Genomic DNA, 72,089 nt, shown 5'->3' on the forward strand with positions numbered 1-72,089 from the left:
TAAAATATGGTTGTTTATAAAACAAAAGCTTAACTTTTTGCTTTTAAATAATTTATTTTCTTGTATTTTGCGTACATTGGTGTTTTGCCTGCATGTATGTCTGTGTGAGGGTGCCAGATCCCCCGGAAGAAGAGTTATAGACAGTTGTGAGTTGCCATATGGGTACTGGGAATTGAACTCAGGTTCTCTGGAAGAGCAGCCAGTGATCTTAACCGCTGAGCCACCTCTCCAGGCTCAAGTTTAACTTTTTTCAATTATATTTTGAGTTGATTATAGGCTTTAAAAGGTGAAAGGAAATTTGATTTCTAGCATTCTACGGAAATTAGACTGGGAACTTAGCATAATAAATTAGCATTGTTAAGGATGGTCAGGCTAAGAAACACAATTGAAAAACCTGGAGGATTAGAGATAAGAACAGGGAATGGTGGTATACGTTTGTAATCATAGCACTCTGGAGGCTAAGGCAGGAAGATCCTGAGCTTGAAGACAGCATGGGTTATCCACGAAGTTTAAGGTAGCTGGAGGTACATAGTGAGAACCTGTCTGTCAGCCAGTCAGAGAGACAAACAGCCAGGGACGCAGCTCAGTGGTTAAATACTTATCTAGAATAAGAAAGGCACTGAATTTGATCTTTGGAGTGACAAAATCACGTTGAAGGAAAGAAAGATTCATGCTATTTTAATATTGTAATGGGTTTTGTTGTGGAATATTATTTTAATTAGGCAAAGATGTGTGACATCTGTTTATGCTACAGAATCTGACTTTAACTATGTAAAGGTGTGTTACTCTTTTTTTGTGTGCTGCATCTGCTTAATTGTGTGAAGATGTGCTACATTTGTTTTACTTTGCCTGCCTAAGGCACCTGATTGGTCTAATAAAGAGCTAAATGTCCAATAGCTAGGCAGAGAGCGGGACAGGCATGACTGGCAGGCAGAGAGAATAAATAGGAGGCGAAATGAAGGAAAAAGAAGGAAGAAGAGAAGAACTAGAAAAGGGAGGAGGGGAGAACACAGGAGATACCAGGGACCGGAAGTCAGGCAGCCAGCAGTCAACAGACACAGTGAAAGTAAGGTATACAGAAGTAAGAAAAATTAAAAAGGCCTGAGGCAAAAGACTTTTAATTGTAAAATTTTAACTGTACCTCTCTATATATGTATCTATATCTCTATATAATCTCTCTCTGTCTCTCTGTCTCTGTCTCTCTCCCTCCCCCACTCTTTCTCTCTCTCCACCTTGTATGAGTTCTCTCCTTTCCAAGGCAGTGGAAATATGTACAAGACTGAATCATAATTATAGAGAAACAACTTTTTTTTAAAATACTACTTTTAGGTTTATAACAAAGAAGGAAAAGCCTTCAGCAGAAGTGGTTGTCTGACAGAAAAATAGCTCAACTCCATCCCCCTCCTTCTGCATTCGAGGTAAGTGTTGAGAACACAGTCTCTGGGGCTTTCAGTAAGACCCTTCTTATCCTTACAAACTCTTAAGTGCAGCCAAACGTCTGCCTGCATCTGTAAGTCTCACTGACGTTCCATGCACTGTATGGCTCACAGGAGCTCTGTTCACAGATGGGGCGGTAAGGAACAGTGGCAGGTACTTAGATTGTACCCAGGTCCTCTGCTCCCCAACAGGAGCCATTGTGCCATTAAATTTTATTTCCAAAGCGAAACTCCATGCCAAGTTAGTAAGAATTTCGAGACGGTACTAACAAAGCACAAGAGTAAATGGGTCTGCGCAAGTGCAAGGTCATGAAGCTCACGCTGCTTCAGGTGTTCCCGAGTCAATCAGACAGGTACCCAGCTTCCTTTGCAGCCGGACTCGTGTGTTCTGAGTTCCACCTTCTCCCTTTCCCACCCCATTTTCCCAAGCAGCTTCAGTGAAAAATCTTTCCCTTCATGCCAGACAGTCGACTTCTGGTCCACAGCACTTACTACTCTTGGTTGTTTTGATTCTGTTTACCTTTGAATTTCTAGTGTTAGCAGGATTTGGCTTTTAACTGCCGTAAAACAGGTAAAAACAATTAACTGACCCATATTCACCAGTCAAGTAACTTACCCCAAAGCGCCATCTTAAAAATCGACTTCTTCATCTTTTCAAAGCTACTTATCAGGCAAATTATTAACAAATATCATTCAAAAATACAACAACACTATTGTTTATCAAGATGTTTTTCCCAAATGTGTCTTAGAAATGCAATCACTGTATAAAATTTTCCTTATAACTAAACTCGTTTGGTTATTGATAGCCAAGCCCTTGTGCATTTGAGATAACTGACTTAGAAAATATAAATAATTTCCCCACTAGTGCATGATAACAAGGACTCAATTCCTATCTTAGAAATCTAGTACATGGCTCTCCCTATTAAGTCCTTTTTTAATATAGAAAATTTATTTTTCGAGACGGGGTCTCTTACATCTCTTGAATTTCAGAAAATTCTTGCTTCTTGACACTTGGTCAACTTTCCTTGGAGATCTATCTATCTATCTATCTATCTATCATCTATCTTTCTTTCCATTTATTTTTTTATTTATTTATTGTATGATTTTTTGAGACAGGGTTTTGCTGTATAGTCTTGTCTGTCTTGGAACTCACTCTGTCGACCAGGCTAGCCTTTAATTTACAGAGATCCACCTGCTTCTGCCTCCCAAGTGCAAGGATTAAAGGCATACACCATCACTGCCTGGTGGGGCTCTCTTTAAATGTAGCTCATTCAAGGTGTCATTTTCCTTTTTCAAAATGAGGAGAAGTGAATATTTTTCTTTAGATATGTTTTCTCACACAATGCCATGGTTTCATTGAATCACTTATGAAGTACACTCATAGTGAGTTCTATTTCAGAAGAAATATGAATAATAGTATTTCTTTAGTATTTTATAGAAAACAGTGCACTTTATGTATATCCTCTCACTTGGTAGTCATAGAAAACATAACAATATACTTACAAATGCTTTTTAGTCTTAAAATTAATAAATAGTACACTTGATAGCAAATAAAAATACTTATTTTCCCATCCTTTTCCCATCATAAAGTTTAAACTCTTATCAAAACTTTTTAGTATGTATATATTTAGTTATAAGGAAATTTTTTTATCTAGAGATTATATTTCTGAGACACCTTTAGGACAAACATCTTAATAGACAAACAATTGTGTTGTATTTTTGAACAATAATTGAATTGCTCCAAATCTTCAAATAGGTCTTCATGAGAAATAAATAAAATTGCAGTTTTGGGATCATGATAGAAGACTAGGTTAGTGATGCTCAGATTGTAATCACAACTGAAGAGTCTTAGAAGGGGTGATTCTTCATTTTAATATATTTTTAATAGGTCTTAAGTTATTTTCTAGGTCCCACAGACTAAAGTGAAAGAGCAGGTCCAGTAACTTAGTCCCCATCCTTTTGTTGAGAGCAAAAATTTTTTAGTGTTAGCAAGATTTGGCTTTTAACTGTTGTAAAATGTGTAAAAACAATTAACTGACCCATATCATTCATTTTCTTCCTTCCTATCATGATATCTGTTTGTCTATCATCTGTCTGTCTGTCTGTCTGTCTGTCTGTCTGTCTCTCTCTTTTTGTTTATTTGTGAATGTGTGTGAACACATGGAGTCAGAGGACAATTTCTGGAAAGTTGGTTCTCTTATTTATTTAATTTGATCTTTGATTTTTAAATATTATAAAGTGCATTCTGATTATTGTAATCCCCACTCTCTAATCTTCCCATCTCTTCCCACATGTATTGAGCCCACCTCTACAATGCTCTCTAAAACTCTTTATCTACCCCCCACCCACCATCGCCAGCTCTTCTTTCCTTCCTCTCTTTGGCTTTGGGCCCCACTCTGTAGCCAAGGCTAGCCCAGATTTAAGGCAATTGTCCTGTCTTTACTTCCCAAGTACTCTGATTGTAGGCATGGACCACTACAGTCAGTTTTTATTTTCATTCTTCTTTTTCTTCTTCTTCCTCTTCCTTTTTTTTCTCCTCCTCCTCTTCCTCTTCTTCATCTTGTTGTTGTTATCAGGTTTTCATTTAGCCCATGCTGGCCCTAAACTAGCTTAGGTAATTAAGGTGGCTTGAACTCCCAATCTTCCAGTTCCAAAACACTGGTTTGACAATCACGGCCTACTATGCTCAACAAATTTCGACGAAAAATATTTCATATATTACTTTTCTCCAAAAATTTGAACTATATGAGTTATTTCGTATGTTAGAATTGCTGAAAAATATTCTTGCTATTACAAAACCCCCAAAGAGTTTGAGAACCATCCAGTTTTAATGAACCAATATTTCCAACATAAATAATAGCAGAATTACTTAAAACCTAAAGAGTCTTCATGTCATTTTTACTGTATTTGTGGCTCATATTTTTATGGACTATCTTCATGTAACACAATATTTATGCCAACATGGTCTAAAATATATGATCTTACAGCCTACTGAAGTCTTTTTGATAGTGTTCCTGAGTAAGTTTTACCAAAATTCTCACTGTATGCTGCTTTCTTCTCACCACGCTCTGATGACTAATTTCTATTTTAATTCAGATTCCTTTTCCTGCTAACTCTCCGTGACTCTAGCTGGACACACCAATGCTTGGAATACCTCTTTACACTCATACTTCCTGTCCCTGTGGTTTCACTTTCCACCCATCTCCTTTCACAGGTGTTCAGTTTCTCTGCTCCCTGACCCTTTCGTTCCCTCCCCTTCCTTTTCCCAGGCTGGTATGTCTGCCCCAGAGTCTCCAGGTCCCCCATGGGGGAGAAGGCATATTTCTATCCTGAACTTTACAACTGTTACCACTTCTGCTTGGGCTGTCCAGTGTCCAAGTTCCCCTCTGTGGATGCCAATGTCTTTCCCAGTCTATTTCCTCTTTTTATCATTCCCCCATAATACATCCTTGTACCTGATATAGGAATCCTCATTAGTGTTCCTGATTGGAAACCTCCCTTCCCCATACTAGCAACACCAGGACTCACTTCTTCAATGCTGTACACCATGACTGAGGACTCTGGCTCACCACTGCCCTGCATTAGAAGGGTGTTCCCTCGTTTTGCTGAAAAGCAAATATTTTCTGTGTAAGATGCTTATGAAATTGTAAATGAAATGGGTTATTTCCTCTATTTTATATCTGAGGATATTGACAGTGCCTTGAAAAGAATGTGTTATAAATTATTCACAAGAAAAATTTACAGAAAATAAAAGCCCATACCCTTGTCTTCAAATAGTGAGCAGGCTATTAAATGAAATAACAAATAAATGATTAAATTTATTGCCAGAGGATTGTAATTGGACAAAAGCAGTTTTACTGTCACTAATGTAATATACATGATGCACTGCCTAACTGTAAACCTTTTCCTCTATTTAAATTATAAGCTTTACCTGTAGTTTAGACACAATGCGTGGCAGAAATATTTTATCTCACAGGGAGAGTCTACCATATCTGTTCTCCAAATTCATCCTGATAGGATGGGAAGGAACACATCAAAGCTTCCACTTCACTGTTCTCAGCTAGGGTGATGTTCCCTAGAAGACACTTGGCACAATCTAGAGACAGTTTTAGTCGTCACCACATGAGCTGGCAGGCTACATGGCCAGGAGCCACAGAGGCTGCTGGGTGTCCCACAATGCACAGCCCAGCCCACTACAACAAAGCATTCCTCCTTTCAAATGCCCACAGTGCTGCTGAGGGTGAAAAACCTGAGTCTACCAAGACAACAGTCTGCTTTACAGAGCTAATCCCAATTAGTCCTGCAGCCTAATCCTATTTTGCAGGTAAGAAGTCAAACATTACTTCATTCTTTCTTATCAAGTCTCCTGTCAAATCTTGACCATTCTTCCCCTTTTAGGTGTTTGGACATTTAGTGTAAGCATGGTAAAGGTCATATACCAAACGCTAGTGATTTTATAAACATGATTCATGTTACAAGCATGTCACTATTAGAAGTAGTCCCAAATAGCTCCACAATATGGCTGGATAATGGTTTGAGCTATTAAATTCTTTTTTATGCCTGTGAGGCCTCTTCTCCTGATATCTAAGCAGGCAGCTCACTCTGAGTTAGAGTGACTGTGTAGTAGATAGAAATAGCATGCAGTACTTGGTAGGGTTGAGTCAGAGGGTTTGTGAATGCATGCAAAGGGATTTAGAATTCTCAGTAACCAACAAGGTGTTTTAGAGACTCCGGGAAAAAAAAATGCTTTTCTTCTATCTACAACCTGAAGAAACAACTACCAACTATATAGAAAAGATCTTGTGAGGTGCAGATATATGCTTGGGAAGGTAACTAGGGGTTGGGAGGCTCCAGTAGCATTGTCAAGGGGAAGGCTTTAGAGAAGGTTGATTGATAGGTTCACACTGCAGACCCAGCTGGATCCAGCCCATTTCTTAGCTTTCTGAGATGTCAGCTTCATGACAGATGTACCAGCCAGAGCCATGTATATCGCCACAACTCTATTGTGTTTCAAGGTCCTTGACAGCAAGCAAGCTGCCGCAATGTGTCCAGAAACCACACTCAATGCTCCGTAGTTGGACCGCCTGCTTGAAAAAGTCAGAGTTTGCCCTGGCAGGATGGCTCAGAAAGCCAGCATTTTAAAATGGCACAGCTTTTTTCTTGCTATGGCTGAAAATCGAAAGGCATACTATCAGCTTTTTATTAATACCATTTAAGTGTTTTGTGGCAGGACCTCTTAAAGAGCTGTTGGATTTTGCAGCTAAAGCTGAGTCAGGAAGCCTCTCTTAGATGAGAGCGCTTGCCTCTAGCAAGCAGAGCAGACCGGAGAAATTGCTGCTACCAAGAAGCCATGCTTCTTTACTCTATTCTTTTCTGTCTAGAATTACTTCCCAAGCTCTCTCAGGCTTTATGTGGATGCAGTTATCCACGTGGGCGCCATTCTGTAGTAAGAGGGGTGCCATTCTGTAACATGAGGGCCTACTCTGTTGGGGTTTCTGTACTCCCAACAGGTCCCACAGCCATTTAGCTCCAAAGAAAATCACACGGAGATCTTTATAAGATTATAAACTTATAAATTTCAAAAGCTGAGGCTCCATCTATAGGAATGCTGTGAGAACACAAGGCTAAGAACTAAGCTCTCACAAGTTACTCCAACCTTGCTGTCAATAGGGAGATAAAAAGCCTAGCATGATTTTCTAAATACTTTTGAATCTGGCCTGATGAGAACCATGAGAAAGGAATTCAGTCATTAATAATGTATACACACATACACATAACCGTATACATAAATACATATGTGTGTATATAAATACACATATACAAATATATATATATGTATATATATATTTCTTACTCATGTGATATATTTGAGTTTCTTACCCACATGAGTTATAATTCCAAACCTACCAGAAGGTGTTCTTGCCCCAAACACTGAATGGGGTTTTGAGAAAATCTTCTCTTGCACACTGGTTCCAATCTCATTCCACAACCTGTGTGAGCCTTTTCAACCTACCAAGCCTGGCCTGATAATGGGTTATAAAGAGATATTAGTAAGTCACATCATTTAAAAAAGATGCAAAACCAGAAATGCCACACATGCTTAGTTTAGGTGTTTATTAATTGGAAATGATGTGTAATGTGAGCCACATAAAATGTACTTACGCTGAAGTTTTTTAAAAATGTTTTTTAAAAAAACCTGGATCTTCTATGAGGGCAACAAACACCATTTACCATCGAACCATGAAAGTTCCATGAATCTAACTTTATTGCTGTTGCTGCTGTTTATGATCATACAGGTAGAACACAGAAAGATACCTGATACAAGGTAAAAACTCAAACAAAATCAAGGAATGTGATGATTTTACCAATACTGCATGTTTACATTTTAAAAATATTTGAATGGGTGGTTTTATCTGAAAGTGTGTATTGCACTACTTAAGTCTGGCATATGTAGAGCCAGAGGAGGATGTTGGGTCCTTGGCCCTGGAGGTAGGAGCAGGGCCTCTATGTGGGTACTGGAGAAAAGCAGTCAGTACCATTAACTTCTGAGTCAGCCTTCCCATACCCACAAATGCATAGTTTTAAACTAATGCAATGAACACTCACTGAGCCTCAGAGACTATTAAATACTGAGCATTAGACATTGGCATATATTGCAATAAAGTGTGCCTGAAACTTAATTCTCCCCTGAGCAGGCCTGACTATCGCATGATAAAATGTTGAAGCGACTCTATCATACTGAATTAGAATATCTTCCCACGGAGATGTCAAGGACTGACTGAAGTCTCACACAGCAGCGGTCCTCAGTGACTCACGGCTGTTTAGGACTTTGACACAGCAATCTGGCATCAGTAAATGTTGACTCCATTGAGTCATACGAAAGAGGAGTTTTACAATCGCCTGTAATTACCAGCTTGATATTGGTGTTGGGTATAGCTACAGAGTTGCTAAAATTAAGTTCAAATAAGATACGAAATATCTGATTCCCATTCTGAGGACTCTGGGTCCTTAAAGAAGAACGTGTTCAAATGCTTCTCTGAGACTGTTGTTCCTTGCTTAAGAAAGTAGCATAACATAAATGATAAATGAAAATCACACGCCACCAAGGTTCATTTCATTTCTTGTCTTCTCTGTGGTGTCTGTAGTGTACCAGCTGCCTCTGGCATGCATGCTCTGGGCAACTCTCAGGTCTGCTGGAGTTCCGCAAGCTTCCCTGTCATTGTGGTGTGATCCTCACAAGCGGCTTGGGGCTGTGGGCCACCACTTCCACTCTCCTCACAGCCCCTGCTTGTGTGTTCAGAGGGTACCTGTCATCCCGCTACGCCATTCTGTTCTGCCCTCCGTGTGTTATCGGCTCTGTAATTTCTCCTCTATCAAGAGTTCCTGAACTCTGGCTACTGACAGCTTGCCAACAGCACACTCTGTGCCCTTGTCATCGCTAGCCTATCACACCTGCTGGCACCACCTGTTCCAGTACCTTGCCAACACCTCCCCTACTGCCTTCAATGCTGGCTACGATCCGTCAGGAGGAGGAAGGACTTCTGCTAATCAGTGGTGCTTCTCAACAGCAACACGACTATGCAGTGACATCTGGGGAATATCAAGTCCCCTGTCCTTGAGACGGGGAGCAGTTCACATTGAAGCCAAGACACCTAACCACCAACCACTCAGTTCAGTGGTTTGCAGTGTCCACTGTCCTTGGAATATGCCAGGAGTTGCATCCTCTACCAAAAATCCTTTGAACTTCTTTATTTTATCCTTTCTTTCTTTCTTTCTTTCTTTCTTTCTTTCTTTCTTTCTTTCTTTCTTTCTTTCTTTCTTTCTTTCTTTCTTTCTTTCTTTCTTTCTTTCTTTCTTTCTTGAGATAGGGTTTCTTTATGTATCTCTGGCTATCTTGGAACTCACTCTGTAAACTCCAACTCACAATGATCTGCCTGCCTCTGTGTCCCTGAGTGCTGGGATTAAAGGTGTGTGCCACCACCACCTGGCTTGTCTTTGACTTCTATATTAAACTGTTTGCGTGAGAAAGAATGAACTATGCCATTGATAAAGGCTTGGCTTAGTCACTGACATTAGCCACAATCAGAGACGGCAAAAGCAAATCTCTATTATGTAGATAAATAAGTCTTGAAGGAAACATTTTGATTTTAAAGCAAATATTGGTAAGTGATGTGTACATATAATTAATTAGAAGATTTGTAAGTAAGCCACATATTTTTGAATGACTGACCTTCACTGTAGCTTTTCAAAGTGTCAAAGGGAAGACAGGCCCAAGGAAGGAAGAAAGGAGGAGAAAGAGTGTGTGTGTGTGTGTGGGGGGAATATTTGGGATTAATATAATCTTTTAATTACATTAATACAAATTGCAGAAGATTGGTCTTAAAGTGCATATTCGTGGAATAATAGATTAATTTAGATCCAAAGATTAATGAGAATTAAAGCTTATAAGATGTGGTATAAATGATAAAATCATGCAAATATGAGGCTTGTTTTTAGAAATGGTATTTAGAATGGTATTTCCAAAGCACGGTTTCCAGAGCAATAAATTAATTTCATTACAAGAACGTTTATTCTGTGTGTGGGGGCATTAAAGCTACAAAGATTACTGCGGCAAAGCATACTGTGACTATCAACACTTCTACACTTTTAGGGCTAAGTAGCCTAGTCACAACTTTAAAGCCCTTAAGATAATTGAAGACACCTCCTATAAAAATGTAAACATTCACAATATCCATATTTTATACAAGTGAACACTTAAGGGTTTAAAACACTCAGGAGGCCAAAACAGGATGGCTTGAAACTCAAGGCATTCCGACCTATGTTTGAGACCTTATTGGCTTCAAACTTAAGGTATTCTGGCCCGTATCTGAGAACCTATTTTGAAAGAGTAACATTGTTTAAGATGATGCAGAGAGCTCTCAACTTCTTGAAAATTAATTTGGCGATACATAATAAAATTTAGAAAAACACCCTATAACACAATCACAATAACAAAATCATTGGTATATTTCAAGGTTGACAAGCACATTTGAAATAAATAATAAAATGAAATTGGAAATGATGAACTTTAAGGGAATATGTATTTATTCTTTATTCTAATATCTAGAGCAAATTCCAGAGAAGGAATTAGCTCCATGCATATGAAGCTTTTTTTATGTGGAAAAACAAACAAACATGCTGACATACATTACTAGTTTTTTGTTGTTGTTGTTGTTGTTGTTTTTGTTTTTGTTTTTTGTTTTTGCCCCTGAGATAGGGTTTCTTTGTGTAGCCCTGGCTTTTGTGAAAAGCTCTCTGTAGACCAGGCTGGCCTCCAACTCACAGAGATCTACATGTTTCTTTCTCCTAAGGGCTAGGATACTTGAATTATGAATATCTTGTAATTGACTACTTAATAAGCTATGGAGATAAGACCTTTGCCACTTTTTGTTTGTTTTGGTTTCTTTTCCTTAAAATTTATTTGTTTTTTGTGTCTGAGCATCTGGCCTTCCAGGATGTATGTGCACCGTGGCTGTGCCGAGTGTCTTTTGGGGTCAGAAGATGGCATCCAGTACCCTGAAACTGAAGTTTACAATGGTTGTGAGCCACTATGTGGGTGCTAGGAACTGAACCAGGGTCCTCTTCAAGAACAACATGTGCCCTCAAACACCAAACTATCTTCAGCCATGGTTTTTGGCTCTTTGAGATGGTTTCCCTGTGTAGCACAGGCTGGCCTGGAACTTAGCATCTACCTGCTTCAGTTTCAGGAGTGCTGGAATTTCAGGTATGTACCACCTTGCCTTGCTTTCCTCTGTCACTTTTGAAGTGTGTGTGCCTTTTTAAGCTTAAGTTGAAATTGGAAATATAAATGTTGTCAATATTTCAGCTCCAAAACCAGGTGTCAACTCCTCAACTCTTCTGTGCTCTATACTCAATGTCCCTGAATCTTTCCACCCCATGTCAGGCAGGGCTCAGCGTCTTGGTAGCATGCTAGATATTGCTTAGCTCTGTGTTAAGATACATTATACTGCTTTGGAAATCTGTATCTGGTGATTTTGAAGTTTTCCCGAACTGAAATGGCCTTTTACAAGGTTTGTAGACTTACATTAAGACTGTGATGAACTTCTATCATGATGCATTAATAAACACGTGTATGTACATGTGTGTGCAATAGGTATGTACTCATGTCGATGTGTGCACAAATGCATGTGACATGAGGTTGACACCAGATGCCTTCTTTAATTGTCCTCTATGTTATTTTTATTTTTCACAACTATGGTTTTATTAATCAAAAGGAAAACAGAACACCAAGGTTCATGTGAGCATAAGTCATGACATAAATAAGGTTCCATATTAAAAATTTTATAAAATTGCAATTATTGATATTTCATCAAAATGTATATAATTATTTTATATGGGGAAAACAAATTTTACAATAGAAAAATAACAAGTAAAAAACAGTGAACATTTTTGCTTGTGATTTTCAACTATGAACTACAATTATTCTGGTAATAGTTCAAATTAAGTACAACTCAATCCATGGTTTTATTTGTAGGAATTTATAGGAGCTCTAATTGAAGAGAAAAATTAAATAAGTTGAAATATTACATGTAAAATCCCAAACTCTCATGCACATTGTTTTTCACATAAATATCCAGGAAATTCTGATTCTATAATTCCAAAGAATTTGGACAAAACACCTTAATATTTAAGTCTAATATTTAACTGAGAGCATCATGGTAACAATAAGTGCATATATATTTGGTCTTTATGTTAAAAAAATGAATAAATAAATTAATCAAATTTCTTACGTAAGTAGCCTAAAAGAATATCACCAAGCTAAACACACAACAGTAAGCAGCCTGAAAGAAAAGAAGCTTGAGGTGGAAATGCTGTATTGTCCAACAGCAATCATGTCTAACATGTATAGACCCAAACCAATCATGAGTGAGATGACTCAATACATAAAGACGCCTTTTGCCAGTTTAAAGATCTGAGATCAATCCCAGGGTCCCCTGTCAGAAGAAGAAAGCTAACTCTGGCAAGATGATTTCCTTTAATACAGTGGTTTTTCCTCTGGCAACTCTTGACTGCTCTTTCCTAGCTGGACAACAAGTCCTGGGGATCCTTCCTTGTAAATTCTACCTCAGTTCAGGATTATGGATTCTCACCATTATTCCCGCATTTTCACATGGTAGTGGAAAATTCAAGTTCAGGTCCACGCTCATGCAGATGGCTTTTCATCAATGAAGCCATCTGCAACTCAGCCTTTATGAGGGTTTTAATACAACTATGTGTCATCTTTCTCACCTATCGTGTTCTAGAAAAGTTTTTTTTACCTTATAAGCAGTACTTCACCTTCAATCTCTGTCAGTTTGGTTATATTCACCACGTTGATAATAAGATGATGAGACTGTATTATCCATTGGTTATGGTTACAATTATGTAAATAATATGCCAAACATTTTAAAATAAGTAAAAAAAGAAATCAAATTGAGTAAAAGTATTCATTTTTATTAGAGGTAGGCATTGGAATGTGGGAATTTTGACCCTCCTTTTGGCAATTTTCTATAATAACATTCAAACAAAAAGTCATATTATTTGAATAAAACTCTAACCTTTCAGTTGAACAAATTATTTTGTACTCACTGACTTTTAAGTCTCGATGAGTAGGCTTCAGTGAATAAGCTATTTCTTCAAGGTTTTGATCAGGAAGAAATACAGTAAGTACAGCACTATATGGTTAATGAAGCAATTGCTGAACTGACACGTGGTGTAAAACCAAGTGTGGAGACATATTTTCACATTGTGAATTTAGAGGTATTAATAAAGCTTTTATAAATATCTCATGGTACTCATTATAAGCTTTGCTCAAGAGTCCTTGGAAATGCCATTCCAGGATCACTGGCATTAGGATTTCTGTACTTGTCTGAGTCACTTCTCAAGGGGTGTATTAGCTCAAGGGAGGCACGTACAATGAATATGAAGTTTCAGACAGTGTGACACTTGCGATAGATGGTAAAGTGGCATGATCCCAGTGAGGAAGAAGATGAGATGGTGCTTCTCGGAGGTACAACTGAGAGAAATCCCAAAAGATGAAATGATGGGGAGATTGAGAAAAGCACCATCGACAAAGGGACAGTCACTGTAAAGTCAAGAAGATGAGAGGGATTGTGAATCCATGCTTAGTTCACTATGAATGAACAATAAATAAGAAAAAGAGGCAAAGGCCAGCTCATAAAAAGTTTTTAATCTGGATTGCTGTGGAATAATCCTTTTGTGCACTGTAAAGATTTTTCATTCTAATTAGTTTAATAAAATGCTGATTGGTCGGTAGCCAGACAGGAAGTATAAATGACCAAACTAAGGATGCTGGAATGAAGAAGGATGGAGTCAGAAGAGATGCCAGAAGCAGGACAGGTATGAAATGAGGTAACAAGCCATGAGGCACATGGTAGAACTTAGGTAAGAAATATAGGTTAATTTAAGTTACAAGCCTGAGCTTTTTCATCGGCCAGATATTTATAATTAATATTAAAGTCTCTGAGGGGTTATTTGGGAGAACTTCCTGGACAGGACAACTCCACCTATGTTGTATCTCTGATAAGAAATTGTGTGTCATGGGCTGAACACCATGGTAGATCACTGAAGTATCCTAAGTAGGAAATGACATCAGTTTGATAGCCCTGGTGTCATTAAGATAAATTACTGAGGAGGATCCATGTGGAAGTGTGAGGACAGTGAGCAGCAGTTAGGCCAAGTGGAGAAATGGTATCCAAGATGGGAAAGAGTGGAGACATGAAGATAGGAAGAGTGGAAAGATTTAAGGGACAGTTTTAGACTTTTGAGGACTCTCCCTTCTTTTGTCCATAATAATTATACCATTTTATAACTCAACAATTCCAATTTTGAAGTCAAAATCATTGTGAAGGAGGGTTTTAAAAATGTACTGCATCCCAACCGGGTAGTGTTGGTGCATACCTTTAATCCCAGTACTCTGGAGGTGCATATCTGTGAGTTTGAGGCCAGGTTTTTTTTTTTACAGGAGCTAGGTCCAGGGCAGCCAGAGCTATACAGAGAAACCCTATCTTGAAAAACAAACAAACAAATGTACTGCAACCCAGCACATTGTTGTATGGAGGCTGCTAATTACTTCCTGGCTGCTTAGCCCCGCAATAACCACACAGAAACTGTATTATTTAAAACACTGCTTGGCCCATTAGCTCTAGCTTCTTATTGGCTAGCTCTTACATATTAATTTAACCCATTTCTATTAATCTGTGTATCACCACATGGCTGTGGCTAACTGAAGTTCCAGCATTTGTCTCTGGCGGCTACATGGCTTCTCACTGACTCTATCTCCTTTCTCCCAGAATTCAGCTTAGTTTTCCTCACCTAGCTCTGCTCCCCTATAGCTCTGCTATAGACTCAAAGCAGTTCCTTTATTTATCAATGGTAATCACAGCATATAGAGGGAAATCTCATATCACCTCCCATTTTCTGTTTAAATAAAAAAGAAAGGTTTTAACTTTAACATAGTCAAATTACATAAAACAATTATCAAGCAAGAATCACAGTATTATCTGTTTTATCTTTTATCATAACTAAGGAAAACTATATTATTGCAATCTATTCTTAAACTCCATCAAAGACTCCAGAAGGATATACCATTACCTAAGTAAACAGGAAGTGCATCGTAAGCAACCTCCAAAACTCTAGAACTGACAGAGACTCTCGCTGCCCAAAGAGTCACCCAATGCTCTTCTGTACCGTTGGGGCATTTATCTTCAGCCTATAGGCCCACAGCATTCAGCATACCTTTTCATGACACAGGAAATTTCAAAGACAGGTCCACCTATATTGGCAGTTGGTTGGTCACTTTTTTCTGTGTCCTGCAGAATGTCTTGCAGACTCTTTAATGAAAAAGGAGCCTTTACTGAAAAACTACCTCCACCAGATTGACCTATAGGTAAAGTCTGTGTAGCATTTTCTTGATTAGTGATTGATGTAGGAGGGCCCAGCACCACCCCTAGGCAGGTGGTCTTCTAGCTAAATGTGAATCCCAAGGAGCAAGTCTGCTATGGTTTGTGCTCCAGTTCCTGCCTCCAGGTTCCTGCCTTGGTTCCACTTAGCAAATGACTATGATGGAGACTTAAACCCCCCTTCCTCCCTTTGTGTCGTCTTTTATTTTTTTCCCCATAAAAATGGGTGCAAAAAGCAACAGTTGTTTAGATTAGATCGGGAAGGTAGAAAGTGGGGGAATATATGTTAATTCCGAGCGCCCTGTCCTGGGCAGGCTGATGGGTGGTAACTGCATTAATGGAAGAGTGAGAGGGTATGAGGAGGAATTTGACTTGGAGACTATTATAGATACTACAGTACTTTTCACAATCTGTTTTGTTTTATTTCCCCAAATGTTTACAGCATCGCAGAGATACATAGCCTCTACGCAGATGGCGAGGGACCTAGCTCAAAGTGTATAGTTGTATGGTCCCTTTTTAACCTTAAGTCTTTCTCATTCAGTTCCAGTATCCTCAGCCTCAACCATCCATAGATTCATTCTGCACGAAGGAGGAAGAGGAGCTGGTAGGTCATTGCTCTTATCCCCCATTCTCCTCTGAGTCAATCTGGAGTTAGTTCTTTATGGTGCCCTGGCATTTTACCAGGGGATCTGAGAGCTGGTTCTGTAGCATGCCTCTCCCCTCAGAGCTGGTTCTGTAGTCTGAACTCCCCCGCCACACACACACACACACGATGCCTCATCCTTTTCTTTTTCCAGTGGATTAGTTTGACCAAACATAGCTTTGAATTCTTTCTGGAGAATCTTCTGTCCTCTCAAGGTTTTCAGCTGATGTGAACAGTAGAATCTTCACTTCCTTTCTGGTATTTTTATTCTATTAAAATGCAGAGGAGTGATCCTCAATAGAAAGTGAATAAACATAATGAAAATACGTTTCTCACCCCATTTGATTTCCGTCCTTCTAAGAGTTTGCTCTTGCAGCAAATAGGTTGGTTGTCCGTGCAGTTTAGCAGCTGCCGGAGCCCATCCCTCTCATGTGTCATATCTTATTTGATGCATGATATAAGAAATGGGTCTGAAATTGGGAGAAATCCAGGATCTTTGGCACTTTTCCAAAGGCTAAAAGAAATGAAAGGTGTTTGTGACCTGAGAGAAATGCATTTTTAAAAAAAAAATTGGATCAAAATGCTTTTCTCAAAGAAAACAAAACAAAAACAAACTAAAAAGGAGACAAGTTTGAAAGAAGATGTGAGGATGAGTAGTCCAGCCTTGAGTTGCAGCGTTCTTCTTCACGTGCCAAAGTCTATGATCGTATTTTCTGATACTTATCTTCCTGTGAGCATAAGATGCTCGACTCCTGGGCATCGTTGCTCTGTGCTTCCCCCTCTCAGCTTGATGGCTCATCTCTCTTGCCTTTTTCAGAAACACAACTTCCCCCTTTTTAAATTCACAGGACTTGTTACTTTGACTTCAGCTTAAAGAGGATCATTGGACACTGACCATCATTTAAAGGGCATTAATTCAAATCTTTTTAACAAAACAGTAGTACTTTAAAGCATGAAAGAGACTAAAATACTTCGGTGTTTGATGCTGAGAAAATCCCAATTACTCTCTTACGTTAATTTGGAATGAAATGGAAACTCAGTTCTAGTGACATGTAGAAAGCTAAATCCCAATAACCATCCTCATCGAGACAAAAGCATGTTCTTTCTACCCTTCGAGGCTGTTTGATTGAATCAGGCTATACTGTTGTTGAAACCTGAGATCGTAAATGGATACAAATGACTTTTGCTTATTGTTACCATATTTATTTCTTCTGTTTTGTGTTTTAGAGTTACGTGGTGATCACTTTCTTTTTTATTAGTCAGATCTTACTGTTTTCAAGTGAGAAGAAGCTGAGCATGAAGAAGATATTAGAGCTGTCCAAGCTCACGGATGATCTTCGGGAGCCCCTCCCTTATCCAGGTATTAGGAATATTTCTTTTTTTAATATAATTTTTTATTGAAAAAAAATTCCGCCTCCTCCCCGCCTCCCATTTCCCTCCCCATCTCCCTTTTCCCTCCCCCTCCCCCCACTCTTCTCCCCCTCCCTCTCCAGTCTGAAGGGCAGTCAGGGTTCCCTGCCCTGTGGAAAGTCCAAAGTTTAGGAGTATTTCTTAACACAAGCTCCCTGCCGATGCAAAAATTCCCAATCAAGCCAAATCAAAACAAGCCAAATTAAGAAATATCCAGGTTTAATGGGAGATCTGCGCTCTCGGGTGGCCCGCAGGAACGCGACCCCGGGAAGAAGAAAGGGAGACCACCTGTTCCTCTTTTGGGAGATCACTTAAGTACCCTGGGGAGTGGTCCTGACTCCATCCCCAGGGAGGGGTCAGGATCTGGCCTGCTGGGATTTGGAGTCCAGACCATGCCTGGGGGCTGGGATAGATGCAAGGGACTGGGACCTATGCTCCCAACTTGACAGCAGGCACTGTATGAATTTTGGAGGTTTTGTTCTGTTTTAAGTTGAGGTGTCACTCTGTAGCCCACACTGTCCTTCAGTTTATGGTAATCTTCCTGCCCCAGTCTCCAAAGTGCTGGAATTGCATGTATGAGTCATGACCTATCTGACCAATACATTTATTGAATATCTTCTCTGATTTCTGTTTATTCCTTTGAGGCTTAAGAGTGAGAATTTGCAAGCATGTACTTGAGGAGTACCAAAAGCTCTCAGTGGGGTGGACCCCTGGCCACTGCCTTGGCTTGTACCTCAAGAGTGTTGTAAGGGGGGCAATTGTTTGTTTACTGGCTGCTCAGACTCCTGAAATAACCACACAGAAACTGTATCAATTAAATCACTGCTTGGCCTATTAGCTCTAACTTCTTATTGGCTAGCTCTTACATATTAATTTAACCCATCTCCATTAATCTGTGTATCGCCATGTGGCAGTGACTTACCGGCAATGTTTTGGCATGTCTGTCTTTGGCCATGGCTCCATGGCTTCTCCCTGACTCTGTCTTCTTTCCCCCGGCATTCAGTTTAGTTTTCCCCGCCTACCTAAGTCCTGCCTTGCACAGGCCTAAGACAGTTTCTTTACTAACCAATGGTATTCACAGCATACAGAGGGGAATCCCACATCAGCAAAGTGTGATGGTTCATGGCCCCTGAGTCCTCTTATCTCTAGAAAACTTGATAAACTCATCCACTCTGCACAAATCTGCATGTGGAAGTGGGGAGGCATGAACACCTCTCTCTTGAGTGCTCCTGTGTTGTAACCGCTTTCCTCTCCCTGTTGGCTAACCCTGTAGCAAAGGCATGTGAAAACAAACTGTACAAATGTCTGAGTTGTCTGCCTTGCAGTATTTCAAACCAAGACATATACTTTTAAAAATTTTATGCATGCATATAATATGTTTTGATAAAATACATCACCCCCATCCACTCCCCTCAACTTTCTCTCCTATACCTACTACTCTTTCCCCTTACAACTCATATACTTCCTTCATAAACCTACAGAGTCCATGGGGGATTTCTGTATGTGCATGGGCATAGAACCTCTCCTGGATCATGGGTAGTCTCTGACATGCAACATCCTTGACTCTCCCTCCCCCAGTACCGAAAGGGGTACGACTTTAAGAGCCCTCCTCAATCTGTGCTAAGATGTTGGCTGACGTGGTGTAGAGAAATCAGCCATAGCAGTTGAGTTCAGAGTGCTTCAGCCTTGTCATGCCCAACCAAAACTGTTACCTGCGGAAGCCCAGTATTTCAGGCAACTCTTGTTTGACAGAGAAGCTTAGCCTGTATTTTAATGTCTAATATAAACTATGGAAAACCATCTGACTCTAGATGAAGTATCACTTATTGCTTAACCAGTACACTCATCCAATAAATAAATAAATACATAAATAAATACATAAATAAATGTCTCACATTGGCTTCATTCATTCACAATTATAGGTTGCACTGCTGAATTTCTCCCCCCCCCCGGCCTCATCGACTTTCAGTTCACAAATATCTTGTCTATTCACTGGAGAGAATGTAGTTAAGAGTTGCTAAAAAGACGTACAGTAATATTTTATTTATGTTTTAATAAATAAAGCTTGCCTGAATACCAGAAGAGCAAAGCTAAGCTCCTAAAGGACAGGCAGTGGTGACACACACCTTTAATTTGGGAGACAGAGGTAGGTGGATCTCTATAAGTACAAGGCCACCCTGGGTTATACAAAGTCAATGCAGAAACAAAGCCAGGTGGTTGTATCTCACATCCTTAATTCCCAGTACTAGGGAGTCACACACCTTTAATCAAGCCCAGCACTAGAGAGAACATAAAATGGGAGGAGAAAGAGGCTTAATCTGCTTAGTCTGCCTAGTCTGTGATCACTCATCCTTGGTGGAGGTAAAACTTCTTTAGGGACTTAACTACTTTGCCTTTCTGGCTTTTGGGTTGAACTCCAATATCTGACTCTGGGCTTTTATTGTTCATGCTGCAATGATATCTTTATTTAATCTAGTGCTTGAAGAGGATGTTAGAGCAAATATTGATTTTGGTGGAGAACAGCTGTGTCTACCATGCGCTTAGCCTGTTCTTCACTTAGGTAGGTGGAGAGACCTGCATTAGGTGATTTAGCTATGCAGAAAGTGTTCTATCTGCACACAAGAAAGAGAAATTTTAAAAAGAATGAAAAGCTTTGAAAATATAGCGGGGGAAGCTTCTGGTGCCATGATCCATGTACTGGAGACCACAGGTATCATGGCATATCTGTGGAGGTCGGGTGGTGTGGGAGATCCTTCTGTATATGTGTTGCTTTTAGTGATTACTAAATAAAAAAAGCTGTTTTTGCCTGCGATAAGGCAGAGTAGAGCTAGGAGGGAAAACTAAACTGAATGCTGGGAGGAAGAAGGCAGAGTCAGGAGAAGCCATGTAGTCGTTGCCAGCGAAAGATGCCCTGGAACCTTGCCAGTAAGCCACAGCCACATGGCGATACACAGATTAATAGAAATGGACTAATTTAAGATTTAAGAGTAAGCCAGAAATACTCTTAAGCTATTGGCCAAACACTATTGCAAATAATATAGTTTCTGAGTGATTATTTCAGGTCTAGGCAGCCAGGAACCAATGCACGGCCTCCTACAACAGTTGGGGTAGCTTTGTTTCTCTCTTCTTTTCTTACATGGATCCTGATGATTAAACTGAAGTTGCCCGGCCTGCCTGAGAAGTGTCTTTACCCACTGAGTTGTCTCAACAGTCCTACAAGACTACAGCAGGGTAAGACCAGTTGAAAGTCTAGGTTTCTGGTGATTGTTACAAAACCATGCATTCATCAGAACTCAGGGAAGAAGAGTTTTACCACATGGAAGTTAAAAAAAATCAAATCAAAATGCAAATTAACTGTTCCATTGGCTACTACCATCCAGTTCTTCTCTAAACTCCACACTGAAAAGGGCAAGCAGCATGGGAGTCTGAGCGGAAGTGTGTGTCTCTGGGAAACCCTGATCTTCCTTCCCCACATGGATGGGGTGTTTGCTCTGGTTTTTATTTTTCAATTCTTTTATATTTCTAACCCAAGAAGGTTTCTTTAATATGCCTTCAATATTTAGGCAGGCTAGGAAAATTCCCAGAAGAAAAATAGGTTTTGTAACATATCTATTTGACAAATGGGGTGTCGTTTTAAAGCTTCATTCTGGCATCACGCGACAGGTGCCTTTATTATCTGCAAGAGATACAGCTTCACTCATGGAGAACACGTAATCGAGGCGCCTGAATGTCATCATTCCAGGAACAGAAAGGCTCGAGGGATCATCATTTCATACCCTGTACGATTCTGGTATGATTGTTGTTAAATGGGAGAGCTGTCATTTTTCTATCCGTCTTCTGACGCTATTATCTCTGATAGTTATGTCAAAAGAAATCCCTTGTGATTTTAACAACTAAAGTTGAATTGCATTTCCTTTACAGAATTGAAGTGGCCTAACTTAGAAAAGGAAAAGCCTCTTTAAAATGTGGTCTGCCACTCCCCTGAAATGATTTCTTATCAGTTCTCCTGCAGAGGATGGGCAGTACTGACTCGCCCATGTGCACAGACAGACTATACCATTTTCACAAGGGAAGCAGCACTGTGAATATAGGCCTGTGTTTGTTTCCAAGGCTCACAGAGGTTGTTCCATGGTGGAGAGCACGGGATTTGGGAGAGGGAGACCTGCTGTAGAGTGAATACTTCCTGCTCTCAGGCCGAGTGCGCTGGTGAAGGAGACAATGGGCTGCTTATTCAGCCAGTCTTAAAATGGATGATTACATGTGTGCTGATTTCTTCCTGCGGCAGGATGGCATCTTGGGTAGTTCCTATTAGGACCAGTGTGCATGCCCATTCTCAGCATTTACATGGACCAAAGCTACTGGGGTTCCTTTAAAGGGGCTACATGCAAAGAACTCCCCAAGGCTTTGATTAGTTAGCAATCCCGGTTGGACTGGCAGTATATTAAATATCAAAGAATTATAAAGACAAGATATAGAAGTTTTTCTCTTTCATAACAATGACTAGAAAGGTAACTTTTTCGTTTTGTTTTTGTTGTTTGTTTTTTGAGAAAGGGTTTCTCTGTGTATCTTTGGCTGTCCTGGAACTCACTCTGTAGATCAGGCTGACCTCAAACTCACAGAACTCTGCCTCTGCCGGGATTAAAGGTGTGCACCACCAATACCCAGCCAAAAAATCTTAATTATTTCAAATGCCAACGGAAGCGAGTGTTGAAACCAGTCTTTAACACTGGATTAGACAATTCCTTCAGTTCCCTTTTTTATCCTTTTGTCTGTGGCAACTCTGCACCACGACCAGCCATGCCCAACATGATTCTTTCCTCTAAAACACATAGACCTTTTAAATTTTTGTCTCGAGTATGCACTAGTGTTTCCCTAAAAATGCTTGTTATATTAGACATATAGTGGCGTAGTGCATCTGCCCAAACAACCACAAGCCATAAAATAATCAAATAATGTGGCAACAAGTTCTAAATACCTTTTAAAACTTCAAGAATTACTATCATATTTGAGTAAAACTCTTAAAGTTTCAAATTTGCTTTTGGTTCCTGTGCATGGAGAAACTGATATGTAAATGGAAGATTTGTTCATCTCTAGCAATTTATATGACATGAAGCAGTGGTTCTCAGCCTTCCTAATGCTATGACCATTTAATACACTTCCTCATGTTGTGCTTACCCTCCAACAATAAAATTATTTTTTAGCTACTTTAAAATTACTTTAACTGTAATTTTGCTACTGTTATGAGTTGTAATGTAAATATCTGATATGCAGGACATCTGGATATGTGATCCCAAAGGGGTCGAGATCCACAGGTTGAGAACCACCGATCAGGTTATCTATTTTAAGACACACCATTTTAACTACCATGTCATGAGAGTGCTTGCCGTAAAGATATTCTTACATGGAGACATGAAATAAAATCCTTTTCTTTTAAGAGCAGGCAGAACTTACATCCACAGGTCAACACACTGCAAACTACGGCATAGTCACACTGAGGGAAGGTGTTGTACAAGTCACACATAGCCCTTACATCATCACAGCTGCTGAAGACGTTTGAAAACACCCACGGGCTTTTATAATTGTCATCTTCCTTTCCTTTGGTGTCATCCTTCAGAAGCAAAGGCAACTACAATCCTCTCACTTTCAACACCATTGTCTTTAGCCGCCCAAAGGCCCAGAAGGATGCATACTCTAATCTTGCAAAAGGTGCTAGACCATCCCCTTCTACCACAAATCATGACATTCAAAATCTTTTTGTTTTATTGTCTGCATTTCTCCAAGTCAAATGAATTAAGACTTTTTAATTTTTTATAATTACACTTACACTTTTTGTACACTAGGAAAATATGTTATTTAGGTATATGTAACATAAAAGATTATATTTGTGCAATGACTTAATATTCATAATAACATTGGGGCTCTCATTTTTCCCTAAAAACACAAAGAAAGATAAAAATTATTCTCTGTTTTAATGTAGAATGAACATAGAGTTCTGTGTCTTGAGAGAGTCTACTCAGTTACTGTGAGTGTTCTTGTTGAGGTGGGCTTTGGGACTGGTTTACAGGATCAAGTTTTTTTCCACTGGTGGTCCCTGCTGCACTTACAAAATAAGTTTTGGAAGCACCGTGTGCTTCCTGTTCTTCTCTGCTCATATTTCTTTGCTTTGCTTTTGTGTACATGCCACAGAGAGCTCAGCATCTCGGTCACACTGTCCCTGTCTTCTAGTACCAAATCCATGTGAGATGTGCCAGAGAAATTCTCAGAGGAAAAGCAGTTTCATAGGCAAAGTGGTGCTAAGTCTGTGTGCGTAAGAGCAAGGGTGAAACCTCAAGGTGTCTCTCCTTCCAGGGTTCCTGCCACAAGTACCTACTCCATTTACCCTGCAGGTAGAATTGTAGGGAACTTCCCAAAAGCAGCATCTTTGATGCAGTTTGTCACATTAAAATGCAACACCATGAAACAGAAGACTTCCTTAGGCCCTTCTTCAGCGCTCCTGGAATATAAGCTGGGGCACCTGGGAACTGGATGTTCTGGAATAACCCAATCAAGTTCATTTATGATCTCAGCATGACTATTGGGTACCCACCGCGTGTCAGATGTCATCTAACTTTGAGCAGAGGAAAGATTTTGGTTTCCATTGAGTTTACACACTAAGCTGCTGGCCGAAACAGACAGTCTGCAGCTCTGACGAGACTGAAATACCAGCATTAGAAAGGGATAAGTTGCCACAAAGATACAAGGAGGGTCATTCTGGAGCAGATTCATAAGTTTGGGCCTCAGCCCCACCCATTGAAACTACAGGAGATAAATTTAACTTCTTTGTGATAGCCCACCCCCTTCTTTGATCAACTAGAACAAACAAGATGATGGTGCCCATTTTGGAAAGATTTTATGAGCATTTGATGAAGGCAGAACTGACCAGAATGCTTACCTTCTGGTGTAGCCTTTGTGGCTCTGAGGAAAAGAACCAATAAGAAACACAGATATTACAGGGCAGTTTTGGACAGGCTTCTAGGATTTGAGACAAAAGCATCCAAACAAAGCCTTAAAGAGTTAATGGAGCTGACCAGACACAGGAAGCTCAGCCTCCACAGAGAAAGTGGCCTTGGTGGCAGGAGAGGGCAGCTGAATTAGAACTGAGGGGAAGTCTATGTGGCCTCAGTAGGGAAAGCGTGGTCAGGTCAGGGCTCAAAGGCCACTGCGAACACTTGAGTTTTCGTTTTGAGTGAAATAAGAAATGATAGTGGTTTTTTAAGAACAGGGGTATTATAAACTGATGTCAGTTCTTAAAAAGATTGCCTGACTGTGACAAGAACAAATTGCAACTGTCTAAGGCCCCAAACAAGGAGATTTGAGGTCACAATCATCTCCATGACATGTGATAGCTATGTTATTCTGGTGATTTGGGCTCAAGTTATATTTTGGAGATAAAAGGATCCCTGATGAATTGCATATGGAACATGAAACAAAGGAAAAACCAGCCATGAGCCCCAGAATAAAATCCTCGAAATCATTTTTCTGTCTCCTCTTTTTCCTGTGTGCAATATTTTTAATCTACCTGAAATTGCCCCTTGAAGTTAAGCGCAAAGAGTGTTCAGAGAGAAGGGAGGATCATGGTGTGAGAAGAGACAATGGTGGTAGAAACAGGGAGCGTCATCCATCTGGGGGAGGACCGGCTGGCAGCCCCTCTGAAAGAGCATCCTGGGGAACATTTCCAACTGGAAATAGACGCAGATGGGTCCTTAGGAAACCCAGCTCTGTGGGCCGTATTCCATAGCATGAGGCAGGCTCCAGAAGTTTCCCTAGGCCGGTATGGATGTCTGTACATATTAAGCCTGGAGAAGAAAAGGTTAGGGCGTATGAAAATGAATAGCAGTGTTGAAATCTCTTTGGAAAAGAAAAAAAACCCAGGGAGCTTTTTATTTTTGCTCCTCATTCCTTAACCTCTGTTTTATTTTGCTCTCTTCCTTCTCTCTAAGAGGATAGAAGGAAAGGAAAACCTGATCAGTTAAACTGATTCTGATTTTTCCAGTGATGTCTTGTAGAGCGTGGTTAACTGTACCTACTAGCCCCAGCGTTAGTACCACCAACTCGCTCAAAATGTCCCTTTTCTGAAATTATATAGAGGACAATTTGGTCTTGGCTTTCATGCTGCCATGTCTTTGCTTCTTTTAGTTTCCTTATCCCCGTCCCTCTACTCCTATCAGGTGGATAATCACCTGTGAAATTGTTCCTACCTGTAAAACTATGGTCTCCTTTCAAAAGGAACTCTCCTGGAATCTGACCAAGTTTACTTGCTCATCAACAGAAGTTGCAGCCCCAAGGTTGCATTTATCTGGGGTAGACAGAGGAAGGCCAATGAACCCACAGACATCTTCTGTTAGAAGTCAATGAGCTGTCATTTGTTCCTCCACAAATGGCCCTGGCCATTGCTTATCCTTTCTTCTGACAATTGCAAAGGTTTCCAAGACCCCATGTCAGCACTCAGTGGCTGCATTAACAGGTGTTTGCCCGGCAGAGCCTGCCAAAATCCAGGGTATCTGGAATAGGGAACAAAGTCCATTTTTGAAAATGATTATTATAATTAAGATCTATAGTAATGCAAATGATGACCAAACACCACCCTCCCACACACAGAGAAGAATGCACAAATACTCACGTACCATACTCTTCCAAATCTTCAGGATCCTTGACTAAGGAAACGGTAGACTGTTGCGGGAGGTTCTTCCTCCCCTCCAACTAATAGCTGCTCAGATACCAGCCCATTGGGGCGTGGTTTCTCTCCCTTTAAAAAATCAGCTACTTCCTCCGCTTGCTCTTCTTCACTTCCTGCTCTGCCAGCGACTAGACTCCCTTCCTGGTTGCGCAAAGGGCTGTTGTCTGGGACAGTGATATGTAAGTTTTTTCCTCTTTAAATAAATACCACCCTATTAATCATAATTCCAAACTGGTGTGACATTGTTCGTGACTTACACCTTCAGTAGACAACCAGCCTTGCAGCATACTTTTAAGTGTTAAAAGTTCTTACTTCTTTTGGGGAGACGTGGAAACAATTATTTAGGATCATTTAAAACCATTTCTTATAAGGATCCTACCCAGTACTGGCATTTTTGATGGTATGCCATGCCTCTGCATTATGACAGCATACTGCTTTTAAGGAACCTATGATTTACTTTTGACCATATAGATCCATAAAAAAGTTAAACAATGGAGTAATAATAATACCACAATGGCGCATTTAGTAGTGACCATGTTACCATAGCAAGTTTCACTGTGTGTCCCTCCTGTCTCCAACAGGAACTTCTTCATTTATAAGCAGTAAAAATCTTGATGTCTTGTGTGTTCCTAAGTCCCTTCCTTAAGAATCATGCGGGAATTTCTAAGACAGAGCAGACAGAACGACCTACAAAAGGTAAATAAAGCCCCCTTCTCCTCCTGCCTTCTTTTCTTCCTCTTGAGACAGGATTTGCCATGTTGCCCAGGCTAGTCTCCAACTCCTGGGTTTCATGTGATCCGCGTGATCCGCCTCCTCATGGAGCAGGAACTGCAGGCATGCCTTGCTGACTACTGTGCCCAGAACTCCCCCTCTCTCACTATCTCTACTCTCTCATCCAGGAGCCAGGCTAGAGAGAGGCTGGAGCCTTTCACTGCTCTAGTCCAGTCAGTTTACAGGAATAAAAACAAGTATGTCAGACCCAGTCACGGGTTCCGTCAGTGGGATTTTCTGGTCGTGCCTCTATGATCATAATAATCAAACAGATTTGCATAGGTTAGGCCTATGTTCTACGTTAGAACTCTTGTTGTGTGTGCTTGCAGGTGAGAGGAATAGGGGTATTGTGGAGTGTTCAGCTTCACCTCATATGCACTGTGGATTATCTGTAATTTCTACACTACTATGAGATCCTGTTTCAGTAAATAAAAAAAAATATGTGTGTGTGTTTCTTGGGAGAACAAAAACTACCATCAAATGAAACGCAAGCAAATATCCTCATGCTGTTGTCGACAGCATCCTTTGAATTTTGTCTGCACTGGTAGCTGCGTGACTGTGTCTTCCTCCTTTCTGATCAACATGGAAGAAAACACATCACCTGACTACTAGGGAAAAAAAAAACACACACTCTGAATGTCCATACCTAGTCTGAGAAGTTGTCTTCAGAGACACTTTCTAGAAGAAGCCTGTGGGCGTGTCGGTGCACAGACAGCCGTTGTCAGTTCCATGGTGTGCTCTCCTGTGAGTTCATGGCAGACAATACTTTCTTCCTCTAGAAATTCCCATGTTTTCCCACCTGATGCCCTCAGAGACTCAGCATCCTCCCTGTGCGCTCACAGTATACTCTTTGGGATTATTAGGAATAGTGCCAATAACAAAATCTATCACACATTGCTGTTGTCTGTGGACCTGGCACAGGGTTGCAGAGTGCTCTGTTTTGGGGGATGATTTGAGGTAAACCAGAAATCATGACTGTTGTCCCCATGTGTATTAAACATCAGACATCTCTTCTGTATTAGTCCTTTTAGATGGTTAGTGCCCTGCTGTTGAATCTTGCCTGCTAAGATGGTCGGCATCCTGTAGTGTTTTGGGAACTTGGTGCTTGGTGTGTGAATCTGTAGAGAAGCTAAAACATGAACAGTCACTAGGTTAGTTCAAAAGCCTAGGAACTGAGCTATACTGAGAAAGATACAGCTAATTTCCCTGAGTGCATTCTGGTTACAGAGGTCTTTTTACATCCGATGTCACAAATGTCGGAGAGGGCTGTGACCACTTCCAACCGCATCCTTCTGCAGAGGAACCAATAGACAATGAAGACGGGAGAGATCTCACCCCCTTGTGCTCCTCCTGGTTTCCCTCTCGCACAGAAGGCCCTTCCCACCATCCTCAACTTGTTCAGCCTGCTCCTGTAGCCATAGGCAATTTTGCTGCAGTAGTGGCTGCCAACTTGGCTGGTGGGAAGCCAGGCCTGGAGGGAATAGAGGGTCCTGGCAACCGCTCGGGTCTGAGGGCCCCACAGGTCAGCTCCCAAAGCCTTCCACAAGGCAACCCTGCTGTTTTCTGTCTCCAGCTGTTTTAACAACAATGAGGGAGACTGGATGCCTTGGAAAACATGTAAGTATGCTCACAGTTCCAGAGTCTGGGACAGCTGAGGTCACGGTTCCATATGGCTAAGTTCTGATGAGGGTTCTCACATTTTCTCACATGGTGGCAGAGGTGGGGATGGAACCTCATCTTTCCTGTCTTCTTATAAGGACATTAATTCATGAAGAATCCATTCCCAGGGCTCGTTTACTCCTCAAAGATAGCATCACACTGGAGCTTAGGGTTTCCATGTGACCTGTGAGGTGACATACACTTTCAGTCCAGAGCAGCCTTATGAAAATGTATATGGTATTCCTGAGAACATGGATGGCAAAATATGATGTGTATTGTCATGTGGATATAACCTCTCTGAGCATAGAAAGGGGGCAGGAATGGTGGAAGCCACAGAGTCCTTTAAAACAGGGGTTAACACAGCTTTTGCAGAAAAAGAAAAAACATCCTGATTGTTTGCTCCCATCAAGGAGAAGCCTTGTCTTCCAGCCTTATGAGTAACAGAACTCCAAACAGATACACCCCACCAAGTACTTGCACCTCCAGGAGCAGAGATCTGGCTCAAGAGAAGCATTGGAGCAGAGGTCTATGCAGGGTCCTGGTACAGGAAGAAGTCCGCTTCCAGGTGGGAGGGCCTCAAGGTCAGCTTGCACTGCCTTGGGTGGTGCACACTAAGACACTGTCTAGATTTCTGCCCTTCCTGGTCCCGGCAGGATGCACTGTAGGAGGGACATCTTTTAAGCAAGGCCAGACCTTGGCTTACAACTCTGGAAGGTCATAAACAATGAGCCTGTTCCTCGGCAAAGGAAGCATTCACCTTAACCTCTGTCTTCTGAGGTCTAAGCTGAGGGTTGGCTATTGGTATCTTCCTTCCAGATGGTGGGTGCTAGAAACTGGATCAATGATACAGCTGATATTCTCCTCAAAGAAATAAGAGAGGCCTGGAAGGGTCCAGGTGCTGTGGTCAAGGAAAAGGGAGTCTGAGGTGGTAAATGTGAGGTTTAGGTCAATAAAGTGACAGCAGGTGAAGCCTGAAGAAATAGGACTGTAGAAGGTCAGCTATATAGGACGGGCCAAACTGGCTGCACACCTCAGGCCTAGAGCCTAGTTGATTGGTGGGCTTCTCACTGCTGTTAGATGGTAATGGGTACATACACACCACTCTTCTAGAACTATTAGATTTATAAAGTAGACAGCTAGGAGAAGAATTCATCTCTGAGAGAGTGGGGATAACACCATGGGCTCCGGTTTTCAAGGACAGTGTCCAGGCTCATAAACAGGGACTGTGGGACTCTCCCCAGAAGAGGACAATAGGGTGATTGCCTTTTAGAAAGCCACCCAAGAAAATGTGGGACAGGATTGCACTCACTCTGGGGTAGCCTTCGCTGGGACAAATTCAGAGCAGCCAAGACAATGAGAGGAGAGATGTTGTCCCCATCAGTGAGTCCGCTGTGAGCCAGGTTTGGCTGAGACCAGCTACTCACACGTGAGAAAGGATGTAAGCACGGCAGGCAAGCACAGCGTCAGTGTGTGGAGCAATAGCTGAGCTGCGGGAGGGGTAGTTTGGTCATCAGCTCTCTGACAGGTGACAGGCATGCTGTTGTCTCAGTTCCTCAGGCTCAGTTTTTTTTTTTTAGCCCGTACCCCTTTAAATGAGCTCAATACCAGTTTAACAGTCCTTTATAAATATATATTGATGGCAAGCACTCTATTTGCTTACATGCCCCAGTGGGGACATGGTTGTAAATGCGCATGTACACATGTTTTATCCTGAGAAGAGAAATTAAGTTGGTTGCTTTGCCAAATTTAATCAATTCCCCCAGCAGCTGGGGCTTGTCTCCTTTTAGTGATTCTCCATCCAAACCCTTGGACACCAGAAAAAAAACATCTTGCCATGCCGCCAACTGAGGAAGGCTGAAGCCTGAGCAGGTGTTTAGCCTTTCTACGTCACCCTTATTTATATAGAGAGTTCATCTTCAACTTGGCTTTCGCCAGGGACAAGGAGAATACAGAGATTGCTGTCTCAGGCAGATAGAGCTCAACGAGTAGAAAGAGGGCGAATTTCAGTTTACAAAATTCCTAAAGCCCTCTCCTTTCTCCCACCCTGTAGCAAAGGTGGTCAGACATCTGAGGGGTAAGTCACTCAGCTCTTCCTTCCATAGACTCCTCAGGATGAAGGACGGTTGGTGACCAGCAGTCAAAATTGCTTTGAAAAACATTTGTGAGTTTAGTCCCAAAGCAGTGGATTGTGTGACACACAAGGAGGCTCACTGTGTCATTCAGAGACACCAAGAGTGGCTTAAACTGTGTAGATCAAGGGTTTCTTCTTCAGAAGGCATGGCACCATTATCTCGGCATGCTAAATTCACTCACCCTGGAAGAGGAGCCTCTTTTCAAGTGGATCTTTTGGAAGGAACCTGGGATTGTTCTCAATGTCCATATTGGAAGGGGGACAGACAGACAGGTGGGCTGTTCTGTGAGGACCTCTCTGCCCAACTCAGTTAAGCTGGAGAAATGCAGTGTGGACGTGGAACCAGCGAACCTCAGCACAGAGGGTATGCTGTGGAGCACACCAGGGCCACTGTGCCTCATGGTACCTTCCTTTGTGTTGGCTGTTCCCTTTCTTCCCTCTGGTGGCTTCCCTGTGTTGTTCAGGTGCCTGAAGCTCTGTGGTAAAGCTGAAGCTGCCTAAAGATTTACGATTCTGAAGACAAATCCACTCTGTATGATGGTTTTTCACAATTAAGATAGGAAATCTTAAGCAGATACTCAGGAATGAATAAAGTCATACAAGACGTACGTGGATTGACCTTATTGGGTGGTGTCATTGACTTTTCATTTAAGTGACCAATGATTAATAGATCACAGTGTAAAGTTTCAAATATGTTTTCAGACAGAAATATTCCAAGAATGCAAGTCAGGTATATTTCTCAGATAAATAACAGTCGTGGCATTACATACAGGGAAAGTCTCCCTTCTCGGGTTTCCTGGGGTTGAGATTCAGAGTTCTGTCATTAATCATTCATTGGGGTCGGCCCTCCAGCCAATGGAAGTTGAAGAGAGCCCTGTTGGCTAATTCCTCTGGGCAAAGAGATCATGGGACTAGAGAGGACAACTGGGCAGCCAGTCACATGTCCTTGTGTCCAGACCCACTTCATCCTTGCCTCCAGTTCGAGCGCGCGCGAGCGAGAGTGTGTATGTGTGTGTGTGTGTGTGTGTGTGTGTGTGTGTGTGTTTCTTCACGGGTGTTCTCACCTGTTCCAACACAGACACAGGGCTTTCTTTTGGAAAGGGGGGGGGGAATCGTCCATCAGCAAGGCAGCAGTGTTCTGGCACATTGATTCAGGGTGGCTTTCTAAGGTGAAATAAGCGCACACCTTAGCTCTTTGATAAATCACTAACATTAGGAAATCAGCCACCTCTCCCACCTGGGCCACCACAAAGCTACCAATCAGTTCTGGGTTCCCTTCAGAAAGTGGTTCCCAGGCTCCAGGTGGTAGGCCTGCAACTCGGACGTCGGGTGCTGGGTTGCCTGGGACACACGTGGCTACTGAGGATGGGAACCCATGCCCACGTTTCTGTCTGTGCCCCTTGTGCGCTGAGCTACGCGCTCTAAGCCGAATCCCGCGCGGCTGGTTCAAGCAAGGGGGTGGGGTGACCCTGAGGCTCCTGAGATCCTCTGGGGTTCGTGGCCGGTGCTTGGGTGCAGCCAACGTCCCGGGGGCAGCTTCTGAGGGCAAGGTACCTCCTCCCACTCCCAGGATCGCTTCTCCCTCCTCCTTCACACCCCCGCCCCCGGGACCGCGGTGCTCCCTCGCCGCACCGGCCAGTGAGTACACAAAGCGGCGGGTGAGGGGAAGCTTCGCAGGCGTGCACGGAGCAGTGAGATCACTGGCGTTATAAATATCCCGGTGCCAGCGCCGAGATCCGCTCGGGTGGCCTCTCTCTCTCTCTCTCTCTCTCTCTCTCTCTCTCTCTCTCTCTCTCTCTCTCTCCCCCTCTCCCTCTCCCTTCCCCGAGGCTATGTCCACCCAGTGCGGCGAGGGAGGCAGCGCCAGAGGCACGCAGCCGCGCGGGGGCTACGGAGCCCAGAGCCAGCCCTGCAAGATGCACTTAGGACCCCCGCGGCCGGAAGAATGAGCTTGTCCTGGCTCTTCCTCCTCTTCTGCAGCCACCTGATCCTCAGCGCTTGGGCTCACGGGGAGAAGCGTCTCACCCCCGAAGGGCAACCCGCGGCTCCAAGGAACCCCGGAGACTCCAGCGGCGGCCGGGGCAGAAGTATCACGACGTCTTCCTCATCTTCTGCCTCCTCACCAGTCGCGGCTTCCTCGGGCAGCCAAGGAAGCGGCACGGAGCACAGCAGCTTCCAGTGGAGCCCTTCGGGGCGCCGGACCGGCAGCCTGTACTGCAGAGTGGGTATCGGCTTCCATCTGCAGATCTACCCGGATGGCAAAGTCAATGGCTCCCACGAAGCCAGTATGTTAAGTAAGTTGTCCCCTCTCCAACAAAACCTGTTCTGGGAGGGACGGCCAGGTTTCCTTTGGGCTACAGGGGCACCTCTAGGAAGCCCAGCTTTCTGGGACCTGGCTGATTCTGGAAGTAGTCCGGTAGGTTTCGCGGACATGCGTCTACAGGGTCAGTGCACCCGCTCCCGTCTCTCGGGCAGCGGGCATGGAGCTTCCCCAGGTGGAGGTTATCCTGATGAGACAGGAAGCTCGTTTCCAGGATGCCTGGCCAGGGGAGATAACAAAAACAAAAACAAGCCTTCCTCCATAATTGGGGAAAAAAATAACGCAAGAAGTAAAAATCTTTCTCCTGGTACAATTTCTTTCTTCTTATGAGCTAGAATCACATGTTTCTTCCAGTGTCAAAGTACACCTTTTTTCCCCCCTGTACACAATTCAGGTTAGTTTCTGAAAATATTAGACTACTTCTATTCTCCAGCCGCATACATCATATACATTTATCCCATATTATAGGTCTATGTTAATATGTGGATGTAACTTTTCACGCATAGACACATTTCACACACGTATATATACATATGTATACACAAATATGTAACTTTTCACACATAGACATATCTCACACGCGTATACATACATATGTATACACACACCGGCTACACACATCTATGTAGAATTTATATGTACACACGGAGTGTAGAGTCCTGTTTGCAAGAAGGCAACATGAGCTAGAAAACTGGACAAACCGTATGATGACTGAGTCTGGTGCTGGGTTTATCAGTGTATTAGTAAGCAGAGACCCTGACAAGACCGTCTCATCCTTTGGTTCCCAGAGACAGTTAGAGGAAAGTTCCTAATTTTAAAAGAACCACAGAGGACGTTGAAAATGTTTGGAAATTGGGCAAAACTTAAAAAAAAAAACCAACTTAATTTTTTTTCTGAGTTCTCTTTCTTCTCTCCCTTTTGCCGCCACTCCACCCGCGTTCCCTCCGCTCCACCCGCTTTCTAGACTGTCACAGTAGCCACTCGAACTATCTCGCTGCTCCTAGGCGGCTGAGGCGAGCGGTAATCTGGGGCTGTGTGCGAGGGACTGGGGTTGTCTCTGTGGTCCAGCTAGGTCTCACTTGAGTCAAATCGCTTTTCCAGCAGGGCTTAGTCCTCCAGATAAAAAAAACAAAGTCGGGACCTCTCAGACTCCCAGGGAGAACGGAAATGGGGCCAGGATATAATGCTGTGCTGTCAGCTGGCCCCTCTTGTCTTCCTGGTGGCGCCCAAGTATACCTCACCCGATCACGGTTCCCCCAGAGACCAGCACGCTCCTGTTTATTTAGTTCCAAGAACCGCGGGCTTTATTTGTTATCTGCAGGGGCTTGCGGAGAGGGTTTGGAGATTCAAGCCCAGGTGGGGTGGCTGGCTAGCCAGCCTCTTTCAATGTGTTAAGAGGATCAGACACGTGAGATCTGGCAGGAGCCACCGGACAGGTGCGGCTCCAAGCCAGCAGGCTGCTAGTTTTGCCTTTGGAGTGCACCCCTCAGCGGGCTGAGGTGTAGGTGGGGAGGCAGTGCAAAGCAGAGAGGGTTCTAGGTTCCCGGCACGTTGAGTCTCAGGGCTCCCACATCCTCTTGGACCCCCTCTTTTCATGTTTAAAAGAAGTCTGGCCTTTGTTGACGAAGGGAGCAGTCTGTTCTGGTAAGGGTGAGTTCTCTGTTGCTTCAGGGAGATGAGAGCTACTTTTGTTTCACCATTTCTCCTCATCGTCCTCATTCTGCAGGACTCAGTTCTGCCATGAGACACTAGAACTCAGTCTCCACTTCCAGCAATCTCCCTGGCTATTGAAGAAAACCATTCTCCAGTTTGTTGCTGTGAATTTATCCAGGAAACTGGTACCTACTCAACATAACCCTTACTTTCTCTGGCTCAAGAGAGATCCAGAGTAACAGGTAGCAAGTTGTAGAATCCCTGGTGCCTGAGGTAGATTTGGAATGCCAGGGAGCTCTGAAAACAGGATTGTCCCTTCTTCATTACAAAAGCAAGCTAAAGTTAAATGTGGCTGCAGTTTAGGCCCTGCTAAAAGGGGATTTACAGAAACACAAATGAAGGAAAAGTGAGAACAGATCAACAGACTTAGTTTTGACTGAAGAAGAAACTGGCCAGCTATCCATTATTGCCAACAGCCAATTTATTTTATAATCCTCATTGAAGGACGACCACCAAATGACAAAGATGTATCCTAAGCAGGAACTAATAAATCTTTGTAAGAAGCTTTTTCTGACTCCCAATCTCCCCACCCAATTTTAAACAGACATTCAGAATTGAATTTGTCTCTTTCAAAAGACTGGCCTTCATTCATTCACCCATTCATTCATTCATGAATCCAATGTAGGGCGCCCACCTCAGGAAGGATGATGTTTTGATTACTTTCATGCCTTTTTTTTTTTTTTTTTTCTTTTTTTTTCCTTTTCTGGTTTGCCTTTTTTTCTGGCCTTGCCTTCCACAGGTTTTTCTTAAAGGAAAGCATAATTTAAATACTATGGTCATAGTGATTGCTTTGGGTATTTGGAGTTCCCAACAATGCTCTATGAAATGTTTGTATGTGCAGTGGGAAGACATGGAATTTGGAACGTTAACATGACTCTTTACACTTATGTCACCATGGAAGGAAAACAGCAGCAACTTGCAGTTGATTATTTAGTGTACTTTGCAGGTAGTGCTTGATAGATTCCTGAAATTTATGTAAACTAAGGCATTGACCTTGGACGGTTACTTAGAATATGTGTAGAAACATTGTTTTTTTGTTTCACAGGAGAAGGCCAGGAGAGCTTTGCAATGAAACCTCAGTATAAAAGTTCTTTAAGATGCTACAATAAAACTTTTATGTCAGATAAAATATCAATTGTTAATCAACAATAAATATATTTGCCAATTGCAAAGAATTGTTTAATTTTACTGTTAAAACCGTGCTCTATGTACAGATATTGAAACCTTCCTTTAGGTACACCAATTAGTAAGGCCCCTGTTTATCTTATACTAGAACATGGTAACTAGCTTATTGCCCATCAGAAGGAAATACTGGGGAAAGGTGGAGAAGAACGGAGAAGATGAGGTTATGAGTTCTAACTGTGAAGAAAGATGAGTAGCTGATTTAACTTAGAACCTGTCAAGTTTAGCTTTGATACAGTGCTGTTGGTTCGCTTACCTCGGGCCATTAAAACTAGGAAATTAGCCTCAGCTCAGAGGAGAAAAGTTTAGGCAATGGCTACAGAAAGCATTCACACAAAATATGAAAATTTCGTCTACATTTGGTTAAGAGAGTCCTGAATTTTACGTTTTGTTTGAGAATCTCACCTAACTATCTGCTTTGGTGTCACACAGTCATCAGATATTTCCCTGGGCTGGAGAAATCAGAATTTACTGTGCAGAGAAATTCAAGGGGAAATTCTGTTACTAATTTAATCAGCAAAGACTGTGCTAAATTGGATTGTTCAAGACAAAGACTTGATATCTTGGCAGAGCATGTCTGTTGCCATGGATGAAAGTAGAGAGACTTCAGTGTCACCATATTTTTCTTTGGGAATTTTCAAATATGTTGTTGAGAGCCTCTGAACACATGTGATATCTGTATTGTTCTAGCTTTTATTCTCCAAGCCCTCCACCATCAACAGAGCCTTCTTGTAGTGAGAAATATAAGAAGAACAAGAAAGGAAGCTCTGAGTATATTTTCTCACCGAAGTAAACTTATTTTTAAGGCATAATTATCCCATGAAGAGAGTAGGTTAAGGACCAATGGTAGAGACACCAAAAAGTTTTGTCTCCTTCAACCTGGAAATCAGTTCTGACATTTTAATGAGAAGGGGTTTTCTCTCTCTCTCTCTCTCTCTCTCTCTCTCTCTCTCTCTCTCTCTCTCTCTCTCTCATCTTAACCTAGAACATTTTGGGAAAGAGAGAGCAACATCTTCAATATCTGAATATGAATTAATTTTTCCTGAGTTCTCTACACCAATTTCCAAACAGGAAACAGACACAATAATAAGAGCAACTCAAAACACATGTGTCTATGAAGGGGTGGGGCGGTGGTGTCCCTATGAAAGTGTAACATTGCAGATAGTCACTGGCTGGTATCTGAGACAATTGCCTTCCACAATTAAGGATACTGTTTTGACATCCACAGGGTGAAGAGGAAATTTCCTTCGAGTTTATTATTACTGAAGCCTAAAGATAAGAATATAGATACTACTGACTTACTCAAAGTCAGCTTTAGAGAAATGTTTCTTGGAACACATTAATTCAAGATATAATATACATAGATTTAAAGTATTTCCTAGAAGTCTTTAATAAGCTACTGAGATTTACAGTAAAAGTAGATGACATAGAGAGCCTGTGGTCTCTTGGAGAGAGGAGCAGGAAACCCATTGTGAGTCGTGTAGAGTTGTGCCAGGATTCTGAGAAACCAAGACAGAGTGAAGTCAATATTGAAATTAGGTTAGAAATTATGATCTTTACAATGAATCCAATATTAGATCAAAATTGCATTTAGATTTAAAACATCAATTCCAAAGTTGTCTGTGTGGAAAAAAGAAGACATAAGAGCACATACACTCTCTCTCACACATATATACATACATACACACATATATACATACATACATACACACACACAATATAAAGTTTCCAGGTCCAGGGAATCTTATTAAAATTAAATAATCTTTCCATTTTCTGGCAATACTTGTTTTTATAGTAGAATTTATCAGACAAACCATGTAAGGTAAATAAAATAATGCTTTCACAGGCATTACTTCGTCATCTGCACATTTAAAATTAACAGCAATGAAAATGTATGTTATCGGCACAAATGCAGTATATTGAGATACTAAATGAGACAAAATGAGTCCTCTAAAGAAGGTTATAAGGTTGAAAAGCACTGGTTTAATTAAACAAAGTCATAGGAAGCTTTTGTTCATTTGTTTTTTAACTAAGTAAATATTTATAAAGTCATCTAATCTCACCATCTCAAAAGGCAGACTGAAAACGTGAGAATCGGGTCTTTGATACTGTCATATGTTTTTCATTAATACATGACCAATTTGCATTTATAAAGCTGAGCATATCCATAAGGTGAACAAAAATCTCCTTTGAATTCATTCTCATGGATTCCTAATAATTAAATTATAGAAAATATTGAATTTTTAAAAAAGCATTAGAATAATGTTTCTTAGGGGTGAGCAAAGGCCACCCTTACCAGTCTGGAGCAAGGAGAACACTGGAAGAAAACTGTCCAGACCTCACCTCTCAACCCCATTGTCCCTGTTGTATCAATCAGTCCACAAAGCAGAGCTCCAATGGAGGCCTCTTCATGCTTCTGCTCACATATGTTTATGCAGTGTTTACAGTTTCATCCCCAATCAATCAAATATTTGAACTCGTTATTGATGCTTTCAGTATTACCTTTCGATTCTGATTCAAACAGAGCTCTTGATCAGATGTGCTAGTCAGATTTTAGCAATAATATCATCTCTATAGTTTAGTTTTAAAAGTTCAATATCCTCCATGCGAAGTATATTTAAAACTTTAAAAAGCTAAATATGCCACGTATGTATGCGTGTTATACTCTCTCTAACTGATGCGTGTAACTTTACAGAGTGTTCCCTGGGCTCTGTCAGTATCTGGTAAAATGATGGTGCTTCTAAATCTTTGTGTGTGTATCACAGTCAATGTTTATATTAAATTATACAAAATTACATTTTAGAAACACGATTAAAGAAAACGAAGCATAGAACACTAGAGTCTATTAACACTCTCTTACATAAGCCAAAATAGCTCCCTGTTGAGTGTGTTTTAAAATTCTCATGAAAAGAGCACCACTAAATTGGTGCCTGCAGTTTCTCTGAGAAGGTTTTCTTACTCTGGGCTAAGATTTAAAAAGAATAAGAACAAAAATAACTTTCAAGGTATCCCCTTTTTTACCCTGTGATATTTCTAAGTATTTTTAGCAAACTAAGCTGAGAGAAAGCAAGCAGTAATATCTGTGACAATGACAGATTCTCAGCTTGTGTTGTGTGACATAGTCCTCAATAAACTAATTCATCTATATGTACTTAGAGCCCTTGTTAGTAAATTGAATAATTTTGCACACATACCAAGCACTGCAGGGGGAGGTTGCCATTTCCAGGAAACGTGAAGGAGGTGTCTCCTCTGCAGAGAGCTACTAAGATACCGTAGTGAATGTGTGCACGGAACCCTTGTGACCCAGTGTGAAGATGTGCTTTCTCCTCCTCCATCTTCTTTGTTTCCTCTCCGCTCTCCTAACTATATTACCTTCTTTCTGTATTTTTTACAATTTCAAATGTCTAACTAACAAGAATGTTATCCTTACTCATACTTATATAAAATCTGTTTTGACTTTATTATAAATATTAAGCAGGTTGTCTAACTACATGCAGAATACACACTTAATCTTATTCATACCGTGAATTACAGTAAACAGTTTCTTGCCTCAAAGCACATAGTTCTTGACATGACTGTGGGGGATGAGGGGACATTGCGTTGACATACAGACTGCATTCATTATACAGTAACAACTGTATTGAAATCGTTTTTCTGGGAAATGATTTAAAATCTAATATTTTTCAAAACATAGTTCATCAAACAATTTATGGAAGTAATAATAATTTACACTGTTTTTAATATCTTAGGTGTAGTTTTATGGTTTTAAAGGATTGAATATGACATATACTTATTTAAGTTCTCAAACTGTGATGATTGAAAGAGAAAGATTTGTTTTATGTAAGAAAGTATAATTTTTCAGGCTTTTGAATTTCTTATACTAACTTTGAGGACAGATTTATGTTTTAATACTAAAAGTAGATCCTCTTTGCTGCAATAATAACAAATTAGTATTAAATCTAAAATATATTTTTAAAGCATCTTTCAATACATTGGGGATTTGAAAAGATTCTAATGCCAAACAAACAGTATTCATCAAAAGCCGCTTACTATTTGCAAATACAGAATTATTGAGGAAGCAGAATCAAATTTCTAGATCTTGAAATAAGTCCTTCTGAGTGTCCACTAGGACACTGGCCACTCTTAACATAGCAACTGTCACAATAGGTCATTGCATGTCACTTTCTTTAGTCCCAGTGGTGAAGACTGAGAGCCGTTGATGTAGACGTTGCATTCTTCCCAGTTCTGTGTAGGAGAGTCTGTGTTTTATTTTGGGATTTTTGTCATCCTAGGTATTTTGGAAATATTTGCTGTGTCTCAGGGGATTGTAGGAATACGAGGAGTTTTCAGCAACAAATTTTTAGCGATGTCAAAAAAAGGAAAACTCCATGCAAGTGTAAGTAGAACCGCTTTATATTTGTTAAAGGTGCTCTGAGGTTTTACATTTGTAACAAAAGTGAAGTGATTTTTTTTTCAAAATCAGTAGATGAGATAGACAATTTGATTAAAGAACTTAATTTTTTTCTTTTGGTAAAATTATATGTATGTATAACCAATTTTGTATGTGTCTGTAAGTAATCATTTGAATAAACTTGAAAATACATACAGCCTTTAAAATCATAAAAGATAAATGCACTTGGAAATAGCCTTTGCACACTGGTTGCCACTGTTAGTGTCCCAGAGGGGTCTGGATGAGACTTGTCATGGCAACGAGTTATCCTCTTGCATTTTAACTTTACGTGTTTATCTGGAGGTTTGAGTGTTTGATAGATAGAGTTCTTATTTGATCCTATACGTTATTCATGATATCAAATTTGGTCTGATTAATATACATTTCCATGTAAGCAAGTAAGAGACAAAACCAAGACCGCAAATCCCCTTACATCCCAGAAAAAGATTGTGCTGGATGAACTAGGGAAATTTCTTTCTTGTATTTTGCCACATCAAATATAATTAATTACTGATCTTGAATTCAACGTATTTCTTCAGACTACTTACACATTTAGTAATTGGTTTACAAATCATTTGTTTCTAGCTTTTAGTAGTGCAGATTCTGTTTATTTGTATTAGTGGATATGTGTCATAATTATTCTTTAAAATTAACTCTTTAATTATCAGCAAATGAAAAGCTATTTCTTTTTGCAATTTTCAAAGTAGATTAAAAAGTCTAATTTAAGAGTGATATCAATTGACACTCCTTGACTTTTTACTTATAGACCCTTGAGAATCCAATCGGAATTCCCCTCATTTCTACATGCAAAACTCTTCCAATTTCCTTTTCTTTGCATCTAAAGTAATTAATAACTTTTAAAGAACACTATGACTATTTGGGGGTTTAGTGAGTGAGTATATATAAAGAACTTAGGGCAGCATTTGGTACTTTGTAACTATTCAATAAATGGTGTTTATTATTATATGAAATAAACTAAATATAACGTAAATGTAGCAAACCGCCATTTAAGATAAATGAAAACCTCTAAATTGTTTAGTTGTTAATTTCAAGAATTGTAAAAGCAATTTATTCCATTTATGGGTTGCTTGTACTCTAGTAAGGACTAACACAGTTTTTAAAGGTGATTGCTACGCCTGAACAACTAAAAGTGACATTTCATTTATTTGAGGGGAAAAATATTCTGTATCACTGTGGAGAAAAGTCAGACATCTCATTTTGTTAAGAATAGTATTTGATCATTAAAAATTCAAATCCTGGTGGGAAATCAATGCCTTTCCTTGCTCTAATTTAAGGTCTTAAAAGCCCTCAAAATCTCAGTGTCTTAAGGTACAAAACGAACAAAAAAAAAATCACCTCTTATGAGTTTGTCTGCTGTAGGGTGAAAAATCGTAACACTGAAAACGTTCTGAGTTGTGCACTAGTGCATACAAAAATAGATGGAACTTAGGCCAGCGTGAGGATAATTGCCACAGAAAGCAAAGTATTATAAATGGATGCCAATTAGAAGGGTCAAACTGAGAGGTTACGATACATGATTCCTCTGTCAAATGCAAGTAACTAATTTCTAGAAATTTGACCCAAATGTCTAAAGATGACTGGTGGAAATAATGCAGATAACGCAAAACACAGCATCTGTTATTCTTTCTCATCTTGGCAGGCTAAGTTATTTCATGGAGTAATGACTTTTAAACAGCACAAAGCAAGCCTTGCTCCTGTCACTCACTGCGGCTCTTTGATATAAAAGTCATTCTGATGACTTTGAGCTGAACCATAGATAAAAAATTAAGCCCGACGATTATGTCCAAACCTACATTCTCTTATCTGAGCTTTTATTAGTGCTTTTTCTCTCGATGGAAAGAAACCTAATTAAATTATGAAGTGATTTATTTTTAAAGAAGTCGAGTTTAGAAATAGCATTAATCATAGCAATTATCGGCTTTATGCCCAGCTGGTTTCTTTCCTGTTTTCACTGTAGCGGAATACGTTAAAAAACATTCTTACAACTTTCAGTGTGTTTATTTGACTTGGTTTTGATATTTACAAAATCACATTACCATCCAAAAACCTAACTCACACTTAGTAATGCTTAGTTTGTGAGTTGCTTTGCACTAATAATCTTACAATGGCATTAAAGAGTGCCTACCTTTCAGCTTCTTCTTCCACAGTAGACTAGAAGTGGAAGTTATCCAGGGAACTCTGGGGAAAGTAATCGCCTTACACTGACTTGTCCATTTCCATTCAGTTCTGCCAACAGAGATTAATCACCACACAGGGTGATGTACTTCCAGAATTCGGTAAGAGACCCTCCATTCTTGTTATTCCATCAGACACTGAGTCGTGGAAAGAGTCTGAGATGTTTAGTTATTTTCCTAAGATCACATAGTTACGTGACTGAAGAAAACTGTATCGTTTCCAAATTCCCTCTTGAAATATCCAAGGTTCGAGTTAGTTTAAAAGAAAGCATTGTGTTTGGGAACACATTTTTGTTTTCATATGCTTAAAGGAATTAGTAAGTGCCCAATTTAGTAATATTTTCATACCATATGTCAGAAATGAACACTGTGGGATATCATTAAGAGCATTTATAGCATGCTGTTAACTAGCAAAGAGGGAAATTCTCGATTAGATGTGGACAGCTGTAAATTAATTTTCACCTTCCCTTAAGTTCAGAACACATTTATTTTGGTCCTAGCCTTCCCCTCAAACTCCTTGGTCTATAGAGAAAGGGAGGTGTCTGTCACAGAACTTATCAGACTTACATGTTGTTATCCAGTGTGATGTTGTGTTGCCTAGGGAACCCCTCTCAAGATAGAGCTTTCAAATAGGAACTACCTGGTTCCTAAAAACATTCCTGCACTGAATGCTACTTCTTTTGTGTACCCAAAGGTGGCACACTAAAGCGGCAGCCCTGAGCAGTGTGGAGGAGGCAATGCTGGTGCTGACCTAATTGTCCTGATGATTAATTTCACAATGGAAGTTTTACTTGAAACTCAAGCAGGTGGTCAGGTGGTGTGTCAAGCTCTCAGTCCATCCCTGATCTGCATACACCCACCTCCAAACCATTCTCAGATTCCAAACACATGATAGTCTCGGCATGCTGTCTTTAAAGAATCTTTTTAATTGAAAACAATTTTTTTCATACAGTATACTCTTACTATAGTTTTACCTCCCTTAACTCCTCCCAGATTCTCCCCACTTTCCTGCCTACCCAAATCCACGCTCTTTGTAATGAGAGAGAAAGGGTATTATGGGCCAAAAGTGCATGGTCTTCTTGTCAAAATGGGCCAGGAGTTATAGAGAATAGGAGACAATAGTTAATTCCCAGAGAAGCAGCAGGATTAACCAGTCTGCACTGTGGCTCTTATTCTCAGTCTCAACATACTCCAGATGGAGGGACTTTCTAAGAACATGTGCCCTTCACTGTCTTTCATCTGTTCATGCTCTTTCTTCAGGTTTGGGGTCATCACAAAAAGCCCCACAGAATTCCTTGTTTGGATTTTCCTTACAGGGTTCTGATGTGAACATGAATCCCTCTGGGTGTGCAGAGCCCTCAAGCCAAATTCCACTTCACACTTGTGTTGTTATATTTAATGTTTCTGGGTTTTGCTTTTATGGGCGATACAAACAGGAGAATTATTTTCCTGCAGTGACTGCCCACAGGGGTGGCTGTGTTTTACATGAGATAATATGTGCAGAATACTTGGTGTAGAGCCTGGAAACTATGATTACTTGCAACTTAAGCTGATCTTCCAGAATGTGTTCTCTGGCAGCTGGTAGATGATCTTCAATCTTTCCTTCTGATTTCCAGGTCAAATGGCTGTGACTCTTCAGTTATTTAGACTAGCCCAAATCCTACCTCACCACTAGCCTTTACTTTACTCTTGGGACAGCACTTTTTATGCACACAGCAGTCTCTTATGTGCTAGGTTTTTCGTTTTGCAGAAAAATCGACTTTGACGGCAAGCTCACACTGTCAACATAGCAGGGATCTCTATTACCATAATTGTGTTATTCGTCTGGAGACCTACAGTCCAGTTTAGTGTTTTAAACGTGAAAATATTAAATCTTGGAAAAGTTGGGTATCACGTGTGCTTCAATGTCTTAAGGAAGCATGCATGGCTGCTTGTTACATATTGGGGAAGAAGTGTGCTATACAGAGAAAAGCATGTGGTCAAATGGTTATTTTCTTATGTCTCAGGGTTCTAGGGGATCATGTTTGGAAGGAAAGCTAATTGCAGAGTTTACGAAACCGGCTTGGAATGTGTGCTGGTCAGCCCTGGGTGAGGATGAACGTTTTCCTTTCCTGGGTTCAGAGGATGCCAGCTGGCTGGCCTAGGGGGAGAGTCTGGACTGGACTTCAGGAGCTGGGGGCAGTGAGGAGCAGCCAGCAGCCCCCATAGCTCAGGATGTTTACTAAAGGTGGAAATAGAAAGACTTGAGCAGTACTTACCATTATCACTTAGAAAATAAAACCTAGTAAGATTCACTCTTCCCGTCAAGACGATAGGCTACATCAAAGCATCTGTATAGGGGCATTCTTTCCACTGTAAGAGCTTCTCATCTACATGGAAAAATGTGAGGTTCAGTAAGTTAAGATCCAAAAGCAGTTTGGGGTTCTGCCTTTGCAATTGATTTCCTTATATAATATAATATATAATAGAGATGCCTGAAACGAAGCACCTTCCATCTAGCTCTGTTCTCCATATATGATTCTTACCTCATCTCTGTCACTACCATCTAGTAAGCAAGCGATGTTACAAATCCAAGCCTTCATCTCACCCCTACAAAAGTAAAATCTCTGGAGATACAGCCAGGGGAACAAGCATTTTAAATTTGATTTCTGATTAATTTTTGAAGTATATTGATGTTCTTTAAGTTGCTTGGTTTTTTTTAGCAATTATTTGTAAAGAATAATACTTGTAAAAAATTTGTAAGCTCTCTGAGGTTATGGAGAACTAAAATATAAATCTGCTATCTAAGTGATTTTTAAGACTATTTAAGACAAGAAAAGTCTCATGGCTGGCATTTGTCACCATATGACTAAATTGGCTATTATTAAACCCATTTTAGACATTTCCTTGGTTGCTCAATAGGAAGAAATGAGACAAAGAATGGCAAGATGTTCAGGGTCAACCAGGAACGATGGCCCTGCCAGGATAGTACAGCAGCGTTGCCATGGACCTGTATATGATTTATATATGGAAAAGGGTAAAGGGCGGATCCTTTGGGTGCACATTTCCCTATGTCAGGGCACAGCTGTACACACAGTCTGACCTTCTGGCACATTCTCCAGCAGCAATATTCATAGAAGTAGAGGAGGGAGCCAAGCAGCACGGAAAGAGGGGGTTAGAGAGACAAGAAGCTGGGATCCATGCTGCCAGGAAACTGCTTAAAGCATGATTTTGTCAATTGTGTTTTCATTGCAATGTGTAATAACATTTTACTTATTTGGATTAAGCCAATTATTTCTTAAATTTATAATTTTTAGGAAAAAGATACCAATAGGTTGAAAAACGGTAAAATATATTAAATGCCTTATAAAATCCACGTGTTTATCCAAATTCGCTCCAATTGCCATCTCTTTCATGGACTGCATTTCCATCCGTAGTTGTACATTTTAAGAGCTGGTTTTTGCTTAGCCCCGGTCTGGAATTAGAGATTCTTGGCTTCTGCCTTCCCAGTGCAGGAATTACAGGTGTGTGACATTGACCTTTGGAAACATCCGTAGTTTAGATTGGATTCCATACTGTGAGAACAGACAGTGAAGTCAAAACACTATCATCCATTATTTTTCTTTTAAAACCAATGTACACAGTAATAGAGTTCATTGTGTTTTCAAATAAAACACCATTCACTTTCCTCTCTCTTTCTCTCAATCCCCCGGATTCCTTCCTTAGTAGTTAGTCATCCACCAACCCCCAGAGCCACTTCTGGGTCTCATGTTTGCTACTACACTTAAGTTCTTTAACACCCGTCTTCCCTCCTGGTCTGCTTTCTAACTCTGTCTCCTGTGTCTGCCCTTACCTTTCACACACATTAATAAAAACACTGAAAAGATTCAGAAGAGCGTGTGAATTTAGTTTTTTTGTGACGTAGTTATCTCACTTGACATGGTACTCTCCACCCAGTTGTTGAAACTTTCATGATTTCAGTATTCTTTACATCAGAATAAAATTCTATTCTGTGTACAAACTGCATTTTTGTTATCTCGTCTTCTGTGGGTAGTCATCGAGGCTGGCTGCATTCTGGTCTTCTGTGGGTAGTCATCGAGGCTGGCTGCATTTTCTTGCTATTGTGAATAATGCAGGAATAAGCATTCATGTTCAACTATTTCTATGGTAGGATACAGACTTTTTTTTTTTTAATGCCCAGGGTGGTATATCTGGTACCTATAGTAATCATATAGATTTACATACTGTCTGTACTAGTTTATAGTCCCATCAGTAGTGCATAAAGTTTTCTCCTTCCTTCATCTCCACCATTATCTGCTGGCATCTAATTTTCTCTTGCCATTCTGAGATGGCTGAAATAAAATTCAAAGTAGTTTTATTTGTAGTTCCCCAATATCTGGTGGTGTGGAATGCTTAAAAAAATACATATGGAACATTTATATTTCTTTTTGAAGAATTAATATGTTCATTTTATAAGCCCAATTATTACCTGACAGTTTTGGTTTTTTGGTATTTAAATTTTGGCTGTTATTTATGTATGTATTCTAGATACTACCTCCCCCTCTGCAGCACGGTGGGTGAAGACTTTCATTCTGTAGGCTTTCTGACAATTTTCTTTGTGTGCAGAAACTTTCCAGTTTCATAGGATTCCACCTGTTTATTCTTGGGGCTCTGACCTGTGCTGGTGGAGGCCTGTTCAGAAAGTTCTCGCTAGGAGCTATAACAGGAAATATATCCATCATCATTTTCCTCTGACAGACTTGGCCCATTGGGTTTCCAGTTGAGATCTTTGATCCATTTCCCATGTGTTTTGTGCAGCATGAGAGATGGACTTCTAATTTCATTCTTTTTGGGGTAGTGATCAGTTTTGCCAGAACTGTTTGTTGAATGAACTTTCTTGAGCCATTTGTCAAAACTTAGGTAGCAATCGTTGAAAGCACAATTCTTGAGAATAAAAATTTCTTGCTTTTATTGGCATTATATCCCCTCCCTCTATGTAATAATTTGGATATTCAAGCAAACATAATTTAATTTGTTTAAGTTTTGGTTGCTGTGGCAGAAACGGTGAGCTACAATAAATTAGTTGATTTAAGCATTTTACATTAATGTTCAACTTGGGGTCTCTTGATGGCAATTTGTTTTCACGCTTTTAAGATGAGCAGAAATTAAAGAGAAAAAAAACACGAATGATTTATTTCATTAAGGAAGATCGGAAGGCTTATGTGCCTATATAGTTTCTCTCTGTAGAAGCTGCGAATAGCATAATATTCGGCTACGCAGTCAGCAAACAACTATCAAATCAATTAAAACATATATTTGAAACAAAGATAGGGATAAATTTGTTTTTTATTCTTCTTTCTTTCTCTATTTTTTTTTTTGAGACTAAGTTTCATTGAACTCCTGGCCATTCTCCTGTCTTACCCACCTGAATGCTGAGATTGCAGGTTGTGTGCCACCTTGCCCAGCAAAGGCAGAGATCTGAGTGAGGCTTTCCTGCCCTAATGACAGACAGCAATTGGACACTGAAGCTATGAGTCCCGAGTTCATTAGATAATTTAGCATTTGATTTGCCTACCTATATCATACCTTCGGTAAATGAAAGTGTGTGTGCCAAATTCACCCCCAACCACCCGGAGACTCATGATTTCTGTTATTTAAAATTTATGTATTTTACTATAAAATGTCTTATAATCTAAAGGAGAATGTAACATGAAAATTACCCTACAAAAATGTAGTCCTAAATGGGATGTTTTCATCAAACCCCTCCCCCCTCAGTGCTCAGGAAGCTATGCACAAGAGGAGGCAGATTTTAAGAACCAGTGGGAATGGAGGACACCAAGGAGGCAGTGTCTCCAAAGTAGAATAAGACTTTCGCACATGTAAACTCACTCAGATGCTGTGGTAGTGAGCACACGTCCAAACCAGGCAGGATCCCAGTACTGAGAGGGGCATACCAGCGCCTGTCCCTAACCAAGAAGCTATCTCCATTCGACAGTTTGCTTGCAAAGAAGAGTTAGTTTTCTCCGGTGTAGTCTCACTGGAGAAGGGGCAGGCCTGATGCACAGTATGAACTCAAAGGTACTTTTGTCGATTTTTTTTTTTTTGTCTCATATTGCTTTACTTGGTCATTTAAAAAGATCTCACTCGTCTTGTATATTATGTATATTGAATATTTGCTTGTATACTACGGTTTTTGATTTATGTTTTTATGGGTTTTGTTTGTATGTGTGTCTTTTCTTGTGCCTCTTCTTTTCTTTTTTTAAATTCTAGTTTGCTTGTTTTATTCGCCTGTTTGTTTTCTAAAGAGAAAGAGAAAGAAGACATGGAGTTGGATGTGAGGAGAAGGGGAGGGTGATCAGAATATATTGTTTGAAAATAATTTATTTTCAATAAAAAAAGTGAAGAAAATTACTCTAGAAAGTTATTCTCCAAGGTTTTTAAAGAATAATCGTTTTCATTTTGGTAAATGTATATGTATTTTGATAGGGCCATGTTGCCCAGTCACCAGTTCTTAGATGTCCCATGCTGACCCTTGTATTGGAGACATTCTGTTTAGTTACAATCTTCCCCGGGAGGGGAGAATACTCATGGGACCATTAGTCCTTCAAGATGAAACTGGATTTCAGCTGGGCGGTGGTGGCGCAGGCCTTTAATCCCAGCACTCTGGAGGCAGAGGCAGGCGGATCTCTGTGAGTTCGAGACCAGCCTGGTCTACAGAGCTAGTTCCAGGACAGGCTCCAAAGCTACAGAGAAACCCTGTCTCGAAAAAAAAAAAAAAAAAAAAAAAAAAAAAAAACTGGATTTCCTAGTGACAAAGGCCATGGAAAGATTCGTTCGAATAATTCTGGTGCATCATAGATGGGGGAATTTTCAGAAACACAGACACACACAAACACACACATTAGAAGTCAATTAAGAAAACCCAAATGGTTTGACTCTTTTTACTCTGGCCTTCAATGGTGGCTGCATACAGTGATCGGGACTTTAGCCCTCTGTTGTCTCTACTCTGTGTGACCTTTGAAAGGTGGGCGGCCTCAAAAGCCAGCCCCTTCTTGACCGAACCTTAGAGCATGAATTCTTAGAAAGTGGAGAAAGTCCCTATGCTGAATAAGTTTAGGGACTGGATCAAGTGGGTTTTCGCTCTAGGATGGAACTGAAACATGTTTCAAAATATGCTCCGTGTGTGTGTGTGTGTGTGTGTGTGTGTGTGTGTGTGTGTGTGTGTGTGCAGGGTCACACAGGTACGCTCACGTGTATGTGCACGTGTTCATGCCTCAGACACATCCTTTGAAAGGTGATCTATCTTTACTTCCTTAGAGACCATGAGAGTAAACAAGACTAAACAATACAGCCCACTTCAAAAACCGGACATGTCTGTCTGTGCCTGTGTTATTTGGCAAGGATATAAAATAAAATGAGTTTTGTTACTGTCTGAGATATTAAGGATTAAACCCAAAGCCTTACACATCTACACAGCCAAAAAATGATCCATCTTCAGCCCTAGCCTGTTATTCTTTTTCATGAAATGCTCCGTGTCTTTCTAAGATGTTTGTCATTTTACAGGCCACAAACAGTGGAGATGGTTCAAATATTTTCTTTTAAGATTTACCTGGAGGCCAGGTGTGTTAGCACATGCTTATAATCCTAGCATTTGGGAGGAAGAAGCAGGCAGATCTCTGTGATGTTGATGCCAATGTGGTCTACAGAGTGGGTTCTAAAACCGTCAAAGCCATGTAGAGAGACCCTGCCTCAAAAAAAAAAAAACACAAAATAAATTAAAATAATCTGGGTCAGGAGTCAAAGACTCTCTGATTTCTGTGAATTTGAGGTCAGCACAGAAAGTTCCATGGCAGCCTTGGGTACATAGTGAGACTCTGTCTCACAAAAATATATTAAAATCATAGCTATATTTATTGACATTAGAAGGAAAAGCTTTTAAAGGGTTAAACAGCTATAGAAAAAGATTAGATTATATTTGTGAGAAAGTCTCTTTAAGCATCCTTAGAGTAGACACAGGCTGGCAGTTTGCGAGTTAAAGGACATGAAGAGATGATGTCACACATGGGGTAGCTCTGTAATGCACCTGCTTACACCTTAGCAGATCCAATGCAGAGTTCTACCAGTATTGTCGACTAGCCATGTATTCCTTCATAGCCATCAAAGAGGGACTTGCGCGAACCAAGTGTAAAAAACTTGGTGACCCTGTTGCACACAGGTCAATATGTTGTGGGAATTGCTCTGCTGTTGACTTTCCTCTGACAGCATCTTTTGATTTGCAGAAGTAAAGAAAAAAAATTGTTTATTGGGCTCAATAGTGGATTTATGAAAATTATGAAAGTCAAGCTTTCAGATTTCAGTGTGCGATCTGCATTGTTGAGAAAAGTTTGCACAGAAGGGACACTGACATTGTGAATCCAGAAGGTCTGGACTAGTACAGGGACTCTAAGCCATTCAAGGCTATGGGATCTTTTATGTTTGTTGGGAATTATAGCTCCTTACCCTAGGAACATGTGTTGCTTATCACGGGAGCCATGTATGCAGAGCTTCTGCATAGGATCCAGTGATGGAAGCTCAGCCATCTGTACCAGGGGCCACGGTAGGAAGCCTGATGCACAACTCTCCGGTTCCTCCATCACGTTCCTCCAGAGTACTCAGTTTGGCAAACGAGCTCTTTGGGAGCTGTCACTGGCTTACTTTATCAACCCCATCTCTTGTCCTTTCCCCCATAGATCCCGAATGGAAGTCACACGGAATTACTTTACAAACATCCACAGTGTCCGAACACATATTCCCATTTCCTGGAGGTTCACTCAGCTGCCTCCTTACTGTCTTGCCACACACGACACAGCCCAAATGTTGGTTTTTATGGGGCTTTCTCTTGCCTATCACCTCCATTGTTGTTATTGGGCGCCCTGCACACGGAGGTCACAATTCCTTATCACAAGATGCACCTTAATGGATGGATGGGTGTCAGCTCATCCACCTCTCTGTGCATTTCGAGGCTAGCTTTCCTGTGAGTGTGTATAAGATACAGGTGAATTGTTGCTAATTCCGAAGCTAGCTTGCCTGTGAGTGTGTATAAGATACAGGTGAATTGTTGCTAATTTCGAAGCTAGCTTGCCTGTGAGTATGTATAAGATGCAGGTGAATTGTTGCTAATGATGTGGATGACTTTTTTCTCCCTGGCTTCAGATGTACTTTCTTGAACCACATATGTGAAGATATATTTCTTTCCTAAAAGAACTCTAACACATGCAATATTAATAGAGCCATATGTCACCCCTTTCTCGCTATTAAGAATCACACTGATAACACTGAAAATGTATGCCTGTCTCAAAAAGAATCATATGACTCTGCTAACTGCATTCCTGGTAGAAGCTTGGCCCTCTGCAACATAAATGTATGTTTTATCAGTCAATTGTTTCTTAATAACCTAATTCTATTTTTTATGACTTAGAGGGGAAAAATCCTATGTTAAGAAATCATAGATACAAATTTCAAAGTAGTTTAGAAACAGTAACATTATTCGTATGTATTAAAGTGAGAGTTTGCAATGCTTAAATTCAATAGATCTGGGTATTTGTGTAAACAATGACACTATATCACCTAAACATAATGAATAAAAAATAGTGTTACAAAGACAAAATGGGAATATAGAAACACACACACAACTTTAAAAGGAACATATCTTTATAAAGGGGAACACAGTACAAGGGTCCTAGAGTCAGAATATTTGGGTTTTCAAGACTTTCTATTTATTGTATGCTAAAATATTGTTGCAACTTAAATTTCCCATTTTTTCCTTTCTAGGCTAAATTTACAGATGACTGTAAGTTCAGGGAGAGATTTCAAGAAAACAGCTATAATACCTATGCGTCAGCAATCCACAGAACTGAAAAGACTGGGCGGGAGTGGTATGTGGCCCTGAACAAGAGAGGGAAGGCCAAAAGGGGCTGCAGCCCAAGGGTCAAACCCCAGCACGTCTCCACCCACTTCCTACCCAGATTCAAGCAGTCAGAGCAACCTGAACTTTCCTTCACCGTCACTGTACCAGAAAAGAAAAAGCCACCTCGTCCGGTGAAACCAAAGGTCCCCCTATCTCCACCTCGCAGAAGTCCCAGCCCAGTAAAGTACAGATTGAAGTTTCGCTTTGGATGATGCTTTTCCTGGCCTTGTGGGAAACCATTATTCTGCCTCAGGACCTTCTACAGGCGTCATGGAGCCCTGAAGGAAGCGCTCAGGCGCAGTGTCCCTCCATCCCTCCGCTGTGCTTACACGTATGGAAGTCAGGTCATTGTTTCACTTTGACTGGAACAAAACTGTGTTTTTTTATTTTATTTTATTTTTAATTTTAAATAGACACAGAAGTGAAATTCTTTGTAGCGATCCAGGGAACACATCCCTTCAGCTCAGTAAGGTATAAAGGCTTCATGATTGGAGGACATTTAGCATTCTACATTTCTAGAATGTTCAAAAGCCTGGACTATATGTATTTTTTCTGACTTTTACAGATCAACCTGAAAGAACATACATGATACATTTTTATTTTTGTTTTCCAAAGAATATTTTAATGCAGATAAAATATTTTATAAACATTTGTTTTTTTAAGGTACCTCTACATTGAGCATATTTTCTTACTTTTATTATTTTAACAAATGTGCCACACACAGCTCATCTATTGCTGTTCGTGAACTATAACCATTTTGATATAGATTGTCTGGTAGCATGTGGCTCTCCTTTGCATTTTTTTCTTTACTGCATTGTTTACTTTGTTGTAGCCATACCTCAAGTCGTGTAAAATTAGTTCTATGTTTTAAAATGTTTAAATGTGCTTCCCCAGCCGCAGAGGCTCAGCTTGGAGGTGTGTATTGTGTATAAAGTCAAGGCATTATGTGGAATCCTACCATGTTAGTGGCTGGGCTTTCTCGGTTAGAACCAGGAAAATTGAGGGTATTCTGATGGGTTTAGAGGTTGGATGTAAAGGACGGAGGCAAAAGCCCAGCAAGTGTGCAGCATCTGTGTCGATCTAATTCCGTTTCCCTTGCTTCTGCTTTTGTCTACCCCTTGCTCTCATTCAAGAACAGCTGAGGAATACATTTTATTCTGTCCATCAAGCATACACCGTGAAACTGGACTGCTTAAAAATACTTCTGTGACTCTCTGGTATCCTTACTGTGCAGATCCGCAGAGAGCAACTAAGTAGGGTGTGTGTGTACGTGTGAGTGTGAGTGTGTGTGTGTGTGTGTGTGTGTGTGTGTGTGTGTGTGTGTGTAACTGAAGGAGATGAATCATGGCCAGGTATTCATGTTGAGACTCATGGTCAAAAACACTCCTATTATTCAATCAAATACCTTTGAGCTTTCTACCCTAACGGCTACTGTAAGAAAACGTGATGTAATCTGACATAGAAGCTTAATTTGGGAATTTGATAAATTGAAAATGGCATTTCATTCTCAAACACTGACCAGAAATCACAGAAAGTTTAACTTACGAAGAGTTACAAAATTTATTTTCTTGGATAATCATTTTTATGGAGATCTATGAAATACAAGTGTTCATCTTATATTCATGAATGCTGCAATAAAATGTGTAATAAAATGTGTAGATGATTATTAGATGTGTGTCTTCCATAAAGCAGAAGCACTCAGACAAGCTTGCACTTGATATTCTGGCATATTTGAGGAATACTGATAAATACTTTACTTAAGACCAAGTGTGACTTACTTTGGCATACAAACCAAGACACTTCAAAGGCACATCAAAAGTGAACTTAGTGCCACAATACAGGTTGCATTGTTTTAATGGGAACAAACTGAATATATATATGTTATGTGTAATATGCCCAGAATTAAAATATCAGGTACACAGTCTAGAAGTTCATTATAAAGTCAATAATTTGACTAAATGTCACACTCAACACATGATTTTTTAATGTAATGAATTGCTCCCAATTTTGATTAGCATATACTTTAGAATGCTCCCGACGTAAAGAGGTGATGCTGTTTTGTACACACCAGATTACATCGAACTCCTATGGCACTGCCACACGTCCCTCTCTATGCAGGACAATGTTGCAAATCCTCCTCTAGTTTATTTCAGTATCTTGTGAAAAACTGTGAACTCTTTATCGAGTTATTAGACTACACAGAGAAACAGACTAGGAATTGTGTTAATAAATGGGGAAGGAGCAGATGACAGCTAAGAAATTAATGTATACACCAAATCAACTAAATACCACTCACACTTTTTACTAAGACGCATAGCTTATCTTGTACTTTGAGTTTGATTTAATTAGTGTATGAAGGTTAAATCAGGAGAGCAACCAAATATATATTATATTCATGTCAGGACTAATTAATTTCAGACTTTAATGCCACGCTGAAATTAAAAAAAATAGATTACACTTACCTGAAGTTTACTGGCAATATATGGTTATATCTAATTAAAGCACAGTTAAGCCAAAAGCTTCAATTAAGTGAATCATGCATAGATGTTATGCATACATACAATTCCTTCTGGTTTTTATTTGTTTATTTATTGACAATAAATAATTTAGGGACTCTTTCTATGTATTCCTGACTGTCTTGAAACTCCCTCTATAAATCAGGCTGGATGCAAACTCACAGAGATCAGCCTATTTCTGCCTTCTGAATGATGGGATTAAAGACATGCCTCACCACAAGCATTTTTTTTAATAACTAGATCATCTATTGTCAAACAAAGGTTTTGGATTAGAATTTTATTTTATTAGAATTAGAATTTTATAAGTGTCATTATTTAGGAAGTCAGTTTATACCCAACAGATACAAACTTCAGGCTGATACTTCTGTTTTGTTGGTTGTTTATGTTTGAATTTTAGTTCACGGTATTTGTTGTCTGGAAATACACAGAAATAAAAAGAGGAGTTCTAAATAGGATGATCAGCATCACAGATCCACAAATCAACCTTTGCTCCCCTCTAAAGAAACTAATTATGGATAGCTGTGAGATAAGCCACCTTCGTCCTTTCACCTGGGTTAGAGTGGCCCTACACTGTAATAATGACAGAAGATACTGACAAGAGTCATGTCCAGTTGACACTCAGTCTAGGAATTAGCAAGAAAGAACAAATTAGGCAGGTAAATTAATTTCATAAATTACTTGTAAAATATTTAAAAGAGAGGACCTCCTAGATAAAGCATGACAACTCTCAATTGTCTTTTAGTTTTTAACCTAGTTTTACAAAACTGTGTTGGAGGTAATATTTTCATCTCATAAAGACAGAGACAAAATTGTTTCCTACCTTGAACTCTTTGTCCTTTTGGAACGTCTTGGAGATAAGAGACAAAAGTCAGAGGAAGCCATCTTATAACTTAACAGTCTAAGGCAGTGGTTCTCAACCTTCTAATACTGTGACCTGTAAATACAATTTCTCATGTTGTGGTGACCCCCAAACCACAAATGTCCTTGCTACTTCATAACTGTAATTTTATACTTTTATGAATCATAATGTAAATATCTGTGTTTCTTTATGGTCTTAGGTGACCCCTGTTAAAGGGTCATGACCCCTAAATTGAGAAGCACTGATCTAAGCAGTACTAAGTCATTCAGGCATGCCTCAAGTCATCAAAGAGCATTTAAGTGATTATAAGTTACGAAATATGGTAGTTAATCCATCAAGAGCTCTCCAACACTCTCCAGCTTACTATTTTTAAGCCACGAGTTACTCGGTTCTAACATGACCTCTACCATTTGATCTTTAACATCTCCAGTTTTATTACAATAAATTGCATGAGTTTTCAAATATTAACAACTCTCATTAGCTCTACCAGGGAACTCCTACAGCTGATGCACATCTTTAGTGAAGTGATTGGATACAATATTAACGGGGAAAAAAAAACAATAGCTCTCCTATATACAAATGATAAATGGGCTGAGGAAGAAGTCAGGGAAACAGCACCCTACACAGAAGCCACAAATAATAGAAAATATCTTGATGTGACTCAGACCAAGCAAGTGAAAGACCTGTGTGACAAGAGACAAGAACAGTTCTAGTTAGGTTTCAAAAAGAGCATAGTTATTTTTTAGGTTTAACTAATAATCTACATTTGGGTGTGTTGGGGAATATATTATTTTCAAGTGTGTGGCTTTTGTTAAACTCTATGAAGCTGTGATTCTTTGCCTGTCTAAAACACCTGACGGTCTAATAAAGAGCTGACTGGCCAATAACAAGGCAGGAGCAAGGATAAGTGGGGCTGGCAGGCAGAGAGTATAAATAGCAGGAGGAATCTGGGAGGAGAGAAGAAGAGCAACAACAGAACAAGGAGAGGAGGACAGCAACCCAGCTATACAGCAAGCCACAGAGGAAGAAATAAAGTAAGGTATACAGAAAAAGAGAAAGATTAAAATCCAAAGACAAAAGGTAGTCAGGGTAACATAAGAAAAGCTGGCAAAAAACATGCCACACTATGGCCGGGCATTCATAAGCAATAATAAGCCCCTGTGTAATTTGTTTGGGAACTAGGTGGTGGGCCCCTCAAAAAAGCCAAAAGAGCGAAACATCACACAACAGGGATGGAAATCTCATGAATATAAAAAAGCCAAGGAAGTAAGAAATACATGTAATTTTAAAAGAACCAATCTTAGCTCAAGAAAATGCTGGGATAGAACGAGCAGAAGAGTGTTTATTAGAATGCAGAACACTCTGTGTTTGATCCTTAGAACTAAGCAACTGACCAAGAGTGAGATTTACTCTTATGAGGTCATACTTGAGTCCAAGATTTTATGGATGATAAGGAAAGTAAGTATGAGTTAATACAGAGGGCAATGGTTCGGGTAGCATCATTGATAACACCATCTTTTAATGTTCCTTTTGTAATAATAGTTCCATATTTTGAAAGCCTTCCAGAATCTATGAAGAACTGTGAGCAGTTCTTTCTTGACATAATTGTTCTGAATAAGGATAGCTTACCACACAACACCCAATCACTGTTTTCTTACTTTCCAGGCACTCAGGATGCTTTCTCTACAGTTCTAACTTGCGCAAGTACCAAGCTACTGAGATATGTTTGATCTGCCCAATACTCATTCAAGATATTCTTTGTGTCTCTTGTTTTTAAATTCTGGAAAGAGCATATCTGCATTTATCGCACTGACAGTCTGATAGTAGGTGATGGCTCTTATGAAATCCCCTTAGGTGGCAGTAATTTTGAATATGTTTCTGTGACATACTTTGTAGAGGTCACTGGATATGTGACTTATTCACAGAGCTTAGTCTACACATATAGATCTAGGTCCCTGGTATGTGTTAGTTGCTTAAAAATTTTAGGATGAAATAAGTAAGATGTACTTGAGGAAATCTATCCCAGGTAAGAGAATTACATGTTAGGTATAAGATTAGCTCCTTCATTATGAGTGAGAACACCCACTCTCCATGTCCCTGTACTTAGATTATTTGCACACAAATTGTAAGACCAAATGAAAACTGCCAGGCTTTTATGAGCTGCTTTAGGTATCGATACATTAGTCAGCATGTGAAAACTCCAATTTTATTGATCATCGTAAAAACAGGTTACTATGCAAATCCTGATTTTTTGCTATTTGTTAGGTAAACAAGCTGCCTAGTGAGATGTCAGTAGGGATCCGTGTGGGAGTGAAGACGTTTCTCTTTCGGTAATTTATTTCTAGATGTGTTTTCCCCCTTTCTCAGATAAACTCTCTCAGAGAAGACTGAGTTTTCCTGTACCCCGCAGGGAGATTAGTGAATGCATAATCACACAGTGACAGGTCCCATTCCAATGTGTTTCTCATTAAATTCTCAGTCGTTCCCTCTGTGGGAAACTGGGAAATTTATCAGATTTTCATCCGGGGAGGTGAATTTCTGCTGAGGAGGCAACACGACTTCTTTCACTCTCCAGAGAGCAATTACGCTGTGCATCCACCGGCAGTTTGGGATTTTATGGCAGGCTTTCTGGAGAATGTGTGCATTCCACACTCTGACACATGCTATATATTTACATTTTTAAAAAAGTTTGCTTGTTGTCCTACATCTACCTTCACAAAGGGCCCCTGAGAGCAAGTGTACCTGCATAGCAGATTAATAAAGGTATAAAAACACACTACTTCTATAACACTCCCTATTTCCACAGAGTACCCGAGAGGATGAGTTTAAATTTTGGAGAGGAAAACAGCATACAAGCCGGACAGTCTCTGTCAATGTCAATTCGGTCTTTCAGCGTGAAGGATGCGCTACCACAGGGTGAAGACGTGGTATTGCTTAGTGAAAGGGTAACAGAAGTCATCGACACAATTTCTACAAATACCCTTCCAGGGCTGGGGTTTCAGGAAGCAATGATTAGGAAGGGAAGCTGTGTCCACATTAAAGTTATCACACTAGCTGTATCATTACTGATTAAAATTGGGTCACCTCTGCAAACTCATTTTTTACCTTGGGAATAATGTTGTCTAAACCCTTATCCTTCACTCTGCAGAGAGAAAAAGAGAAACTGAAATAAACACATGAACATACGCCAGCTTGTGGTGCAGAGCACAAACCACAAGAACTCTCTTTATTAGTCCTGGGAATTTGATGTTTAATGCTGTAAAAATCAACTCAGTCCAACAAAACTCCAAGGTCCAAAGGAGCCAATGCAAACTAAATGAATAATGACTTTATGGTTGCTAATAATGTGTGCTAGGCACCACTAATAAATTTCAACTACACTCACTGCCCAGTTCAACTCATACCTGGCATTATAGTGAGGTTCTAGAGGTAAAATTAGATGTAATAGCTTCTTGAGGGAAGCTTGCATACTTGTTTATATTATCATGACAGTGAATCCTAGCCTTAGAATGTTGTATTCAGCTCTTGGTCTATTAAAAATTGTACTTATTCTTGCCCAAGAAATTCAATGTTAGAATACTATTTACCATGACAGACCCAAAAGCTTAAGTTATATATAAATTGTATTAAGTTGGCTATACTATCTATTTGGACATCACACAAGTGACCTTGACATTCCTTTCTAAGACTGTCTAGCATGTTTTCCATATTTATTGAGTTCTGGGGTATTTTCAAGGATACAAGTTCTATGTTCACTTAAAGATAATGAGATCTCTAGAACATAGCAAAATAGTATGTGATTTTGAAAAGGCTGATGGCAGAGTCTGTCTGTTACAGGCAGTTACTTGACAGCAAGAATTAGGAAAAAACAATCCGATCTCAGAGTTTCTCAGAAACGGGAAACACTGACCTGTGCTCCCCAGAGTCTGGTTATTTTTGAGATGATGATGTCTACAGCACAGAAGCAAGTAGAGAATTAAGACATCTGGGAGAGAATCTGGGCCAGAATCTACCTTCACTTTCCAGCTGCCTTCCTACCTGCTTCCTGCAGGAAAAAAAAAATGATAACAATTTAGCACATTTTAAATAAAACATCCCCTCCCACTGCTGGTCTTAGACAAGGGATTATGTATCAGACTCCCTCTGGGAACAGCTGCTCCGTTTTGACCTGCTGGGGTTAGTGCAAATGAATCTACCCCAAGACATAGGAGGGGGCTGGCAGATGCTCCTGCCTCTACCATGGATGTTAGAGGCACCTTTATGGAGGTTTCAGCCAGCGTTCCTCTAACATTGGCTTGCCAACAGTAAATATTTCATGTCTTTTCCCCTGAGGGTGTGCTCAAAGGACCACCCTGTGAGTATCTGGCTCTGTGGTCACAGATTCATGCCGTGGGCGGTGAGGTGGGTGTGGAGCCAGAGGCAGGATGTGCCAGCAGGATCCAATGTGGTTAAAGTTCAGGATCAGTAGTCTGGCTTCAGGGAATCTGGAGCCTACTCTGTGTCAACACTTGTTCTGGGAGAAGAAGCATGTCCACCGGAGGATTATCGTCAAGCATCTGCGTGACTCACCGAAGGGTTAATGGAGGGAGACATTCATAAGAGGTGAGGCTGCAAGCTCAGAGAGAGCTAAGGGCCTCACTGACATACAATGACTCTTCCTGTCAGAAAGGTCAAAGCACTGAAAGAGCATAATCCATATTTTATTTGCTACGTCTGAGAGCTGTACAAACATGGATGGCCGTCAAGAGACCTCCCCAGTGTCGCTCTGTGCCACTCTTGGCCTTAGTGTTTCTAGGAAACCTGTTTTCCAGGAAGAGTTTCTAACAGCTGCCTCTGACTCCACACATAGATAGACATGCAGGGAAAATACCAATGCAAATAAAATAAAAATAAATTATTAAAAAATGTATTTATTTATTTTTACTTATCCAAAGTCATCAACTGTCCCTGATCTTTCTGCACCCTCCCAACCCAAAGCCTGATCCTTCTGTCTATTAAATACGACTCTTCTTCTCCTGGTCTTGGGACCTGAGGACTCTGTTCATCTTCTACCCCCATTCTTTTTGCCCTATACTCACTTTGTGATTTTATCTCTGCTGTGTGTGTGCATGTGTGTGTCTGTATGTGTGTGTCATGATGGCGCCCAAGTTTAAGCCCCCATCCTCAACCTCCTGAGCATGTCTCAAATTTAACTCTTATTCCCAAACTCCTTTAAGTTCCAGGCTTCTACAGTTCAGTCAATGGTACGATGACTTACTTGAGAATTTAAGTTAGACATCTGGAGATCTTGTGTTTTTTGCTTTCTCTCGGAACCCTCATTCAAGCTACTAGTGGTAACCTTTGTCTAAACCCTCAAAATACCTAAGATGTCACTTCTACCCATCCTAAACCACTCTCATCTCCAGCTTGATTTGTTGATATAACCTTCCACCTTGTTGGTCTGCTTTCTTAGTATGGGGAGGTTTTCAGAGAAACCAAAGTGAACCTTTGAGCATAGAAATTGTTTGAATTTTTCTGCTCAGAAATCTTCAATGGCATCTTAGCCCCCCTCTCCCCCCCACGCCCCAGAAAGGTTTTGGTCCTTAACTCACTTTCCTGTAGTATCTTTGATTCTCTTCCATCTCAGGAGCTCTGTCTTAACTACATCTGTTTAGGATGCCTCCCCTCTGGCCCTTCATCAGGTCCATACACTCCCCAGAGATGTCCTCGTGGAAGGTTCTGCTTGAAGGATCTTCTCCCTGCTCTGTCAATCCCTTTCTTATTTTGTTTGTTTGTTTCGTGTTTTTGAGACAGGGTTTCTCTATAGCCTTGAAGCCTGACCTGGGACTAGCTCTTGTAGACCCAGCTGGTCTTGAACTCACAGAGATCTGCCTGCCTCTGCCTCCTGAGTGCTGGGATTAAAAACATGCACCACCACCACCATCCAGCCCCTTCTTGTTTTTTAAGAGTAATTTTTACATCACTTAACTGTTTTGTTCTTTTGTGTTATGGTTTCCTAACAGGAATATAAGTGGTCTGTCTCCCACCTAGCAGAGTCCAAGTACTTTGACTTCTTCATGGTAGTATTTCTGGTCCCTAACAACATATCTAGCACAAAAGAGGTACCCAAAAATTGTTGACTGATTAACCTGAACAAGTGCAGTTGGCTCTTGGCTCTGCTATAGCACTTGTTTGAAAATACTATTGCCTCCCAGCTTGATATACTAGAGAGCAATTGAAGCATGGTGTGAGCCTTGCATTCAAATATGCAATTTCATCTGTGAGAGTCATTAGCAACTCAGTTGGACTAAACTGAGAATACACACTATGCACACTCCTATATCTTGTGAGATCAGTGAGCCAAAGCTACTGCTTTTGATGGCACAACTTTACACCTGCTTCAGAGGTGTGATGGCCTGAACTGTGTGGCTTCCAACATTCATATGTTGAAGCCCTGACTACCAGCATGGAGATAAGGACAACACAGAGACCAGTATGGAGATCATGACAACATAGAGAATAAATGGAGTCATAAGGTGGGGTCCTAATTTGAGAGGACTCACATCTAAGAAACTCAGGAAAGACAGAATTCTCTTTCTGCCTCTGTGTAGAGGAACCGTTTGTGGGAAGGGGGAGCACGGTTGCAGCCATTTGCAAACCAGACAGTGTTCCTAACCATGGAGCCACCTCCCCAGCCTTCTTTCTTTCTTTACTGTTATAGTAAAGACTTTGTTGTATTTATTGTATTAATTCATGTTTTTCCCCATAATTTTACATATCCAAAACATTAACACTATTTTCATTGGGTTTCTTTCCTTTTAAATTTTGTGCTCTTAACCCTGTTTTTTCCTATATGTTTTTCCTATGAGCTTTATTGAACAATTTTGCATGAAGTAGTGGCTCTTAGAAGTTGGTCTGTTATGCTATACAGAAACTACTGTCTTTTGTTCTTTGTGATTTAGAAAAACTTACCCTCATTACACTGATGATGCAGAAAATTGATGCCTACAGCCAACCTAACGCATATACTCTGTGAGGTACCTTCTGATATTAATACCCATTTAAAGTGATAAAACAACTTTCACCTCATCATCTCTAAAGAGCTATCATTCTGTGCTGGTGTTTACCAAGCAAAGGAAATGAAGACATACGGCTTAGACAATTTAAGTCCAAAGTCTACAGCTGACAATATAGTTACAATGAAAATTTAGATAGTATACCCTTGTTACTGGGTTCAATAAATTGAGTTAAAAATTGCCTGATGCATATTTTATTTTATTTTTAGGTCATACATACATTAATTATTAAGTCATACCAGTTTCAAATTGTATAGATCAGCAGCAATTAAAAATAAATACATTACTATATAAATAACCACTGGAATGCTTTTGCCTTTTGAGACGGTGCCTCATGTATCTTAAACTGACCTTGAATTCCTGATTCCTCTCTCTCCGTGTCCCAAGGTCTGGGATGAAGGATGGGTGTCATCATACTAAGGCTTAATCACAGTTTCATAAGGCCTTATGTCTTATTATCATAAGATAGTAGTTCTCTGATTTGTTTAAGAAGATAAGTAAAAGGACTAGAGAGGGAGGACTCATTGCTCCTCTGCCGCTTCATGTGCTTTTCAAGCCTCTTGCCTCTAAGCTCTCTGGCTTTCTAAGTGCACTCATTGGTCTATGGATGATCAGACTGGCTCTGAAAGTGACCTTGACGTGAATTTACTAGGAAGGTTTAGACGTCTTCTTGGGGCTTGACCTGATAATTCATAAAACTCTCCAGGACTTTGAACTTTGAGCTGTTTTTTTGTTTTAGTTACTTTTCCTCTATTCAGTTTCTAAATTGAGTACCTTTACCACTGACCTTTCTGTTCTCTTCCCACAGTGCATGCTATTAGGAAGAAGTCTTTGCTCCCCTCTCCTAACTCTGCAGATATCTGCAGGCTCCCTTTAGAAAGGACCTGGTAGACAGACACGATTAAGAGAAAGTTATGAGTACAGAACACTTAGGGATTATCTATTTAACATAAAATAACAGACTACTCTGGTAGAGCAGACAATGCTAGTAAAATTTCTTAGCTTAATTATAAGAGCTAACTGAATGAATAAAAAGTTTAGCAAATATTTCTTCATCCCCTCTGCTGCTGCACATTAATCTTAAAGGTCTTTCAACATTTTACTCTGAGTAGAAGGAATCAATGATTCTAATTTAGAATTGACTAGAATTTTTAAACTCTCCTACTAAATTAAACTTTGTCTTCAACTTGAGTCTCTTGAGAAAACGTCACACTCTCTAGTAAGCCATCTATCACTTTCTATTCTAACTGACATCCATTTCAGTTCTCCAATTCTTTTAGTCTTAGAGTGAACTCTTTCCAAACAAAAAGAAAGGGAGAGGTCAAACACAGAAGAGCTATAAACATGACCAAGAACAAGACAAAGGAGTAAATGCATTCACAAACACATAGAAAGTGGGATGAGATTGGTGCCACATACTCTCTAAATCTAGGCTTTAGAAAAACATCATAAAAATAAGCGTCAAAGCCTGGCGGTGGTGGCACATGCCTTTAATCCCAGCACTTGGGAGGCAGAGGCAGGCGGATCTCTGTGAGTTTAAGACCAGCCTGGTCTACAAGAGCTAGTTCCAGGACAGGCTCCAAAACCACAGAGAAACCCTGTCTCGAAAAAATAAAAATAAAAAACAAAAAAACAAAACAAAACAAAAAAAAGTGTCAATTGTGCCCAGCCACAAATAGGACACCTAGATTCCCTCTTCCCACAAGGCTCAGGGATTATCTTAAAGGGAAGGGTGGAAAGTTTGTGAGAGTCAGCAGAGGGGAAAGACTGGAACAAACATGATCCCTGAATGCATGAGCCCATAGCAGCTGTGGTTGTCTACCCCAAACCTATATAAGATCTAACTGGTAAACATTCTAGCATGGAGTGGGAGGGGTTCATGGCACCCCGTTCCTCAGAGCTATGGATAGTTCATGGTCTCTAGGGGTGGGAGATTTCCTTAAGGGTCTGGCTCTTCTTGGTAGGCTGAGCACACTACAGTGGATGTCCCCACATCCTGGAGTATATGGTAAGTCAATTTGATATGATGGGTTTAAAATGAGAACACAAAGTTGGTGGGTGAGGGAACATGGGTTTGGATCTAGGAGAATTTAGGGGATGGAGTATGGGGTGAATATGATCAAAATGCTTGTATGAAATTCTCAAGGAATTAATGAAGTGTTTTTTAGATCTTCATGCAATGGATTCACTAGTTGTAAGCATCTTGACTGATTAGCTGCTACATTAATCATCATTTAAAACGTTAATCAAAAGCTCACTAAAGAGGAAAACCATTGCAATGTTCTTTAGAAGGCTTGACCTTAAGACATGTCTGAGTGTCCCCGTAACAATGGCACATATTCAATAAGAACTTATTCACTCAGAAAACTTGTTCTCGACTCTAAGAGGTTTGATCAGACTAATTTCTGACATTTCAAGAGTAGGAAAAATGAGAGCAGTATTGTCAACAACAACAATAAAATGAGCAGACTGTTGAATTCTACAAAAGATGTCTTATTTTGTCTTCAAAATCCAGTCAAGAGCAAAGGAAAGGTCACTTGAACACAGACATGTGTATTTTTAGCAGAAGTTATGACCACTCATGATTCAACGTAAAATGTGTCACATCTGCACAGCAGACTCATGTGGCTATTGTGTTAACTGAACTGTGTGCTTCTGATGCATTTCTATTCATGCGAAAGTGTGGGAACAAGTGATGGAGGCCACGGTCATGGCAATTGGACACACTAGATATCTTTCTTCTACGACTCTGAGTCAGTCTCCACAGTGGATTACTAAACACATTCCAGAAATCTCATAAGTTACTACTGCTCTAAAAATGGATATAATTAAAGATGAGCAAACCTACCGCAGAGCTTGATGTCATCTGTAAGCTAATTAACACAAACTATGTGCAACAGGCTTTTATTCTACTTTTCTAAAGATTGCATATATGTTACTACAAGTTCACAGACCTTACCATATTAAAAAAAAAAAAAAAGATCCCTTCCCCAACATGCTGAGACCTTGAAAGGAGGTCCTGATACTGAAGGAGAGATGGAGGCGGGTAGTTCCAACAACTGTAGCTGTTTACTTTGACAAGCACCAGACAAGGGTGTGAGAATCCTTTACAAATCCCATTATTTTAAGGATTTACCAGTCTATCCCTCCGGGTGTGGGAGTACTAGGAACTGAAACAAGCAACACCTAAGAACCAGTTGCCCCAACAACAGTGTTTTTATTGCTATGCGACCAGCTGCTTTCTGTGATGCTGAGTGCAGTGATTCATCCCTAAATTTCTCCTTCCTTTCAGATCCATTGAGTGTTACTAAGTTCTTGAAAATAAGGGTCCTTGCTTGCTGTACCGAAATGCTCTTAACTCAGGTATTCTTACCCATAGCACGGCTTTCTGCTCCACGTGGGTTTCCCGAAAGAGCTATGTGGTGGAATGTCCTATCTTGATGTTCATAAGAAGCCAGTGTTTTGCATAAGTCAGAGAATGTGCGAAGCAAGGCTTTCACTAACTCCTTAGGCATCAGAAGCAGAGAATGTGCAATTTTCTTTCAGGCTGGACATGAGATTAAAATACTATGTCAACCTCCCAAGACCCTGAGGTAAAGTTTAGAAACTGAGTTGTTGTTTTTTTCCTATGTTCTAGCACAATGCCACACAGAGGTTATTAATTACTGTTGTAATTTCTATAATATGTGCATCTTCGAAACTCTATGTTACCTTTCTATATTGCCTATAATTCATTTCTGGGGAGGGGAGGTGTTAGATGTAAGTCTGATGAGCTGAACTGGAACATAGAATGTGTGTGATTTGTATATCTGTGTATATGAGAGATGCCTCGGGCACTGAGGACTCACTTGACCAAATAAAAAGTTGGGAATGGATTGGGAACAGTGAATCTGTTCCCACACAGAGCTTAGTTACTTGTACTTCTTGGAAAGAGCCTTTGGGTATATGGAATTATTTTATTCATTCTGATCTGGGGGTGGGGGGTGTTTCCTCCTGAACTTACACTTAAAGCTATGTTTACATATGTTTTTGTATCAGGGATTCAAATCACATTTACTTTTAACATCAAAGAACCAGAAAACAAATTGCAAGAGTCAATGTCACAAAACCCAGCACACACAGCCTATCTTAGAGATACCTTCGTCTCATTATAATTTGACCTGGTCTTACTTTTAGGAGTGGTTGAGAATATTGCTCTTTTTTCTCAGCTGTCAAGATTCGGTTGATACATCACAGATCCCTAAAGCTATGTAGGGAACTCTCTCCTTAATTCCATGTGCTTCGTTTGGAAGCATCTGTAATAGTCACTGCTGGGTTCAGGGAGAGTTTTGCTTGCTCTGAGCGTGAGATCACGCCCTCAGTAATTACAGTGAGCGTGCCGTGAAAATATGCGGTGCATATAATGTCAGGAAATCATGCAAATTTTATTATCGTCGGCGAAGGGGTGGCTGGTGGAGAACTTGTCAGTATTTGCAACTTGAAGCCTAATTACCTTGATTTACTTGTAGTGCCATTCATAACCTTGCTGCTGTGCTGTTCCTGACAGCCCTTCTGCGTTTTACAAGAAAGGAATAATGCCATGTAAATAATTTAAAAACAATAAATCATTCAGAGTGGCTTTAAACCAAAACCTAATGCAGTAGCTGGCTGAGTACTTGCTACACTTGACAGGGAGCTGGCGTGCAAAATTCATCTGTGTCTAGGAGGTATTTACTCCTAAATTCCACAAAGGCAAAGAAGGCAGATCGAAAAGGACTGAGACCTCAAGCCTTGTCTAACTCCAGCCCCCCCCTTCCCTCTTTGACGTGAAATGGGAGGTGGGAAAATAAAAGGATCCCTCTACTTCAGAGATTTGCTGAGTTACGCTAGGCAAATGACTAATTAAGGCTGCCTCTCCACACAGAGCTCGCTGAGCAGTGGAGAGGGGGTATCTAACTTGCCCCGCGGCTGCTTCTCCACCTCCTCCACCCCCACATCAGAGCTGCAGGGAAAGGAAGGGGAAGGTTGGGAGCAGGGCTGACAGGTAACCAACTCCAGGAGAGCAACACTCTTTTCTTTCTGGTCATTTCTCCACACAAAAGCAGATAATGAAAAGAAAAGAAAGAAAGAAAAAAAATCCATCGGAAAAGCTTCCACTTAAGAAGGAAGGTAGGAGGACTTCCATTGTGCCCGAGGGAGCGCGGGGTTGCCAGCTGCTTCTGGACAATTGCGTTCCTACTGGGTGCCAAGCATGTCATTATCTCTGTTAATCCCCACAACAATTCTCTGAGGTAGGTATGATTATCCTCTTTTATAGATAAGGACAAAAACCAGAGTTAGATTAAGTAATTTGCCTGAGATCACCAGCTAGGGAGTGACTATCAGGATTAAGTCTGAATCCTTCTGACTCAGGCCACACTCCCTCCGTCCTCACTCCGTTCCCTCCCCCACAAACCGACTACTTTCTTAACTCTGAATTCACATATATTTTTGACATGCCTTTGAGGTAGTCCTCTGAAGATTTACAGTGGTGGAACCCTTCTGGTGATAAAGGATCCTGAGCGCCAACAGTCAGGCTGTGTCTCAAACACCTCCGCTCCACCTCCCGGGAAGGTGTCTTAACTAATCCGTTCTCTTACTGCCCTAGAAAGGGCACAGCCACGGTGCTTGATAGAGGCTGACAGCCCAATTTCTTCCCCGCTGCTTCTGTTTTCTAGCATTGCCCCTTCCAGAGTTCCTAGGCGTTTTTTTTTTTTTTTCCTTTTCAGGAAAGATACAGTGTATGTTTGTTGTTTTTCCTTCCAAAAAAATACTAACATTCCAATACTGAGTTTCTTAGATTAGTGATTCTCAGAGTTAGGTCTGCCCAAGATTCACCCAAAGCGCTTGCTCTATTGTCAGCCAAAAATTCACAGTGCTATGTGCTGGCTCAGCCTAGTCTGTGTGAATAATCTTCAACCTTTCATGTTTCTTCTTCCCTGGAGTTGATCCTGGCGTTTCAGGCTTCAAGCTGTAGTCTCCATTTACCATGAGTTCTTTCCTTGAATAAGTAAATTCAGGAAGAAAATTTTTTAAATGTCTATTATTTATTTGTCCAGTGTCAGAGAACCAAAGTCTAATACAACATGTGCTTGCTCATGTCTGCATGGCAGGCTAGGCATTGTGGGTAATCACAGTTGTGATACATTTATAGGAAAATGATATGTATTTAGAAAGCGCTTCATGTCAAAATCATCTGAGATGCTTCAAGGAAGAGAGATTTATTTTTACTCATTTTTGCTTTAGATATAATCCCCTCGTTATCTGTTTATTGATAAATATTAATTATTCAGAACAATGGGTTTCTTTATGAAGCCTTCAGACATGTACATAGCATACTTTGATCACATTCATCTCACATTACCCACTCTTGCTCCCTCTCCCCAGATCCCTGTCTCGTCCTAAGATCCTTTGTGCTAAAAAGACAGCAAAACAGATTCAGAAAGAAAGCTATCACTTGCTTTCCTTCATGTGCAGGACCTAGACTTATTTTAATGGAGGTCCATTCTTGAGAGAACCATGGTCAAATGACAGGGCCTGTCAGGCTGATGCTCTGTGAGCTCAATGGTTAGTGGTTGTCACTTGCTGGTGAGGAGACCTGGGAGTAGATTACAGAGGACAAGCCTTCTATGGGACAAGACCGTTATGGGAAGAACCTGGTGGGTTTTGATCAGTGGCCTGAGGTTCTCACAGCGCTTTTATCCTAGGACCAATGAGGGAGTACAGCAGCACCTGAGATCTTGTTGAAATGCAAATTCTCTGGTCTCACTTCAGACTTACTCAATCAGAACCTGTGGGCAGGAGGCCTGGGAATCTGTCTGAGCAAGTCCTTAGAGCATGAAGTTGGAGAATACGACTGCACGACAACTTTTTGAAAGAAAGTATCCAAAGGTTAAAAAGCAGGGCCAGCAAGACCAGAGATTCAGCAGAGGAAGGCACCTCCTGGATCCAGGGATCTGAGATCAGTTCCTAGGACTCAGCTGAGGCTCCATGAGTTCAAGACTGGTCTACATATCAAGTTCCAGGACAATAACAAAAGCATTAGTACAGTCAAATCTCATTTAATTATAGTAATTATGTATCATTAGACAATTTTGTCATTGTGAGAACAATAAAGAGTGTGTGTATCCCAACCTAGATGGCTAGCCTACGACTACTACAAACATGGGAGTAGGGCTTGTGTGTGTCTGCGAGTGTAGGCATGCTCATCACTGTGGTATAGCCTACTTATAATAGGCCTATGATGATCAACCTTAGGAGAAAAGAAGCTGAAGACAAAGAAAAAAATAAGATGCTATCAAAAGACCAGGCTAACTATAGCGTTTGTGCTGCTGTTGCTATGAAAGCCATACTACTTTACAGTACACTTTTTAAGATAAGAGAGCTCTGTAAAAAAAGAAAATAAAAGTGTATCTGAAAAATATAAACCAATTAACACACTTGCTTAGTCTTGGCATCAAATACCATGCCTCCCTTGTGCATGAGTGTCCCTGATATATTTTTATGCAAATGACAGCGCAATGCATTTATTTGCATTAGTGTTTGTATAGCACCCAAGTGAAGTGTTGCAGACCAACAGTGCAACCTCTATGACATCATCAGGAGGCCAGGCATTTCAGCCCCATTATAAACCGTGAGACTACAAGAGATGTCGTCTGCTGTTGAATTGCATGTCATCAGGTGGTTCCCACTATTACAGGTCACTTCTTTGAGGTTGCTCTTTCACTGTCCTATGGTCACAGTGCCTCTAGGATTCCAGAGACTCTCAGCAGATTCTGTAGTTGAGAATCTGTACCCGTGCTGATGCCCATGACTTGGGTCTGAGAATCACTGGTGAAGATGTTGATGAACCAGGGCATCACACAATTTAAAACACAGGAGCAAAAGTTAGAGGTACAGTTTTATAAGTCCTGGGAGGTGATGGCTACCATCCAGTAGAGTTCTTTGGGCTCTTGTAGCAATGCGTGAGCTCTCCGGACTACAAGGCCACTGGCATTGTTTCTATTATGACCAGTTGTGCAGCCTTCATAGGACTGTTAGGCCCATTCTTAAACCAATCCCTGCGCCCCACTGGTAACTCTCTTTTGTGTAATGGGAGAGTAGAAGCCTGCAGAGGACTGAGTTCCAGGTGAGAACATTAGCCCTGGAATGAAGTAATAAGAGTGGCGGGGCTGCTTTCCCAGCACCTGGCCGCCCGCATGGTTAGCTTTACACCCAAAATAATTACACAGAAACTGCATTCCTTTAAACACTGCCTGGCCCATTAGTTCCAGCCTCTTATTGGCTAGCTCTTACATATTGATCTAACCCATTTCTAATATCTGTATTGCTACTTGAGTGTGGCATACCGGGAAGAGTCTAACGGGCATCCATCTCCCAGCAGAGAGTCATGGCGACTGCCTGATTCAGCTTTCTTTCTCCCAGAATTCTGTTCAGTCTACTCAGCCTACCTAATTTTTGGTCCTATTAAAGGGCCAAGGCAGTCTCTTTATTTAACCAATGAAATTAACACAAAACAGAAGACTCTCCCTCATCACTGGAACGTGTGCACCTGCTTCCATACCTGTACTGCACAGTAAGTTTCCTCCCAGATTTGAAATAGAAATTGTGTTCCTAGTTCCCTTTGTTCCCTGTGAAGTAGCCGCTGAGTGCTTGTAGAGTAAATGTGCATGTGTAAATACATATGTATGTTGTATATTAAGTATCTGCATAGTTCTTTGTGTTGTTGATCTTGATCTTTGCATCTCATTCCTTTAGCTTATTCATGTATTAAAGCCAACCTTCCACTTTCGGTAGTAGTGCTGATGTTCTACAGCAAGCATAGATGGACAGAACTAAGTTTACACTAGGAACTGAGAGGGCCCACTTTGTCTCTCTTAACAGAAAATATCACAAAAGTCATGAGGAGCATTAAAGTACTGCTAAAAGCAATTTTTCATGAAACAAATATGATGGCCCATTAAAAAAATGATTTTTCTCTACTGTTTGATTTCATGATCTGTTTTTATTATGAAGCCAACTTATAAGTGAGGATTGAGCACATTCTTTTCCTCTCACAATGGATGCTCCAGACACTTTGTGACTCTGAAAGGTACCATATGAAGCGCATCACACAATTATTACACACCA

The 72,089-nt window shown here is 40.5% G+C and overlaps 1 protein-coding gene across 2 annotated transcripts; it reads left to right on the forward strand.

Annotated features, from left to right (window-relative positions):
- The first annotated feature begins 32,530 nt into the window (after positions 1-32,530).
- On the forward strand, positions 32,531-54,245 carry Fgf5 (fibroblast growth factor 5). 2 transcript variants are annotated; one of them, XM_050150113.1, is made up of 3 exons: positions 32,531-33,021; positions 40,235-40,338; positions 52,377-54,245. In XM_050150113.1, exons 1-3 carry the CDS (start codon positions 32,673-32,675, stop codon positions 52,722-52,724), a joined length of 801 nt encoding a protein of 266 aa, XP_050006070.1. In that variant the 5' UTR covers positions 32,531-32,672; the 3' UTR covers positions 52,725-54,245. The 2 variants fall into 2 exon arrangements, with proteins under 2 accessions (XP_050006070.1, XP_050006071.1); XM_050150114.1 differs by lacking the exon at positions 40,235-40,338 and having other exon boundaries at positions 52,377-52,523.
- Positions 54,246-72,089: the final 17,844 nt, after the last annotated feature.

The sequence above is a fragment of the Alexandromys fortis genome, unplaced genomic scaffold (assembly GCF_014885135.2).
Source record: "Alexandromys fortis isolate MF-2015 unplaced genomic scaffold, M_Fortis_MF-2015_v1.1 scaffold_0, whole genome shotgun sequence".
Lineage (NCBI taxonomy): Eukaryota > Metazoa > Chordata > Mammalia > Rodentia > Cricetidae > Alexandromys > Alexandromys fortis.

What these genes read in the sequence shown, in the direction of transcription:
- Fgf5 (XM_050150113.1), top strand. Translation starts at nt 32,673, where the DNA reads ATGAGCTTGTCCTGGCTCTTCCTCCTCTTCTGCAGCCACCTGATCCTC. An exon ending in CCACGAAGCCAGTATGTTAA is followed by an intron (nt 33,022 to 40,234) that starts GTAAGTTGTCCC and finishes TTGTCATCCTAG; the next exon opens with GTATTTTGGAAATATTTGCT. An exon ending in AAGGAAAACTCCATGCAAGT is followed by an intron (nt 40,339 to 52,376) that starts GTAAGTAGAACC and finishes TTTCCTTTCTAG; the next exon opens with GCTAAATTTACAGATGACTG.